At 38.3% G+C, this 72,089-nt stretch overlaps 4 protein-coding genes and 3 long non-coding RNA genes across 7 annotated transcripts in view; 1 reads left to right on the top strand and 6 right to left on the bottom strand.

The window, feature by feature from the left end:
- Positions 1-1,488, top strand: part of LOC112194398 (PR5-like receptor kinase) — a 4,276-nt gene extending 2,788 nt beyond the window's left edge. Inside the window, exons 3-5 of the mRNA XM_024334642.1 lie at positions 1-510; positions 1,244-1,282; positions 1,378-1,488. The exon at positions 1-510 is cut by the window's left edge and continues 65 nt beyond it. Coding sequence (XP_024190410.1) covers positions 1-510; positions 1,244-1,282; positions 1,378-1,488 — 660 coding nt within the window. The remainder of the gene's footprint in view (positions 511-1,243; positions 1,283-1,377) is intronic.
- An 11,410-nt stretch (positions 1,489-12,898) lies between these two features.
- On the bottom strand, positions 12,899-16,094 carry LOC121052101. The gene is made up of 3 exons (XR_005807981.1): positions 14,663-16,094; positions 14,300-14,468; positions 12,899-13,242 (listed from the first exon to the last, which is right to left on the bottom strand). It is a non-coding gene; the product is annotated as an uncharacterized LOC121052101 (long non-coding RNA).
- A 6,420-nt stretch (positions 16,095-22,514) lies between these two features.
- On the bottom strand, positions 22,515-24,390 carry LOC121052100. The gene is made up of 2 exons (XR_005807980.1): positions 24,125-24,390; positions 22,515-23,950 (listed from the first exon to the last, which is right to left on the bottom strand). It is a non-coding gene; the product is annotated as an uncharacterized LOC121052100 (long non-coding RNA).
- A 2,615-nt stretch (positions 24,391-27,005) lies between these two features.
- On the bottom strand, positions 27,006-27,836 carry LOC112194397 (zinc finger MYM-type protein 1-like). Its single transcript, XM_024334641.1, has one exon. The coding sequence runs from the start codon at positions 27,834-27,836 to the stop codon at positions 27,006-27,008; it is 831 nt and encodes a 276-aa protein (XP_024190409.1).
- A 16,532-nt stretch (positions 27,837-44,368) lies between these two features.
- On the bottom strand, positions 44,369-46,076 carry LOC112191794. Its single transcript, XR_002933136.2, has 2 exons — positions 45,711-46,076; positions 44,369-45,536 (listed from the first exon to the last, which is right to left on the bottom strand). It is a non-coding gene; the product is annotated as an uncharacterized LOC112191794 (long non-coding RNA).
- A 1,206-nt stretch (positions 46,077-47,282) lies between these two features.
- Positions 47,283-51,572, bottom strand: LOC112191475 (AP2-like ethylene-responsive transcription factor At2g41710). Its single transcript, XM_024330823.2, has 9 exons — positions 51,142-51,572; positions 50,711-50,793; positions 50,551-50,559; positions 50,372-50,460; positions 49,971-50,044; positions 49,849-49,899; positions 49,277-49,338; positions 48,478-49,091; positions 47,283-47,718 (listed from the first exon to the last, which is right to left on the bottom strand). The coding sequence occupies exons 1-9, from the start codon at positions 51,381-51,383 to the stop codon at positions 47,665-47,667; spliced, it is 1,278 nt and encodes a 425-aa protein (XP_024186591.1). The 5' UTR covers positions 51,384-51,572; the 3' UTR covers positions 47,283-47,664.
- A 4,778-nt stretch (positions 51,573-56,350) lies between these two features.
- Positions 56,351-63,825, bottom strand: LOC112195023 (pentatricopeptide repeat-containing protein At2g41720). Its single transcript, XM_024335314.2, has 10 exons — positions 63,343-63,825; positions 63,080-63,252; positions 62,680-62,785; positions 60,763-61,872; positions 60,514-60,619; positions 60,219-60,423; positions 58,870-59,002; positions 58,501-58,605; positions 57,690-57,810; positions 56,351-56,688 (listed from the first exon to the last, which is right to left on the bottom strand). Exons 1-10 carry the CDS (start codon positions 63,724-63,726, stop codon positions 56,534-56,536), a joined length of 2,598 nt encoding a protein of 865 aa, XP_024191082.1. The 5' UTR covers positions 63,727-63,825; the 3' UTR covers positions 56,351-56,533.
- Between the last annotated feature and the right edge of the window lie 8,264 nt (positions 63,826-72,089).

Here is a 72,089-nt window from a genome sequence, read left to right as displayed (position 1 = left end):
CAGAGTTGTCAAATGTTGGAGGCCTTTCTAAGGAACTACGGGCCACTTCAAGTTAAAAGATTCAGTTATTCGGATGTCAAAAAAATGACCAACTCATTCAAGGAAAAGTTGGGGCAAGGGGGCTATGGTGATGTTTACAAAGGAGAGTTAAAAGATGGTCGTCTTGTAGTAGTGAAGATCTTGAACAGATCAAAAGGTGATGGAGAAGACTTTATGAACGAGGTCGCAGCCATTAGTAGAACTTCACATGTCAACATTGTCAGCTTGTTGGGATTTTGCTTCGAGTGTTCAAAAAGAGCTCTCATCTATGAATTCATGCCTAATGGATCTCTTGAGAAGTTCATATTTGATGCAAATAACCCCCAAAAAGATCATCATTTGGGATGGGAAGCATTATATGTAATTTCACTTGGTATTGCTCGTGGACTGGAGTATTTACATCGTGGATGCAACACAAAAATTTTGCATTTTGACATTAAGCCTCATAATATTCTTCTGGATGAGAACTTTGTTGGAGAGGAAAGATCTCACATTGGAAAAATGACAAATAAAATATAACTTATAAGTGGGTGGATCTCACCCAATTGTACCGAGGCCTTTTGTGATTAAAACCCAACACCTATCGGGTGGTTAAGTTGGGACAATATCGGTACAATGGTGGGCCACAGGGCACGCTTGTCGCTGTTTAACAAACTTGTCCCCGAAAATCTCTGATTTCGGCCTTGCAAAAATATGTGACACAAAAGAGAGTATTGTTTCAATGGTGTGCGCAAGAGGTACTGCTGGATATATTGCTCCTAAAGTGTTCTGTAGAAATTTTGGAGGGATCTCGCATAAATCAGATGTGTATAGTTATGGAATGCTGCTTTCCGAGATGGTTGGGGGAAGAAGGAATATCAATACTGAAGTTGAAAATACTAGTGAGATATATTTTCCACATTGGATTTACAAGCGCCTAGAATTGGATGAAGAACTTGGTCTACAAAGCATCATGAATGAGGATGACAAAGTAAGAGCGAGGAAGATGATAATAGTGAGCTTATGGTGCATACAAACTGACCCTTCAAATAGACCTGCGATGAAACAAGTCATAGAAATGCTGGAAGGGAGTGTTGATTGTTTGCAGATACCACCAAAGCCTTACTTGTCTTCTCCTCCAAATCCCTAGCAGAATCAGCACATTCGTCTTCTACTTTGGTATCACTACAATAGAACTCTGTATTTAATTTACTTGTGTTTCAAGGGAACCTTAAAGGGCTTATCCATATACATAGAGATCAAGGTAATATGTGATCGATCAATTATACTTGAACTGTGCATTAACTTCTCTTGTTCCATGTAAAACTGATGATTGAAACTATACATTCATGCTTTCAGTTGAAACTAAGAATCTCTAGAGAACAAGAAGCTTTAGAGAATAAGAAGCTTTTGAGGATTAATTCTCACACCCTTCATTCAATATACAGAGGCATATTTATACAACCCTAATTCTGGACAGACAAGGAAAGTAATCAAATCACAATTACAATCCCGATTCTATACTATTAGTATAATTCTATTCCTAATAGTAATCCTAAAAAATCTATGACTCACAACACTCCCTCTCAAGTTGGAGCATACATATCTCGAATGCCCAACTTGTCAAGTGAGTCATGAAATGCTTTGACTGACACACCTTTAGTCAGAACATCTGCTAACTGCTCCTCAGTTGGTACAAATGGGAAGGCAATTAGATTGGCGTCCAACTTCTCCTTGATAAAATGCCGGTCAACTTCCACATGCTTTGTACGATCATGCTGCACTGGGTTATGTGAAATTTCAATAGCTGCTTTGTTATCACAAAACAACTCCATAGCTTTTTTTGGCTTGAACCCCAAATCACGCAATAAATTACGCAACCATAACAACTCACATACTCCATGTGCCATACCTCTATACTCGGCTTCTGCACTCGACCTCGCCACCACCTTTTGTTTCTTACTCTTCCAAGTGACAAGGTTCCCTCCAACAAATGTAAAGTAACCCGAGCTCGACCTCCTATCTGTGATACAACCAGCCCAATCAGCATCAGTATAACCACTCACCTCCAGGCAGTGATGTTTTGAGAACATAAGGCCCTTCCCAGGAGATCGTTTTAGATACCGCAGGATTCGCACGACTACTTCCATATGGTCTTCACTTGGGTTATGCATGAACTGTGTGGTGACCCGAGAGGGGGGGGTCCCACAGCGCCGCGACTCCGAGCCAATGAGAAACCGACATGTCATGAATGACATCCTGATAACTCATCAACCCGAAATCGCAAGGCCTTTTTGGGTTCAGACTATTAGTTTACAAAACATTTTCTTGGACAAGTCGTTCTAGCAACCAAACAACACATTTTCAAAAGCGGAATTTGAAATGAGCTATGAGTTTTGGGCTTGCAATCGGAGCCCAATTTGGAAAACAAAACAAATCACTAAGTAATTACGAGCATGGGAGACGCGCCCCAGGGTTACGGGTCTCCCGGAGTTTTTGTAAACGAGTAGGAAATAAATAAAAAAATAAATTAGTGAGAAAGTAAATAAACAAGTCGCTTCAAAATCCGATAAAGGACCAAAACCATTTCTGGATAAAGTCAAAGAAGAATACGCCAAGCCAGGCCTGTGCCTCCTCTATGTGCTCCCCGACCACGTCCTCGAAACCTGCACACTATTGTAGGGGTGAGCTTTCGTCCTCGCATGCCCAGTAGGGGCCGACCCAACCATGCTAGGTTTGAAAGATAATATACAAAATATCTACTACATAATATTGTGCACGTGTATCGAAAATACAATTTAAAATAGGCAACCACAAACATTTGTCTCTTTTATAAAACATATGCAGTATGTTTCACACAACTTGGAGCTTCGAGATACTTACCTGCCGGCTAGAATAAAACAAATCGGTGACCGACCTGGTTCGTCATCCTTCGAGAACCGGCCAACTACTCTGGAGTCCCCATGACTACAAGTAGCGAAAGTGTCCATTTCCTGGCTCTGAGTCTCCTATGACTTGTTCACTTTCTGTACTTACCTTTCCTCGACAAACATAGGAGCACAGCCCCCTCCGGAGGTTCACGGTTATCGACACCGTGGGATCCCTAGGAATCTACGCGTCTAGGTCCCATTCACTTTCAGGTCACAAGTATAAACATACAAGGGTACAGTATCTCAACATGCAAGTCTAGCCTCAGTTTTCGCAATTAGCAATTATCAGTTCTGAGAACACATGTATCACGAGGCATCGACTAATGAACAACCAAAATTGTACTTGCAGGCAACATACTATCATAGAATAGCATTCCACATATATTGAAAAGCCTCTAACAAGGAAGGGACAGCTCACCCTACCTGGATATGGAGTGTTCGCCCAAACTTAGCTTTGTTTCCGACTTTGGATACTTCGTCCAATTCCATGAGCACACGCTCGAGTCCTTTATAATAAAATTAAACCAATAAGTAACTTAACTTTATTATAACTCAACTAACCGAGCAACCAAAGCATTTACTTAGTTTCCTTATAGTCCATCAGATTATCCTTTAATCGAACAATGATCTAGAACTTGTGTTTGTAGGATTTTCCTTTACTTGATAAATTCTATTATCCATTCCCAAACAATCCAAATCCAAATGATATAGCATTTGAATCATTTAGGATATGGTGATTATACTTAGCACTTTCACCTTCATTTCTTTAACCTTTTTACTTTAGGAAAACAAATCACAATTTCCATTACCGAACAATTCACTTAACGTAGTAAGCTCATTCGATAGATGGTGATCACACTTCTTTCCATGTTAAAATTCCGGTCAACCGGTTTGACCTCATTTTACTTAATCATTAAATACTAGCAAATAAATAGTAATTACCATTCCCGAATTATTACATTCTTACGATAACTTCGGGATATGGCAACACTAGAATACTCCGATTTTTAACCTTATTTCAAGAACGTTAATCCAATATCCTAATTTAGCTCAATCAAATAAAATCCACCACTTTTCATAATCAATTTCTCAAACAATTGTGGTTACTTAATCCCTTTGACCTCATTCAACACATCGAGTTTTAATTCTCAATTACCACCAAATTAAGCCCATCAGCAAAAGGACATTTCCAAAACCAAATACATCATCTTAATTGAGAAAATAAACTCTGTCCATACATTCAATCAATTTCATCTCAAGTAATCCGCAAGGCCACAACCTCACCATGTACCAATAATTCACAGCAGAAGTATCAAGACCCTTACCCTTGTTCTTTTCCAAGTTAGATAGCCAAATCGTGGAAGCTGCATTTCACCACCATTAATCCTTCAAATTCCCTAGTACGCAAAAATAGGATCAATAATCCATTCTCAATCAATCCATATCCAAAACAAAGTCTTGAGTTTCTTACCAATTCCTTATCCCACACAGAATATGCACAGGGTCCTTACCTCTTCCAGTTTCAATTGAAACTGACCAAGCATTCTTCTCCTTCTCTGAAACTCCAAAACGCAGATTCCATGAACTTCATACCCCAAAATTAAACAATAGGTTAGTAGGGCTCACCCTACTCAAACTAGAAGCTGCAGCTAAAGAGAATCACGAAATTACCTAACTAAGAAGTCTTGAAGATCCCGCGACCGTGAGTGGGGGAGCTACAGTGGCCCACGCGCCTGCGGTGGCTCTAGTCGGAACTAGAGGTCGGGGGTCTAGGGCTTTGATAGATCGTGAAGCCCTGATTCCATCCTTGGAGGCGACGTAGCTCAATTTCGATCGGATGAGTCAAATCGATCTTAGCAGAAGCTAAGACTCCGGCATAAGACGTGTACGGCGCTCTCCGGCATCGGTAGTCAACAAGGATTCAAGGTTTGGACGTCCGGCGAGTTCTGAGTCGAGAAGTGATGGCTGTGTGGCGAGCTGATGGCCGGAAATCAAGGAAAGCCAACGAGCAGTGGCATCGCTGCTTTGAGGAACCGGTGCAGAGGCTGGAGGAGATTCATGTGGACGGTAAGCCTCGGGTTTGGGTGGTGCGTCGACTGGTAGAGGCGGTGTGAGGAGATGGTGGCCAGAGCTGGAGTCTCCGGTGGTGTCAGAGAGAAGGAGAACGGAAGAGAGAGGTTGGGGTCGATGCATGGCTTCGATTTCTCATGGGTTTAGGTCGCATCTTGGTGCTGCATTGATGGGTGGTGGCAGTTTTGAGAGGTGGTGGCCGGAGATTGGGTTTTCCGGCGTTTGCAGAGGGAAGAAGAGAGAGAGAGTGCAAGAGCTCGGGGGAGAGAGAGATGCGGCCGAGAGGGAGAGAGGAGAGTTTTGAGGTTTTAGGGTTTCTATCCTATTTATACTAGTGCGTAAGTAATGTCAGTTTTGCCCTTTCGACGGGTTACAAAACTCCTCCAGCTAATTTCCTTCGGGTTTTGGGCTAGGGACTTTTCTTTCATTCGCTTTTCGTCTGAAACTTCCTAAATTAATTCTTGACTTCGTCCTAGGCCCAAAACTCAACTTCGTTAAAACTAAAAATTCAAATCTTCACTACAACTCAATTCGCCTTCCTTTCAAATTTGCTTCGACGATCTTTTGCTTCAATGAACTTTAGTAACCTTCTAGGCCCAAAACGAAGGACGCTAGCCCAAACTTAAATCGTAAGGCCCAATAGGTGGTCTCGACACCAAACTAATCTCCAAAGTCACTTCCTTCACTTAAATCACCTTGCGAAAAATTTTATTGGCGAAAAATTACCCTCTAAAAATTAAACAAAATTTTCGGGGGCTCACAAACTGGCTCACCACACTTACTACATACGCCAAATCAGGTCTAGTGTGACCCAAATAGATTAACCTGCCAACTAACCTTTGATACCGAGCCCTATCAGTCGGGACTTGATTAGGGTACTCCGCTAACCGATGATTCTGTTCAATTGGTGTATCAGCTGGTCTGCAATCTAACATGCCCGTTTCTGATAGCAAGTCTAAAACATATTTTCGTTGGCACAAGAAGATACTGCTACTCCCCCTGGCAACCTCTATCCCAAGAAAGTATCTCAAGTCACCAAGGTCTTTCATCTCAAACTCTGAAGCTAACTGGTGCTGCAACCTCCTAATTTCCTAACGATCATCACCTGTAATTACCATATCATCAACATAGATGATTAACACCGTTACTTTACCCTTTTGATGTTTAAGAAAGAGAGTATGATCCGAGTTGCTTTGTTTGTAACCAAATCGCTTCATTGCCTGAGTAAAGCGCCCAAACCATGCACGGGGGGATTGTTTCAAACCATAGAGTGACTTCTTCAACCTACACACAACATTCGTTTTATCAGCGATCTCATATCCAGGAGGTAGGCTCATATACACTTCTTCATCTTTTTCATCCGGCGTTTGAATCAATCCATTCACATATCCCATCTTGTCCAAAGCGCAAAGATGAGTAGTCATCATCTTCCTCCAAGTACGATAATTCGTGCCATTCAACTTGGCACCCCCAAATCCCCCTCCTGAGGATTCTTGATTCGCAGATACCTCCACTTTTTGCACGTCAGAAGTCACAATCTGCTTAAAACTTTCTTCTCCACCCATGATACTTGAACTGCAACAATCTTCTCCTTTTACACTGCAGAAGCAACAAACAAAAAACAAGACCAAAAATCCAAGATCGGATTCTTGGCTCTGATACCAAGTTGAAACTAAGAATCTCTAGAGAACAAGAAGCTTTAGAGAATAAGAAGCTTTTGAGGATTAATTCTCACACACCCTTCATTCAATATACAAAGGCATATTTATACAACCCTAATTCTAGACAGACAAGGAAAGTAATCAAATCACAATTACAATCCTGATTCTATACTATTAGTATAATTCTATTCCTAATAGTAATCCTAAAAAATCTATGACTCACAACACTTTCTTCTAAAGCTTCGACCGTAGAACAACAAGGGATGAAATTTCCTGACAAAAAGAGGTAATTCCATAGTGTGCAGTTTGGTTCTCTTAGATTAGTTCGATGGCTATTTGAATCAGAGGGATGAAACTGAAATTGTCAGAAACACTATATCCTTCTTTGAATTGGCATTCATTTCTACTATAAGATAACTAACTCATTGCACTGGAACAAAATTGACATATTTTCAATGATAGGAAGAAGTAGCAAGCCCAGACTCAATGCAATTATGCAAATGTAATTGGACTCCGGAGGAGCACAATCTTGAAGCCCATGAATATATTTAAGGCCCATTCAAGTTTTTCAGAGACACATACACAATATGGGCCTTATAATAGCCAGTCTAAAGTGTAAACTGATGAAATTCCAAGCTGAAGAGCGATACTCATATGCGAAGCAGTTTAGGAAACTAGTATATGTGTAGTTAATTACTTCATTATGAAGTGAGGAACACCGAATACAAAGAAGGAATATAGCATGAAAATAACCCGAAATAATGGTAAACTGAAACATCTTCAAGATATACGTCCATTTAATTGATAGAGGTAAATAATAAAAAAATTAAAAAAAAAAAAACAATAAATTGTTGGGGAAATGATCATTTATCCAATTTTAGCTTAAAAATTGCCCACTTACCCAAACACTCTAAGAGATTATTTCCCTAATACCCAATTAAGTATTTTTTTTAATTCATTTTTATTTATTTTTAGGACAATTTTGCCATGTCCTTCTTTGTCACTTAGAGAAAGAAATCATTGGAGACCTTGCTTGACTCCGGTGGCGGTCGGGTGACCTGACTCAGGCAACCGGTGACCTGATTTCGGAGACCGGTGACCAAAATCCTGCAACCGATGACTGGAATCTGGCTACTGGACTGGTGACCGAACTCCGGCGTCTGAATTTATTGGCCCCTAATAATACCCAGTAACCATATTATTGCCCCCAGTAATCATATTATTACCCCCAATACTCATATTATTGCCTCCCAATACTCATATTATTGCCTCCAATAATCATATTATTGCCCTCCAGTGAATTGTATAAACTCCCGAAACCAAAATGAATACATTACAGGCACAATTGATCAATTTATATGCATATTATTGCCCCCCAATACTCATATTATTGCCTCCTAATAATCATATTATTGCCCCGCAATAGATATGTATAACTACTCAATAAAACTTTTTTTTTCATTCTTCTTTCTTCTATCCTTATAAGCCTTCTGCCAAATTTACCAACAAAAAAAAAATCAGAACCACGAGACAGGGCGAGGTCGAGCTCGCGGACCTTGGTGCTGACGTGGTCGGCAAGGTCGCAGGTGGAGGAAACGTTGGAGAGGACGTGGTCGGTGTCGGACTTGATGATGTCGAGGACCTGGGAGGATTTCTGGAGATTGGAAAGGTGCTTGTCGAGGTCGGAGCTCTGGGAGAGAGGAGGTGGTCGAGGTTGAGATCCAGGGGGCACGTCATGGATAAATGGGTCGCCAGAGCTGCCATGGCTGAGAGAGAGAGAGAGAGAGAGAGAGAGAGGACCATGCATATCTGAATCGGAGGATGAGAGAGGGAGAAAACGCAGATTGGAGGGATGAGAAGGAGAGATAGATATGAGTGTAATTTATAAATTAAAATGAGGGCAATACTGTCAAATACTGTTGGATTGGGTAAATGGGGTTAAAAAAACTCTTAGTGGAGTAAGTGGGTAATTTTTAGGCTAAAATTGGGTAAGTGGTCACGGCCCCTAAATCGTTGAAGATACAAATTTAATTGTTTAAGGGTGTTTTGGAAAAATTAAGGAGGTGTACTTAGCTTTTTATGTATTCAAAAAAGTGAATTGGAGGTTTAATAAGTAAGAGAGGTTCAAATATCAAATTTGGAGGTCCAACTAGAACCACCCTAATTTGAATCTCTAAAAACCCCTACATCGAAGGCATAAATAAAATTCAAATTACCCCTTAGTTTAATATAGTTGGAACCCTACCTGTGCCCCCAAAAAGAAGAAGCAATTAAAATACCTTGCTCACCCAATCTTGTGGAGGGCCTTTACTTGCTCGACCGTGAGAATATGAATAACCGACTGGGACCAAAGGAAGGGCCTATGCTATCTAGCTGATTGGAAAAGATCCATCCCTTTGTTCTGAAGTTGTCCCTTTTCAGAGAAGTCATTTAATAAAGTCGTCTCAATGGTTATATAAGTAATACATGACTCATTGGTTTTTGTTGATCATATTTAATACACACACACACACACACACACACACACATATATATATATATATATATATTGTTGGAGTTAACTTATAACATTTATAAATATTAACTATCTCTCGAAAATCTCCTAAAATTAATTGTTGTTTAACAAAAAAAATAAAAATTAAAGAAAATAAAGCTTAGGAAATCAATTACAAAGAAAGAGATAAGTAGTATGTTATAAAAAAAAAGAGAAACATATTTAAAAGTAAAAAAAATAAAAAATTATTAGGGCTTAATTGGGTGGGCTTAAAGGGCCGGACCATGCTCGGTCATGAAGGGCTCAAATGGGCAGGCCCGCCTTAATGCAAGGGCCGGATCGGCCCTACGAGCTAGGCGGGCTTAGGACTGAAGGACAAAATGATGACTCCTAAGACCATCTCTAACGGAGAGGTCAAATCCACATGGCGTGCCCAACAGTAATAATTGATTGATGAAACACTCCTCCAACCCATATATCATACACAGGTGGATTTGACATAGAGCCCTCCACTGTCAAATTTGACAGGCGCAGCTCCCTCTGTCTTTTATTTTTTTATTATTTCTTTCTTCTTGCCTCACTCTCTTCCCTTCTGCGTTCTCATCTCTCTATCAAGCTCTCTCTCTCACTCTATTTACCCAACTATGCATGAAACCAGAGATCAGATCTTATTTCCTTTCCAGTTCTGATCTTATTTCCTTTCTATAATTCTGGGCTTCTAAGCCTTTGCCTTGTTTCTAATGAAAGAAGATGGAAACAAAATGATGAGAAGATAGATGTTTGTTTTGATAATGGAATTTGGGTTTCTGAAAAGTGCAGCGAATCTAGAAATTCAGGTCTCTGAAAAAATAACTAGGGGCCTAGGTCGCTAGGATGATTGACTAGTAATTGAAAAAAGAAGAAGTAAAGAACATGGAGAGAAACAGTCCAAACAGGAGAGGAAGATAGAGATAGAGACAAAATTGAGATGATGGTCGAGATCTGCTGCGAAGCTTATTTTGGAAAGAGAGATTGAAACAGAAAGCTTGATCAGCGATGTTACTTGGATCTGCTCTTGTTGTGTTTTAGTTTTTATGGGTTTTGAATCTTGGAATCTATTGATTATGGGCATCTAATGTTGTTCTTGTAGAAAAAAAGACAGAAAGAAAAAAAATCAGAAGAGAAGTCGAGAAGAAGGAGAAGTTGAGGAGAGAGAAAGCATGTGTTTGTTAATAATATAAATTAATTTTTTTTAACAAGTAATTAAAACAATTTAAAAAATAAAATACTCTTATTATTTGACCAATCCATTGAAGAAGGAGTGTAACAAAAATAACACTGCCACGTCAACCTTCAAATTTGAATTTGACACAAGCATTTTAACTACTCCATTGGAGATGCACTAAGTCCAAGCAACCTTAAGTAAGAAATGACCAAGTGGAAATGTAGGTGTGGCAGACTCAGAAACCTTCAAAACCCAGAATTGTCTGTTTGGCAATGAGACAGTGTTGGGGTTTAGCAATCCTCTTGAGGGTTTTGTAGCATCAACCAACAAAAAAAAAAAAACATGGGCCTTACAGGCTTTTTTTTTTACTCCTTGTAGTTATAATTTCTAAATTTAAAAGTCCCATATTTATTAGGGTCGATAATTAAATGGGAGCTAAAGGTCATTAGGCCAAGGTGAAGGTAATTTAATTTATCATGATGAGCCTGCAGAGTAAGCAAGGTATAATCAGAAGAGCATGTATCTAATTTGGGGAGCTGAATGAGAAATTATAAGTGGTAGGGTAGAGAATCAATCATATCTGAGTTGGTGGTCTAACCCTGTATTAATAGAGAATGAGCCGATGAGGTGTTTGGTAATTTGGGAGTCATGATGAGACTTGAGGCTTGTCCTTGTACAATTAGGAAATACATATAGCCAATGTGTTCAGCCTGATTGGTTCCAAGTAGGCTAGAATTAGCACGGTAGGTACCTCGGCTACTGCCAAGTCTTTCATTCTAGTGGGATGCTCAACCAAGATGTGGATTGTATTTCCAAGTAGGCTAGAATTAGCACGGTAGGTACCTCGGCTACTGCCAAGTCTTTCATTCCAGTGGGGTGCTCAACCAAGATGTGGATTGTATTTGAGAAGTTGTTGACTAGGGAGGGGTATCTCTCCAATAACGAGTGAGCACGAAATGGTGTGTGAGTATTGAACCTAGTAACAGGGTTCCATAAAAAGTTGGATAAAGAAAGAACAAGCAACAAGGCTATTCCCTGCCCTCTCCAAGATGGCTTAAGGCCAATTATGATGGTGCTTTTGATCCATCCTCGAAATCAGGTGGGATGGGGGTAATTGTTCGACATGCTTTGGGTGATGTTGTTGGCGGTGTTTGGCTCCAAAACCAGCCTAGCGTGCAAATAGTCTCTTTTGAGTGCGCGAGCGTGCTAACATCGTGTGGTGCAGTTGTCGGGGCATCTCTTGAGCTGACTTCTTGATCAAATGCTATGGACGAGGAGAGCACCAACCTCGTCACCAGGTTCTTTTCTATGCCTTTCAGAAAAGGACTTCTTGCCTTACGGGGAAGGACTTGTGGTGTGATCTCTTGCTTCATCAAGTCGATACTTAGTGTTGTAGACTAAGCAGAGCAATCACCGGAAAGTAGGAGAAATCACAGGTTTTGCTAAAGCATGTCTTTAACTTCGCTGCGTTGCGAGGGCGTTACCCTTGCTTCGCTGGTTTTCAACTAGGTTGAAGGTTGCTCCGGGGAGGCTTTGATAATCTGTGCAATTAGTTGATTGAAGAGTTGTGTGTTATTTGTCCCTGAACCCCAGTATTTACACCTTAGGGTTTCGACTATTCCTTGCCATAGAAGGATTATTGATTGAAAATTCCTAATCGGTCTTTCACTATGCTAGAAAAGCAATTAGATGACAGAGGAGATCTGTCGTCTAATCAAAAAAAAATTTGTTGTCTAGTACGGTGCAATCTCTTGGGGGTATCAGATGACAGATTTCCTCTATCGTCTAAATAATCAGACGACATAAAGTTTTTAGGTCTTCTATTGTCTGATGAAATCAAGACATGAGTTTTAGTGAATTCAGACGACAGATAAATGTCATGTGATCTGAAAAGAAATAACAGTTCCTTGTAATTTCTATGACCTAATGCTTATTCCAAAGACAGAAAAATGGTCATTTCTGTGGTTTGAATGCACCAAAGTAGAAGATATGAAATCCTATCTATTGTCTGAATGGAATTATAATAACAGTTTAGTGTTGTTTTATTCAAATTCCAATAACAGTTAACTGTCATTAGCATTCAATTCAGATTACATTTATCTATTGTCTTTAGTAGCCTACAATAACATTTATCTGTTGTTTAAGTGCACAAGTAACAACATATTTTTTCTTGTATCTATTGTTCTTAGATATGTCCAATAACATATTTGGATTTCATTTTGTTGTTGCTTTTTATTTCTGATGACAATTTTCTGTTGTTTGAGTGCACAAGTAACAACATATTTTTTCTTATTTCTATTGTTCTTAGATATGTCCAACAACATATTTGGATTTCATTTTGTCGTTTTTTATTTCAAATGACAATTTTCTGTTGTTTGAGTGCACAAGTAACAACATATTTTTTCTAGTTTATGTTGTTCTAAGATATGTCCAACAACATATTTGGATTTCATTTTGTTGTTGCTTTCTAATTTAGATGACATATTTGTATTCTCGTTGCTCCACAATTATGTAAATCTGGAAACTACCCAATACATTTATCAAATATGGAATCCATTCATAAAAATACCAATATTTGATTAATCTGTTACTGCAGCTATACATACATCCATAATGGAGGTAAACTTAGTAAACATCAGTTCAATAACCCATAGCAGTCGGCATGATCGACAAATGGAACCCAAAAAACATTGATATCTCATACTATTGATCATGTTTGGTGAAGGCATATTTAGGTGGTGCATCAGTCTCTTCAACAGCTGGTTTCGGCACTATTTTTTTTACCTCTTTTTTCATTTGCAGTGCCTTCATCCTTAGTGCTAATGCTTTAACTTTGGCTATGTTGTTAGACCGGGGAGCCATGGCCTGAAAGAAACAGATCAACAGTCAACAATATGTATCAATAAATGGTTGAAAACACACAATTAAGTTAAGGAACCAAATGTCAAAAACTTAACAACCACATCAACTCACCAAGTAAACAAACATCAGAACAATTCTAGCATTGATGCAAGGAACAGTTGACTTCTTAACAAAAGAGTATGATCTTCATCTTCAGAACAAGAAACTACAACCCGCTAACTACTTGACAGTAAACACTAGAACAATCTGTTCAAGTACTTACAATTTGTATATAATTGATAATGTCCTTGTCATTAGCATCCAAATGTTTGTGCCAGAATCCCACATACTTATTAGCAATATTATTAGGACTAAAGAATCCCAATTCGAAAACCTAGCTAGAAGAAACTAGATTTTCTCCCTGTGCCAATGACTGTGAAGAACTTATATCATAAAATTCAAGCCAATACTGTGAGGGCAGCAAGCTGAAGATGAACATGAAAATTGTAGTGGAATCTAAAACATTTACACTTGGTTCCGACACCCATTGGCATCCAAATTTGTGCCTAATACGGTTCATACCTCCAAATGCAGCACTGGCACTCCAAATTTGTGCCAATGACTATAATAAACTGCATAAAACTGCAAACCCTTAAATGATATACAAGCAAATCAAGGAGCATAGCCTCCACAAAGCAACAAAATTTATAGCAACTGAAACCATGGTTAAATCGACCACATGAACCTTTTAAAGCTATAAAACAGATCAAAAAACATAATAAGCTAAGTGACACAATTCTAGACACACCAAAGTTGTTTAAGACAAGCTTTTCATACAACTCTGGATCCATTAGGTCTTGAGCATAAACTTGAGGTTTTAACCAAGACAAAACTGGAGTACCACTCACAAGATGATGCACAGCAGTATATATTGCACCGAACGGAAAATATTAGTATAGTTGTTATACTCTACTCTTCAGTCAAGTTGCTAAAGAAGAAGAAGAAGAAGATAAATTTACTATTTTCTCCCCAGTTTATTATCAACAAAATTACAGATTTTGTCTGATGTCAATTGACCAACCTTTTGCACACTCATTCCGCGCCTGGTTCCAATCTATTTCATGATGGGGGATATTAAAAAGCTCCTTTCTCAAAGACAAAACTGTTAGGTGTGACTGGACCAACAAACTGCTTTCCATAGAAGTAAGACACTAGCAAATAGACCATGCGGCAATGATACCACATCCGTCCTGCATAGTAAAAAGTAAATCAATATTTCTGCTACAGAGACTTTTGAAGATCAAAGCAATTATCCCATATATGCCACAGCCCACAAGTAATCCCATCAAGCCTCAAGGCTCAAAGGTAACCAGGCTTGATGACTTGGTACACTTATCGGGTAAACCAATAAGCCATAATCAAAACACAAACTTCCTTACTTTACCTGTTATAAAATCTTTAAGTAGAGCATGTGATCTGCCACAAAAAAAAAACAACAATTAAATAGAGTAGAAGAGCATATTTCTTTTTTCTTTTTACTACCTACTTTATGTAGTCATAAACATTACAAAAAATATCAAAATATACAATGTAAACTTGAGAGAAAAAAAAAAGCAAACAAACATGTATATAAATGAAAGCTTTAAAGAGGATAGATACACAAAACTTGTTACTCAATTTGAAATGGCAATTGCAATAAAGGATGCAAGTTGACCTAAAATCCAACTGCAAGATACCTTGACTTGGGCTTGGATGTAATAGACTGTTCTGGTCAGAAACATTTAGCATATCAAGATGGTGTATAACTTCCAGCAGAGGATATTATATATATTGTCCACAATATCAATGTGTTATCAACTAACCTCTCATGCAAATATGAGCAATGTTTCAATATTGTACCTTCAAGCCTTCAATATTAATGATCTGTTATGCAGTTCCTGTTTGATATGCCATGAAGTTTAGAGATCATGTTCTCTGAAGTACGACATTTTGATTTTCACTTACACGCCATAAAGAGACTGAAATCTGAACGAATCATTCAACTTTAGCAATAAATCAAAGTATGTTAAGTGTTCCAAATCTTTATGCTTCTGAGTTCCAATCATTGAGAAGATAAAAAGACTAATCTCGTACACAAGAAAAAGAAGAGAAAAGATTCAAAATTTACTCGTCAACCATACAATAAAAAATAACCAACTACCAAAATTATTGTTTTGATTCAGATTTCAAGAATTTTGACTTGCTTCAAACAAAAATAAAATGGGAACTGATTTTTCAATGTTGTTTACTAAGTGGTAACATAGAGGACATATGATATGAATAATATCACAATGAAATTAAAGAATCAAATCTATGGCAACATCATGTATCGCTAACTATGCCTTTAACCAAAAAAGAAGAAGAAGAAGAAGAAAGCAACCTAATTTGTTCTTGATTGGGTCATCATTCCACTAACCTATTAAGAAACCATTGAAGGAAGCCACGAGCGCAGTACCTAGATCTCTCAAGACAAAGTTTTTACAACTAATCTACAATTAATTTACACCTAATATAGCATATATAAGGGGGAAAAATAAGACAAAATGAAATCTGGAAGCTAGAGTTACAGAAGAGATACTTTTCAATCTTGTTCCAATTAAAACCCATACCCACGAAGAGAGCCGACGAAGAAAGGTTTGCATTCAGATTTTGGGTTGGCTGGTTTGAGGTGTTAGCTTACGGTTTCAGGAGTGAGAAATGAAAGTAAGAGAGGTAGAGGCCGAGAAGCAGGCGAGCCAAAGGAGAAGAGAGACATGGATTGGAAACGGTGGTGGACGACGCAGAGTGGGGGTTGCGGTTTTGGTAGATCAGATTTTGATTTAGGTCTGACCTCTCAAGTCCCAATTAGATATATATATATATATATATATATATATACTATTATATACTATTATTAAGAGAATAGGTTTTGTTAGCCAAAACAGAAAAAATGTACCAAAATGACTCTGAAATATTTAAAAACTTTACAACTCATAAATTAGATAGGGGTAATATAGTCAAATTAAAAAATAAACAGAAAATAGGAAAAAGAAAAAAAATGGTGAAAGTGAAACAGATAAGAACTTGAAAAAAAAAATACTCCATCCTGTAAAAAAAAAATCCCAATTCCTATTAAAAAAAATCAATGTTCACACACATAGTGTGTGAGGCCCATCTAGTGTGTATATATATATATATATATATATATATATACACATATATATATATATAGAGAGAGAGAGAGAGAGAGAGAGAACTGCGAATTTGTGTGGCAAAAAGAAGTGGGAAGTTCAACTTTTGGCAAAAGAAATGGGCGGGGCTCCTTTTTTTTTTTAGCCGTCCTTATAGGGTTACACTTCCATAAAAATGTGTCCTTATTAGGAGTCCTTGTAGATAATATTTGTAGTAGTGAAAAACCATGCTAGCTGAAAACAATGGTATTTGAAATCTCCCTTGTAAAACAAAGAGTGTTGTTCTAAAATAGAAATTAAATTTCAAACAGCACTAAACAACAGTATATATTGGCATATTGCCATAGGTAAAAACAATTTTAGGATGATTTTGAAGGCCTCTATTCGGGTGATGACCCCAAAGTAACAACTAATGCAAATCCAGAATCTCGTCCTTGAGAAGCTAAAAACAGAAATTGTAATTTTAGTGTCAAGGAAGAAACATAGCAATAATATTCTAAAGCTGAGGAGTGCAGGCTATGCAGCAAACAATAATGTCAGTAATTGCTCCTTGTGTCTATTTAGAAGGTAAAGATTAACAAGTTGAAGATAATTTGATTAAAAAGTTTAGCTTGGCACATACAGCATCGTGAGAGCATTGCATATAGCAAGATATCCCCCATCGAGTGACCAATTGCAAGAAGCTTCCCATCCTCTGGTTTGCATTGAGTTCTTATATACTCCATCTGAGATGAGAAAACCATTGTTTGAACCAATCATAATATCAAAACATTAAATCTTTGTAGTCGCAAAGACATGCACATATGCACACACACATGTACTGATGTACACAACCATCTGTGATTCAAAATGAGAATCCTATTCAAGACACTAAATTCTCTAGAGTATAAAGTCAAGCATATTAAAGGATGTCACCTCACCACAACACCCACATCCTCTTCCAAGTAGTGATCAAAGTCCCAATCAAGCTTTGCGACAAGAACAAGTTGCTTCTGGAAATCTTCTAATGTAGTTGAAAAACGCTCTTGGAAGTCTGCAAAACTTGTAACCGCTCGTTGACCTACTTCCATGATGTTTAATGGTGTTTGACTTAAACCCCTAATTTCTGCAGCACGGTTTTGCCCTGCTTCTAACAAACCTGCAAAAGTGGAAACTCACCGAATTTGATTCCAAGCATACAAACAAACAAGCAAGCAAACATAAAGTATGACAATTTCTCAGGTAAAATGCACAAAAAAAATCACACAAGTTTATGGCTAGTTAAAATCTTCAATTCTTTTTCTTTTGAAAGAAATTTAACAATTCTTTTTTCTTTTCTTTTTTTCCACAACTGATGGGTAAACAAACATGCAATACCTCAAAACACCATTTTTCTGTCATTAATGGGCATAATATATAGGGAAAAATGCACCAACAGTGTCCGGACACTGTGAGGACTGTCAAAATGATACCTGAACTGACAAAGTTATCAATGTGATACCTGGACTCATATTTTCGTATTAATGTAGTACCTACGACCAAATTCCGTCACAAATCAGTTAAATTTTGCACGTGCAACGCACGTGAGGCCGAAAATGAGGGCAAAAAGATCGATTTACCCTCAAAAGTTTTTTTCTTTCTTTCTTCTTCTTCTTCTTCGTCGGAGTTCTTCCCCGACGGCGCGAGTACGCCTTATTGTTGGACTGGTGTTGTGCTTGGGTTCTATGTGCTAGTTTCAGTGTTCAATTCATGGTGTTGAGGGCTCCAATGGCGGCCTGGAGAGGTTATTTCGTTGTGGGAGATGAAGGTAAGTGGGTCGAAGGGCTGAGAGGAGTATGGGATCAGATCGGATCACCATGGCTGCCGGAGTGGTTGTTTCGTTGTGGGAGATGATGGTAAGTGAGTCGAAGGGCTGAGAGGAGTATGGGATCAGATCGGATTGCCATGGCTGCTGGAATGGGATCTGGTTGCCAATTTGATCGGGTTTGGAGACGGTAACGCACCAGGGGTGACGTTTGGTGGGGGTGGCTCTAGATTGGGTTCGGTGGGCGTTCGATTACGGCGGCAGCATTACCAATGGTTTGGACAGGTTGCTGTTACAATCTTCCATGGCCACTGCTGTTGGGTCTGGCTACTTTTTCGATCTGGTATGTGGATTGTTGGAGAGAGACGCTCCAGATCGGGTTGGGTGGGCAGTGTTGGTGGTGGTGCACTGGTGGTGGCTGTTCAAGGGCGGTGGCGACCTATGGAGGCGGCAGCAGCGATAACTAAGAATGGAGGTGTTGAAGAGGTCATCGATCTCGCGGCGGAAGCTGATAAGGCAGCGGGTCTCCTCCTGGATCCAATGCTCTGCCGCTTCTTCAGGGCACTGACCTTGTGGTCCTCGCCACAGCTGCTGGTATTGCCACCAATTGAGGCAGACTGCCACCAATCAAGAACATGAACAATTGAGAATATGAACATGAAGAAATGTTAGGCTCATACTTATTGGATTGGGATTTTGATCATGAAAAAAAAAAAAATTGCTGGGTTTGAGAAGATGAACATGAAAAAAATGTAATCATCTTTTATTAATTGATGGTTGCGGTGGTGTTGGCGAGGAGAGAAGGAGAGTGAGAGGAGAGAGAGAAGAAATAAGAAATTTCTTATGTTTTTTTTTTATAATAAAAATGTGTAAAAAGACAATTTTACCCTTAAATTTAACGGATCCGTGACGGAATTTGGTCGCAGGTACTACGTTGATACGAAAATATGAGTCCAGGTATCACATTGATAACTTTGTAAGTTCAAGTATCATTTGATAGTCCTCACAGTGTCTGGACACTGTTGGTGCATTTTCCCCTAATATATATAAGGATTAATTTCAATTTACCCTCTTGAGGTTTGAGGTGTCATCATTTCACCCCCTCTACTTTCAATTTTGAATTTTTACCCCCCAAACTTTTCAATTTTAATCAGCTGTGTCCAATTTCTCCTATTCCGTCCAAATTGGACGTTAAGTCTGACTCTTGAGAGTTAAAATGGTCATTTCAACATTAAAAAAAAAAAAAAATCCTTTTTTTAGTTTTTTTTTTTTTGTCTTCAACCTATACACCACAAGTTATAATAGGTTTATAAAAACAAAAAAAAGACTCTAGGTGGTTGAAAGCCGCTCGTTGATCTACAATATTTGTGATATATCTTCGATAAAGTGAAGAATTTTAGGATATATCCCCAATAAAGTGAAGAAATATCTATAAAAAATAATTTTACACTTTATCTGTAAATAAATATCTGTAAAAAATAATTTTACACATATATTTCTTCACTTTATTGGAGATATACATATATTTACAAAGAAAGTGTAAAATCAGTTTTTACAAATATTTCTTCACTTTAGTGGGGATATATCCTAAAATTCTTCTCTTTATTGGAGATATATCACAAATATCGTAGACCAAAAATGATTTTACACAGATATTTCTTCACTTTATTGGGGATATACAGATATTTATTTACATATAAAGTGTAAAATTATTTTTTACAAATATTTCTTCACTTTATTGGGGATATATCCTAACATTCTTCACTTTATGGGAGATATATCACAAATATCGTAGACCAGCGAGCAGCTTTCAACCACCTAGAGTATTTTTTTTATTTTTATAAACCTATTATAACTTGTGGTGTATAGGTTGAAGACAAAATAAAAAAATAATAAATAAATAAAATAAACGAAGGAACAAAAAAAACTAAAAAATAGAAAGAAATTTTTTTTTATTTTTTTATGTTGAAATGACCATTTTAGCCCTCAAGGGTCAAACTTAACGTCCAATTTGGACGGAATATGAGAAATTGGACACAGCTAATTGAAATTGAAAAGTTTAGAAGGTAAAAATTCAAAATTGAAAGTAGATGGGGTGAAATGATGACTCCCCCAAACCTCAGGGGGGTAAACTGAGATTAATCCAATAAATAATCAATCATCACTGAATCGACATTAGAAACCCTCTAGCAAAATTGCTTTTCTTTTAACTTAAATGATCGAATACCAATCCTGGAAACATAGTATAAGGTTTAAAGGTCGATTCTTTCCTCAAATATGTAACAACAATTATGGTTAACAGATAAAAAATCCAAATAGAAATAGGAAAAATTGAATTGGGAATAAAAAAGAAATCGAAATTGAAAGGGTTTGGAATACCAAGACCAGGTAGGGCACTTGGAGATGAGGTTATCGCCAGCGGTGACGGACTTTGAAACGCTGACGATGCCTTTCTCTTTGAAAGTAGAGATGGTGCGAGGCCGTATGATTTTCAAGGAAAAGAAATTGGAGAAAGACCTAGCAGCTAACTCGAATTTACAAGGAAAACAAGCAAACCACAAATTAATTTCCAGAAAAACCCTAAAATTGAAGATTGAATCCAATCGAAACCCTAGTACTAGAGCAAAATGCTTACCAAAAACCCAATCGAAAATAGAATATTAAAGCTTGCTCCAATCTGTTAAGTGGTTGTTGAACAGCTCCATTAAACCGCACGTGAATGGAACATCAAGGATTCTCAGGGTTCATAGATGAAGGAGAGACTAAGAAGGTTTTGGGTTCGGGTGGAAAGACTGAGAAGAGTTCGATCTAGGTTCATATTTGAGAGATGGCTGAGTTTTGGGTTAAGATTTGAGAGATGGACGAGTATTCGCAATGGAGGTTCAAGCTTTTGCGTTTGAGACTTGAGTTTTAGATAGACATAATGGGTGTGGGGGGAAAACATGAACTTATGCCAAAAAATACTTTAAAAAAATTAAAGTCACCTAATTCAGACAACACAATTTCTTAACAATGTTGTCTGAATATCACCGCATTGACTTCTCAATTAGGGTTTGGGATATTTGAGAGGGAAAGGACTTGATGTAGTTGGAGGGAATCCTAAAATTTTTGCTAGGGTTCAATATAGAAAATTTCTATATTTTCAGATGATATTTAACTGTTGTCTGAATCTGACTATATTTTCAAAATGAAACAGGTATGGTTTCTTTGTGTATTCAAACAACACAAATAATTTATCTGTCGTTTGAAAAAATCAGACGACAGAAAATCAACATTATGTGGTCTGATAGCTTTTTTGGCATAGTGTTGGCTACTTGATTCCTATAAGGGCTCATTTTCTTTATAGACTTCGAAAATGGGGGAAGCTACAGCCCAAACCCAAGTAGACTTAATTTTGGGCCACAGGTATCAGCCCACTATGCTGAACCCTCTCAAGGGATCTTGCCAAAAATTCTTTTGATGATTCAACAGGAGGAGTGTGCATGAAAGTTAATTTTGATACATCTCTAGAATCTGTAGAGCTATGGCTTGTAGAGCTGCGTGTTCCTTAGTAATGCAATTTCATCTTTCTCCCATTAATTTTGAGACTGGTTGTCAGCACTTAACCTCTACTGTTGAGGTTGGAGGTGAGGAGACCTCCCATCTTTGGGCCGAATTATTGAGGATATCAACTCTTTATTAGAGGTGCTAGTTGCTTCTTCTATAGGGCATGTGTATCGTGAGGCCAACACGGCTGCTCACAACTTAGCTACACTTGCTTTACATTCATCTTTTGATCTATCATGGAGTGGGCATGTCCCTCCTGATATTAGAAGCTTTGTAGCTTCTCATTGTACCCATTGATTGGTTAATACAATTGGCCCTTCAAAAAAAAAAAAACCAAAAACAAACAAACAAACAAATAAAAATAAAAACAAAAACAAAGTATTTTTAAATAACAATGATGGGTCTATTTACATCACCCAATCTATCTTATATATGGGTTTGAGAGTGGGTGACAATCAGCTAGTTTGCTAAAACCTTCGGTTCTCAATCCGTTCATGTTTCTCATTGTCTGATCTCTTTACAAGAATATCTCAACTCTAAACATTTACCTTTCCTCCTCCTCTTATTTTACTCTCTCTCTCTTTTTTTTTTTGCTCTCTAAATAGTAAGATGGGCAATGTTGTTAAATCATATCGTGTGCAGTTACGAGATTCTGTAACGGAATGTATAATATGAATCATATAGTACCATAAGATAATGGTAAGCTACATGAACCAAAGATCTTGTTGAGAGTGAGCATTATGAGAAGGGAGAACACATTTGAACACAGAACCATCTTGGAGGATCATGAAATTTGACATTGCAGTATTACAGAATAAGTACAATACCCTTCACCAAACAGATTTTAACCCTAAACTTCATCTTATAAGGCCTGAACACAAGTCCCCTAACTACATCAGATTAGCTCACGTCTACCATAATCAGTTATTACCAATGAACTCATTGTTGCAGATCGAAGTCTTGGCTTATTTATATACCCATCTCAAATTTTTAACCAATTGAAAGATCCACCTCCACTGGAATTTGTAAATGTAATCCCAAAGGTCCCAACAATATCAAAGCTTCATTGCAGATTTAAAACTCAAATTAAGGGTGTAAAAGATAGATAATCAAAGGCTACAGCTTAGATTAAACAATATGGATGCCCAAGAAACAAAATTGCATGTTTTGCACTTATTGAGCTAATCTAGAATATTTGCAACCCCCATGGTCTATACATTAGCTAAATACATCAGCATATCAGCAGCACATCACAATAACTAGGAAGTTCCACAGCATCAAAATCAATTTTATCCCAAACATCATTCAAAATTACCAGAATCTTCTTGTCTTTTATCCACAGAGACAAGGTTTTTATCTTTCGTAGCTTGCCTATCAACTTCTTTGACGAGGACCACTTGCTTTCTTCCACTGTATTATATTTTAATAATTCCAGATAGCAAGAACAATGGCTTAAGCTCTTTGTCATTCAATTGATTGTAACTCCACTCTAGAGCCAAGTATGCTCTTTTTTAGGCATCTCAAGGCATCTTCCCAATTTCCACTATGCACGTAGAGAGCACTTCTATAATTTTTAAAGCTCTTGCAACTGTGAAATTTGTAACTAGCAAAACTCCAAAACAAGGCTAAGTGGGTTGCTACAAAATCATAGTGTGAGATCCTTAACAACATCACCTGCCATCTTCTAAAATAAACTAGCACAAACCTTCTGCATATGCATCTGAGGTGGAAGTACTCTTCCACTAGTAGATGTTAACAAGAAGTATCACAGCCTCCAAATCAATGTTATCCCAAACATCATCCAATATTACAAGAGCCTTCTTGTCTTTTATCCTGTCACATAGATGAAGTGCTCTTCAGGCTGAGGCTGGCTGTGCTCTCATTGTCAACAGCACATCGTACTAAAACTACATCGTCAAAAACATTCTTATCTTTTGTAGCTTGCCTATAAACTTCTTTGACGAGTGTCTTCTTCCCCACACCACCTATTCCATACAACCAAATGCATTTCTCCATAATTTTATCAAATGAAATCCACGTTTCAAAGGGCTCATAATCCATTTCTCTTTTGGGGAACATGCCAATTTTGATGATTTCGTGCCTACCTTATTCACAACAACTTGTTTAATTCTCTAGATCTTGTAGTGAATCGATCCAACTACTGAAATGGGGAACTCCACGTTTGACTATAAACCTAAATCAGATATGGGGATGCAATTAGACTCCACTAAACAGCAAAATAAATTAAACAAGGACCAAATCTAGTGCTAGATTATCTTCAGATAGGGAAATCATATAACAAAAGTAACATAAAATATGAAACAGAGCAAATGAAATCAATGAAGGAGATGATAAGTAGGAATCTCACCTTTATGGATTCATAAGACAGTTGATTGCTTCATCTTCCAGTCCCTCCGATATAACAAACCAAGTGAATATAACAAAATGAAACTCAAGGGTGCAGGGACTCTCAGATTTTGAAATCAGAGGACAAATGAAAGAGTGAAGAGGGGTGTGAATCTGATGAAGTTAAAGAGGAAGGGAAAGGGTATAAAAGATATAAAGAAGCAGAGAATCAACGCGAGTAAACAAAGAAAGCCAAACTGATGACTCACTCCAACCGGATCGTGTCAGGTAGGCCGACCTTTGTTTCCTACTTTTCTTTTCTATTCGTTCTTTTTATCTCTCTCTCTCTTTTTTTTTTTTTTTTCCTTTCCATTAGAAAAATAAAAAAAATACAAACGAAAGCCATTAGGGTAGACCGGTAAATGGACCGGATTTTGATCCGGACCCGCTCCAGATCCGCAGCTATTAAACGGGTTTGGATCGAACATTTTGATCCGTTGATCCGTTAATGATCCGAATCCGTTAACCCGTTTAATAAACGGATCGGATTTGGATTTAGGTCGATCCGATCCGTTAATGATCCGACCCGTTTTAGTAATAAAAAAAATATTATTTTTTATTTATATATTATTATTTTTTTAAAATATAAAATATTAAATATTAAAGATTTCTAATATTACTTTTTTGCAGAAATCTAAGAGCCAGTCTTCGTAATTTTATTTTTGGTGATACTCTTCATATAGATCATGTTATTTTAATATTTTATTTATATCTTATGAGATATTATGATATAAATTTAATATTACTATTTAAAATTTAAAAATATTTGAAATTATAAACGGATCGGATTAGCGGATCGGGTATCCGTTAATCCGACAGATACGGATTTGGATCGAGGTATCAATGATCCGCCGGGTTAACGGAGCGGGTTTGGATCGAATTTTTTTTTTAGTAAACGGATTTAGATTTAGGTCGATCTGATCCGAACCCGGTCCATTTACAGGCCTACATTAGGGTAATCGATCTAAGCAAATCGACATTAAAAGTCAAGAGGGGCGGATCGATCGAAGAAGCCTCTTGATCTAATTTGCATGTTTCGTGGTGAAATTTGCTGGCAGGAAGATATGGTAAAAGATTATCTCTTCAAAATGAGCGGCTAGCTTTTTAATGTTTTAGACGGGGAATCTAATTTTCCCAAAAATCTAGAAGTAATTATTGATGCAGTCGATAACAAGTTTAAGATGACTTTCAACAGGAGCACACTTGAAGTCATTTTGATAGTCCATCTATGTTTATTTTTTTGAAAGGAGACCAGTCAATTTTTCACATCACGACATTAAAGAACCGGAATAGAGACATATCTAAAACTATCAATGCTAGACTTAACATCACCATTTTTGCCAGCATAGCGAAAGTCCAAGATTTTTCTTTCTCTTATAAGGAGATGAGGAATGATCTGGCTCTTCTAAAATGAGAATTGTGTGAATTTACTTCAATTTCATAAAATCTTGACGCTCCATATAATCTAAGGATTCTAACAACGGACACATCAGTCTACCACAAATAAAAATCTAACCTACACTGAATGACAAGTTACTCTGGGTTATAAAAAAAATCATATATTTCTTTTGTGTGTGCTGCATTTGCTCTTTCTTCCATGAAAACTTGTCTATGGTTGATACTCAAGTAGTTTGTGTCTCGCCAATTCACCATGCCATTAATAACTTGAAACAAACAGAAGTGTTTCAACGAATAACTAATCAAAGTGGCGTACGTAATACATGGAGATATTGTAAATTTGTTTGTGGATTTGGGTTTAGTCCTGTGAGTAATGTGTGTAAGCAGTGGCGGACGCAGGAATATATATCACTGGGGGTAGGTTTCAAGTAACTCATTTATTAACAAACTTGTACCAAATAGGAAGCATAGTTTACTCATTCAAAGAAACATAGTTTAATAGAAAATTTCAAGTGACTCATTCATTAACAAATTTGCACCAAAGAGGAAGTAAAGGAATGCAATCAAAGAAACAGGGTTTACTAGCAAATGTCATGTGACTCATTCATTACAAACTATCATGCTCAGCTCTTCAACTTGGAAAAACAATGTCCAATAGCAGGAAAGGTTTAAAAAAACAGAGAGCTTGCAAGAAACAAAAAAGAGCACATACCTAGAAAAGCAGAGTACTTCCACATCTATAATTGTCCTCTACGAGGTGCCATGTTTTGAAAACGCTGAATAATAGACTCAATGTCAATGGAATTGAATATATCCTTCTCAAGATATACAATTAGGCAGTCATTCATCCATTGATCTCCCATTCGATTGCGAATTCGATTCTTTATAATATTCATGGCAGAGAAAGCTCTTTCAACAGAGGCTGTTGCAACAGGAAGTACTAGAGCCAAAGTGATCAGCAAATAAACATAAGGATATGTCTTATGCTTTCTTGTCTCAACTAATTTCTTTGCAAGATCAGCAATCCCTTGCAATTGTTGGAACTTGTTGTTAGATCGCATATCATCAATATAAGTCTCTAACTGACATTCTAACAACAACAACTCTGATGCAGAAAAATCATGAGGATAAAGCTTAGCAAGACGCATCAAACTTTGCTTATTATAAGTTGCAAATGAATAATTAGGACTTAGAGATGCCAAACAAAGGAGAAGTTCAGTAGTAGCCTCACTGAAACGGTTATCTAGCTCTTGAAGTTGGAAATCAATTACTGCACAAAAGAAGTCAAAGCGATAGTAATGCATATTTGTCATTTCAGGAGCTCTACGCCTTGATTTTCCTGGACATACATATTGATCATCCATGTTTGGAACACTAATATTCTCTTTTCCACAAAATAGAACAACCTGCTCAAACAAAGAAAGCCATCCACTCTCCCTAAAAGTCTACAATTTTCTCTTGCACACTTTCACTAAATCCATAGCATTCACTATGTCCTGATCATCTTTTTGTAGTGCTTGTGATAACTCATGAGTGATTCCAAGTATAATTCTCATCAAATGCAAACTGAATATGAAATCAAATGATTGCAGCAACTTCAAAGAAATAAAAGCTTCATGCTTCTGATCAGAACTCACTTTATCAAATGCTATTTCATCCAACACATCAATTATGGAAGAAAACATGACAGTAAAGTTTAGAAGAGTACCATAATGTGAGCTCCAACGAGTATCACATGAACGCTTAATTTCAGTTTCTTGATTGAGTCCGTGTCCACTTTTAAGTTCTCCAACTTTAAGTGCCTCAATGACTTTAAGAGCTTGCTTTTCTCGCAGAATGTCTCGACGTTTAGAAGATGCCCCAACAATGTTTACAACACTACCAATTGATGCAAAGAAAGCACCTACAATTTCATGTTTCTTGGCTACACCGACCAAAGCTAATTGAAGCTGATGTGCGAAACAATGAACATAAAAAGCACTCGAGTTCTCCTTCAAAATAAGGGTCTTCAGACCATTAAGTTCTCCACTCATATTACTGGCGCCATCGTAACCTTGACCACGTAGCCTAGAGAAGCGTAATCCATGTTTAGAGAATAGTGCATCTATAGCTTTCTTAAGTGAGATTGCAGTAGTACTCGCTACATGTTCAATGCCTATGAAGGATTCAATCACACACCCATTTTTATCCACATAACGAAAGGTAACAGCCATTTGCTCCTTCACAGATACATCCCTAGATTCATCAACTAGGATAGAAAAAAAGGCATCACTCATGTTTCTCATAATAACATTTGTAGTTTCAACAGCAGCAGCATTAACAATGTCCTTTTGAATCCTAGGTGATGTCAATCTAAGATTTGCAGGAGCATTCTTCAATGCAACAGCTCTCACTTCATCATTGTGATCAACGAGAAATTGCAAAAGCTGAAGAAAGTTTCCTTGATTGCTTGAGTTCTCTGACTTGTCAATGTGTAAGTTGGTTATGGTTTCTATTCCAAAAGTGCGGTGGAGATGATCGTTTTGACTGTTGGCTCTGGGATTTGGAGAAGCATTGGCGGATCCGTATGCCCTTGTTAATTGGATTCAATCATCTGGGATTTATCTTAATGAATTTAAATCGCAAATCGAAAAAATCACCAAAGATTGCAAAGCAATCGAAGGGACTTATGAATTCTACTTTGCGGTGCAATTTGATTCAATCAAACATTAATAAAGAGTTAGTATTCTTCTTGATTAAGAAGAGAACTCAAAGGTATCAACACCTCGATCTTGTTTATTATTAGAATTCTATAATTGTGTATATTAATTACTAAGATCGTGTTTATAAAGACCTCAATGATTTTCAGAGATTTATTCTTCAACTATGGATGAGTTTCTATGGAAGCACAAAGCCAAACACAGCAGTGAACCAGTGATGCACAGGAGAAATATCACGTCAAATCCCTAGTTTTTTTTTTTTTTTTTTGGAGTTAACGCTGAGTTACCGTTATTAATCTAAGATCTCGAAAGTTTGTGATTGAGTGATGTGTCAAATGTTATGACTCTTAGATTATATGAAGCATCTAGATTTTATGAAATTGAAGTAAATTCACACTCTCCTCACTTTAGAGGAGCCGGATCCGACGAGGAAGATCAACCCACGACCATTTTTAGCAACATAACTTCTTTATTTGTAAATGGAAGATTATGACTTCGAATATCAATGAAAAAAAAATATTTAGAGAAGTCATCAGATAGGTCGCGTGTGGGGCTGCTCACTTTCAGACAGTTCTGCAAAGTTTCCGAAGGGAAACTTCTGTATTTTCCAGGATAACAATCCGACTTTCGCAAGCCATAACTCATTCATACAAACTCAGATTTTCAATTCTTTGTGTCTAATTCTGTTTTTACGATCTCTACAACTTTTGCAAAGAAAGTTCTTTCAAAATTCAAAAACTAAATGAAAGATAAAATCACTCCTATAGGTCCCAAAGTGTTAAATGATATTCAAAAGAGAAGATTTTTGTTGTTTACCCTCTAATTCACTAGTAAAAATGTAAGTTTTGGTCTATGACGTAACACAACCACCACACTAGTGACACAATTTGTTCAATACTAACACAGAGGTTACTAAGAGCATCAGCAGTGGGGACCCAAATTTGGATCCAAAACCAAAATATGAGTCCAAAAGTAAGGAAATAAGGATGCAGTCGGAAAAATTTGGATCCATATCTGCTGGAGACCCAATTGTTGGCTCAAATTTGGTCCAACCGAGGACTCAAAAAATTTGGACTCAAATTTTCGTGGGACCCACCACATGGGGTTCTGAAGCATGCAAGTGGAATAGATATCAGAAATGGCGTGGGTCCCATAGGTTTTAAATCCCAACAGCTATATTCACTTGGAATCAAGGGCCATGATTGAATTAATTAGGGATTTTGTCCATTTACCCCATTTTTAGGGATTTTTTTCTCACTAACCCCATTAAGTTTTTTTAATTCTCTTTTACCCAATGCACTCTAAGGGAGTCTTCCCTAATACCCCATTAAGATTTTTTTTTGTTTTTAATTTTTTTTTAATACCATTTTACCCCTCACCCCTTTATTACTTAGAGAGAGAGAGAGAGAGAGAAACCATAAGAGACTTCGCCGGAGCCCGTCACCGGTCGCAGGAATCCGGTCACCGGCCGCGGGAATCCGGTCAACTTTGGCCAGAATCCGGTCACCGGCCGCCGCCCACCGGATTTTTCTGAAAACCTCTATTGTCCCTCCAATAGAGGGGCAATAGAGGTCTATTGCCCCCCAATAGATTGGAGGGACAATAGAGGTCTATTGCCCCCCAATAGACGTCTATTGCCCCCCAATAGACGTCTATTGCCCCCCAATAGACGTCTATCAACCATGTATTGCCCCCCAATAGACGTCTATTGCCCCTCAATAGACGTCTAGATTACCGAAATGGTAATTAATCTTCCTAAAACTACACAAATAAAACTTTGATTAAAGAAAAAAAACGAGGAGATTACATCAATTCAAAACATCTATTGCCCCCCAATAGACGTCTATTAGACGTGTATTGCCCCCTAATAGACGTCTATTAGCCATGTATTGCCCCCCAATAGACGTCTATTACCCCCTAATACCCATTTATTTATTAAAATTAGATAAATAAAACTTTGATTAACGAAAAAAAAAAGAGGAGATTACATCAATTCAAAACGTCTACTGCCCTCCAATAGACGTCTATTGCCTCCCAATAGATCTTTAAGAGACCTCTATTGCCCCAATAGAACCATTTTTTTTTTCTTTCTTTCTTTTCATTTTGGGCTTCTGAACCAATTTACACCGGCAAAAAAAAAAAAAATTATTTGGGCACCCAGAGAAAAGCTCTAGGCACCAAATTGTGGTTCTCCTCCACCACCGGCATACCAGATCCATGTTCTCCTCTGCCACCGGCCTGTGTCGATCCACACAGCTCCAGTGAGCCACTGGCTCACACAGCCAAGTCGAGCACGCAAATTGTGAAATCAAAACGCAGCGAATCGAAGGTCTGCATCTCGATCTCAGATCGACTCCGGCGAAGGTGAGTGAATTGGAGCTGGGCCGGAAAAGCTCGTGCAGCGAATATGGTTGCAACAGCGGAAGGCAAAGATGAGATCCGGGCCGAATGAGAATTGGCCAGTGCAGAAGCTCGATCTTGACCGCGAGGGCGAGGTGTTCGATTTGCAACACGGTGTTCGACAGATTCAGCGAGAAGATAGAGCTTGGGTGTCCTGAGCAATTGCTTGGGTGTGAAGAGCAGTTTGCTCTTCGTCGCGAATTGCCGGAGTTCGTCATGTCGTCTGCGATCGACGTTGTGCCGGAGGTGGACACCGGAGGGAGAGGGAGGGAGAGAGAGAGAGAGAGAGAGAGAGAGAGAGAGAGAGAGAGAGAGAGAGAGAGATGAAAGAGTGGCAGAAGCTTGTAATTCTTTAATTAAGTTATGGGCAAAACAGTCATTTTTCTTAAAATTGGGTTAGTGGGAATGAAAAACTGTTGCTGGGGTAAGTGGGAAAAGTTTGGCTCATTTTGGTGCTTTTGGGCAAGGACCCTTAATTATTCAATCTGACGGCTAGAATTAATTAAACTAATTATATCAAAATTCTTTTTAAGATTTTTTTTTTTTAGAAATGTAAATTTTTTGTTTTGTCAGTAAATATTGCCGTTGGGAAACAGCTTTGTCTTGTCATTTTTTTTTATCTTAATTTAAGATATGTATACACACACACATATATTAAAACAAACATAAAATAGAAGACTTAAATATGAATCTGTTCCACAGTGGAAAGATTTGTGTTTTGAACCTAAAAATATGAGTCCAAAAATAAGTCATGCACCACTGCAATATCCAATAAAGGTAAGTCCTTTTGTACACTATTCAGATAGACTCAAATCACTATTCCAGCTTATTTGGACCCAAATTTGAGTCTAAAAAATAAGTCCCCACTGCTGATGCTCTAAGCACCAAGCTGGCCGCGCAATACTGTGGGTACGCTATATATCTCAGTTTTGGCATTCATATGGCCGAGTTTAATATATACATTATATAACTAAAGATGATATTGTTTTACAGGTTCCAAAATCTGGTATCTTAACATTAAGCTTGCTATATATTCTGTGAATGGCTCTTATTTATATAACCACACACTAATTTCATATAATACTAGTAAATCCAACATATACCCGTGTATCCATATGATATTGCCGGAAAGTACACACTACAGGAGTCCACTAACATCAAATTGGACAGAACCTTATTAGAAGCTGAACTTTCAGATATCAGACATCACATAGGAATGGTGATGATCGAATGATGGATACAAAAAAAAGGCATCAAAACAGCTATGAAAAGTTCATTAAATGTAAACCAACTCTGATCATATCGGATACTAACACTCAGATTACCAGTTGAACATGGAATACAAACATGAAAAAGGATAAGCATGTATTCTAAATATAATTTTTTGATCTAAGAATGAAGAAATAAAAGTTCATAAGATGCAGAAAGAGCATACATCATCCTTAAATCTTCATCGTGCAATTCAGAAAAGAGGTTCTGTAAGGAAAAATTTGATCCAGATATGATTCTGTCCCTGAGGTTCTGTGCATCATTCCCAACCTGAAGTCCCACCAATATCATTCAAATTTGATCCAGATTGTGGTTTAATCCATGCATGGCAAAATAGTCATATCATCAAATTCAACAATGCAAATTTGGCAAATTTTCCTCAATGAAACATCAAGCAAATGAGCCTACCATGTGGAACTATAGCAAGAGCTAGAGCATTGCTTTCTTTAATTTCTGCAGCTCTTGGATTTATTTCATTGATGCCCTGGACAAAGAAAAAAGAACAAAAGAAAATAAATATAGAACTCAAACACCCCCACATCAATGAAAACATGAATGGCTTTGGCATATGATACCAGCAGATCAGTTTCGATCAAGGGAGGAGGTTCGACTACCTCTTCTTCCTTTGGTTGGGGTTCTTCCTCAACTTCCTCTGCTGGTTTCTCAACTTTTTTTTTTTTTTTTCAGGCTCTGGAGGCAGTTGTTCTTGGGGTTTCTGAGGTCTCATCTGTCTCCTGGTACTCTTATTGTCAGAACAAAATTATCAGAATTAGAAAATAGAAAATGAGCACATCGGATTGTCTTCAGTTCACATAGACATATTAGAATCTAAACAGTTTTGTACACATATATCTACTCAGACATTCATAGTCCTAGGAACATTGTCTCACCAGTCTCTGGTTAACAGCACCGGACTGAGGCGTTTCTTTTATATACTCATGTATTGTTGCAAGAAATAGGATATGCAAGGCCCAAATAATATCTCCTGCTTCATGTCGTGCTGGTCACTGCATGGCTCTTAATCATTCCCATACATTTACTTATGTCATGATCAATAATGAATACCCAATATGAAAAATGAGGCACATGATTTTTCTGCTTGAGCATTGTTTAGCACAGGTCTGCACGTAAACTTTCTTTTTCTCTGTTCTTTGCCTTTTCAAATACTTATAACTAATCTTATATACATTAGTGATAATTAAGTTGTATTTCTTTAAAGAAATGAAGGAAGGAAAACTCATACTAACAATAAATTTATAAAAAAATTTGTTAACTATTGAAAGAGACAAGCTAGTGTACTGGTGGGTATGAGATACCCTCATTTACAACTATTTGAACAAAAATTTATAAGTATTTGAACCAAAATTACAACATTGAAAACAAAAGTTACCATATTCATTTACACTATTTACATATAGTTAAACAAAAATTACAACATTGACAACGAATTTGTTCAAAACCTTGTAAAAATGTCGTAAGAGGTATAATTACTATTATTAGAACTAAGATTATAACATTGACAACGAATTTGTTCAAAAACTTGTAAAATGTCGTAAGAGGTGTAATTACTATTATTAGAACTAAGATTACACAAAGTATGACTCAAATTACAAGTTTGACAACAAAATTTGTTCTCACTTTTGTAAATGTGGGTATGAGATACCCACCACTACACTAGAATTTCCCCTATTGAAACTGAAATGTAAGTTACTGTACAGTAATAACACTAATAATTAGTGATTAGATGAGTAAATTTAATTGCATTTGATAGTTGTATATTTTCATTTTTAGTTTTTAACAATACTAAATGACTCATGCCTAGAAACTAGAACCACATTTAGGCCGTATACCCGTGATGTATTTAACTCACGTCCTATAGCTTATGGTCATTTGAACATAACAGGTTGCAACCTGGCTCATTTGTCATTTCACTCATCTAGAGGCAAGTAAACCAGATGATTCACTCAAAAAGGCGAAATTGCTTCAGCAACAGGGCATCTGAGGCCTCGAAATCCATACAAAGGATCCATATGGAAATAGGTTTTAGTCTTGAAGATGTAAGCACTCCAAATCTATGAAACCATCAGAACTAAGAGCACAAGTTCAAATCATCAGAATTGTAACAATCAGCACTAAAAGCAGATGTGCACATCCATGGTAATTGCTCCAATTTCTGCTTTTGGGATAAAATTAAGTGACAACTCTTGAAGAACTGATACACAAACGTAAGTGACAGATATGCACTAACCTGTCTCATGAACCTCAGCTCCCTTGTAGCTTCACACCTTTTCGACAAAGGCCTGCATGGTTATATCACCAGGATTGAACCCATCAATGGTGGAGCTGGAGGATGGACCAACATTGTCGTGCTCTTTGACATCAGGGGGAGTTATGATGTCTACATGTTCGATCTCGAAGAGTGAAGGACGTGTTGTGCTCTTTTTGTTCTTCGACCAGGGTTATTTTTGTCCCACAGGGTTTTTATTACCTGGCAAGGTTTTTAACGAGGCAACGGATGAAGCGTCACCACCAAGTTTGAGCGGCACAAGGGGGAATGTTGAAGGAATATCGATTTAGTGTGCCTTATCAAACTAGGAGTAGCAATAGGAGAGAAAGTTCTAGATTTCCCAATCCTACACGGATTGGTATTCCTTGTAACATTAGAACTAGCACTTTGTAATCCCTATATATAGGGCTCCTATTCTCAATAATAATACACACAATTCTCTCATCAATTTCTCTCAATACACATATCCTTAAACACGTTATCAGCACGACTCTAACCACAAAACAGAAAACCAAAACTCATTCACAAAACAGCCCCTAGCCCGAGCTAGCCGAGCCTTCGCTGCAGCCCGCGCGCCCGTGCGCTTGCAACCTTGCACAGCAGCCCCTGCTGCCCCCCTTCCTGCAGCCCTGCGTTCCAGCCTGCTGCCATCGAAGCATCACTGCTGCGCAAACAAGCCAACGCACACCCACTGCATCTTTTTCCCGTTCCTGTGCACATCTGTCTTCTTTCAAGCCTCGAAACGTCTAGTTCGGAAGCTCATATCGAAAAACTTTCTTCATCAAAGTTGTTCGTCTCTGTCTCTTCCATCTAACCTCCGAATTTCAGCCTTATCGGAGTTATATTGAGATCTGTACACCAATCGAAGTACAAGCTGCTCAGAACAGAATCTGCTCCGAATTTTCAACAAGTAAGTATTCAAAAGAGTAAGTTTTGAAGTTCCTATAATTCGAAATTTAAATATTTCTTCTTTTCTCGGGGACTTGAAAACCTCCCTTCTTCTACATCCCACCTTTCTTATAACGTGGGTTCGATTCTTGAAAAGCGGAATCGTGGGGATTCACGCAATTTAACGAACTAAGAGCGTTCGTAAGACTTCGGACTAAGAGCGTCCGTAAGCATCGATTTAACGAACTAAGAGCGTTCGTAAGCTACGGACTAAGAGCGTTCGTGAGCATAGATTTTGACCATTTAAACATCACTGTTTCGGTCTAATCCAATTTTCTTGGAAATCGATTTCTTGGTAGCATAGCTCGGAAATCTTAATATTTAGTCGTCGTGGAAGTTTTACTCCGAGACTAATATATTTCTTCTTCTTATTTCAGGATGTCAAGACTTGACTTTCCTATCCTTGACTCAACTGGCTCTGAATATCATAGTTGGGTCACGGATGTTGAGAATCATCTCACTTCAAAAGGGATCCTACCCGTAATTCAGGCACCAAATCCAGATCTCTTATTCGAGCGTACGGCTACGAATAATGCCACCGCCCTTATTTTGATAAGGCGCCACATGGATAAATCACTCCGATTGGAGTACATGGCAATCAAGGATGCTAGAGAATTATGGGTTGCGCTAGAGGAGCTTTTTGGTAATGTAAAGGATACCCTCCTCCCTGACTTGAAAGTTCAATGGAACAATCTACGATTTACTAATTTCAAGTCTGTAGCTGAATATAATTCAGAAGTTCTTCGCCTCAAAACCATGTTGGGGTTCTGTGGACAAACTGTCACAGAGCAAGAACTAATTGAGAAAACTCTCTCCACCTTCCCCGTCTCAGCTATTTTGCTATCAAAGCAATACCGAACTGAATTCAATACTGGACGGCTCATGAGGTTTCATCAGCTAATTAATATTATGTCTGTAGCTGAAAAGCATGATAATATCCTCGTGAGAAATTATAATTCAAGGCCTATCAGAACTAAGAGCGTTCATGAGGCGAATTATAATAATGCACCCAAAGGAGGGCGCAAGGAGCGGAACCCTAAGAATAAGGGACACAACGGACGTTCTGGTCCATATAACCGCCCTACAAAGGAAGGTACTCGTCAGAATGAAGGACGATCACGTGGCAATACATGGCAACGTGGGAGAGGAGGCCGTGGGGCTCCAGGACGTGGAGGAACCACCCAAGGCCGTGGGAATGGCGCCAACTCCTATAGGGGACGCCACCCAAGTGCAAACAATGCACCTCAATTAAAGGGAGGAAATCACAATGACATGTGTCATCGATGTGGATCTAGTGAGCACTGGTTCAAACAATGCAAAGCAAGCAAACAATTGGCTGCGCATTACAAGGCATTTAGAGACTTCAGAGAGCATGAAGCCAATTTTGCCGAAAATATAGGAAGATGGTGATGATGCCAACGTCAATCTCACCATAGCGGACTTCAAATCTGACAAAGAATTGCACAAGGATGTTGCAGATTTTGATTAGTATAGTCCTTTACTTTTCCAAGAATTATGTAATGGCAATTATGCCTTAAATCAATAAAATGACTTATTGTATTAACTCTTTCCCTCTAGGCGTACTCAAGAGTACTTGTGATGTCTAGGCAAGGTTTGATCTGAGAGAACGGTTTTAAAAGTGAGCAACGCTCCACCAAAATCTCGCCTTACCTTACCTAGTCACAACTAAATTGAAATTACCGAACGGATAGAGTGACTACGATTTGTCTACGATTTGATTTTTATATTGGATTAGATTATGGTCACGAAACTTTGGTGTCATCATTGGATATTATTAATAAAGTATCGATTTATTTTATCTCATGTCGTAGACATGTTTTTCGAACTTTATTATTTCAAAGATATAAGAGCCAATGGTTTTCATGTGGAAACACATTGTGAGAATGGACAAGAGTTCCTTTGCATCACCTGTAATGACTACGGACATAAACGAGTATTAGAGAAACTTATGTGTCGCTCTAGTGGGTTGTATGCAACCACTATTCGAGTCATTGAATCCAACCATGTCATGAGAGATGATTTATGGGATTCCGACACGTATAGGCTTTGGCACGATCGTTTGGGACACCCAGGTCGTGACATGATGATCCGTATATTAAAGACTTCACACAGACATCCCTTTTTCAGAACAAAAGGAAGTAAAACTCGAAATTTGGATCAAGGAGGAGCACCTGCGCCTCACGGCGCCTTCCCCCTTCAAGTCCGACCACCACTAGCCGGCGCTGCCATCCCCCTGCGGCTCAAGGGTGGCTTTGACGCCACCTCTGCTCCTCTGACTCAAATTTCAACTTCTAAAGTCCATTGTGACTTCATGGCTCAACCAAAATCCTCATTGGTTGTTTCTGGAGCCCATTATCCGTTCTGCAAAGCCTGCTCTTTAGCAAAGTTAGGATCGAGACCATCCTATGCAAAAGACACTAAAGAAAATATACCATTCTTGCAAAGAATCCAAGGTGATATTTGTGGACCTATTCAACCACCATGCGGACCATTTAGATATTTTATGGTATTGGTTGATGCATCGACACGCTGGTCACATGTCATGCTATTGTCCACAAGGAACGCTGCATTTGCTAAACTCCTAGCACAAATAATTAAGTTACGGGCTGACCACCCTGATCATCCCATTAAGTCTATAAGATTAGACAATGCTGGGGAGTTTACATCAAAGACTTTTGATGATTATTGCATGTCCATTAGGATTGATGTTGAACATCCTGTTCCTCATGTTCATACCCAAAATGGTCTCGCAGAAGCCACCATTAAACGACTACAAATGGTTGCTCGAGCATTGGTGATGCGCACCAATCTCCCTATTTCTACTTGGGGCTATGCAATATTGCATGCAGCTGTGCTTATTCGTCTGAGGCCCACTGCCACTCAACCCTTTTCTGCGTCCCAGATGGTGACTGGGTATGAGCCTAATGTCTCACACTTACGCATATTTGGGTGTGCAGTTTATGTGCCTATTGCGCCGCCACAGCGCACCAAAATGGGTCCTCAACGACAATTAGGCATTTATGTTGGATATGATTCTCCAACCATTGTCCGCTATTTAGAACCCTTGACAGGCGATCTCTTTACCGCAAGATTTGCGGATTGTCACTTCGATGAGACAGTCTTCCCGTCGTTAGGGGGAGATAAGAACATAAATGTTCAACAGGAACGACAGGAATTGTCATGGTCTGTCCCCACTCTGTCTCATCTTGATCCCCGAACCGCACAGTCCGAAATTGAAGTGCGGAGAATTCTCGATCTTCAGAACGTAGCAGAATCGATGCCTGATGCGTTTTCTGATATCACTAAAGTGACGAGATCACACATACCTGCTGCAAATGCGCCTGCAAGGATTGATGTCCCTAAAATTAGAGGACATGACGCCACCTCAAGGGCACTTGAGCATGGCGCCAACGTCCACAGTGGTAGTGACGTTGTGGCTAGGCCCACGGCTCCTGCCAGGAAGCGCGGGAGGCCAATAGGTTCGATGGATTCTCGCCCAAGAAAGAAAGCGAGTTTGGCACAAAATAATCCATTAATCATCGATGTAAATAATCCATCTCATGAGAACATTCCGGATTATGGTTATGTCCAAGAGACATCATTGGGGGACGCTCCAATGTCAAAACCAACTCCAGAGAATAGAGAGATCTCCATAAATTACACTAGTGTACATGAGATGATGGATAGAAATTCTATGGCGATTGATGATGCATTTGCATATCATATTGCAAAAGGAATTATAGAATATGATGATATCGAACCTCGCTCTGTTGAAGAATGTCAACGAAGAGCGGATTGGCCTAAATGGAAAGATGTGATCCAGGTTGAATTGGATTCACTAACAAAGAGACAGGTATTTAGGCCTGTAACGCAGACACCCCCAAATGTAAAGCCTGTTGGCCATAAATGGGTCTTTGTTAGAAAGCGTAATGAGAAAAATGAGGTGGTAAGATACAAAGCCCGCCTTGTGGCGCAAGGTTTCTCACAACGCCCTGGAATCGACTACGAGGAGACATATTCTCCCGTAATGGACGTGATAACGTTCCGCTACCTTGTCAGTTTGGTAGTTTCCGAAAAACTTGACATGCAGCTTATGGATGTGGTTACAGCATATCTCTATGGGGATCTAGATTCAGAGATATATATGAAGGTTCCAGATGGACTTCAATTACCCAAATCAAGTGGCTCTAAACCACGGAGCGCGTTTTCAATAAGATTAAAACGCTCACTATATGGATTAAAACAATCCGGACGGATGTGGTATAACCGTCTAAGTGACTACTTGATTGGGAAGGGATATATTAATAATGAAATATGCCCATGCGTGTTCATTAAAAGAACAAGTTCCGGATTTGCAATCGTAACAGTTTATGTCGATGACATGAACCTAATTGGAACTCTAGATGAGTTGAAGGAAACTGCTAAATACTTTAAATCCGAATTTGAGATGAAAGATCTTGGGAAAACACGGTTTTGTCTCGGTTTAGAACTCGAGCACCGTAGTGATGGGATTTTGATCCATCAGTCTGCATATACTCAGAAAATTCTAAAGCGCTTTAATGAAGATAAAGCGAAGCCTGCGAGTACTCCCATGATCGGCCGTAGTCTTGAGCCCGGAAAAGATCCGTTTCGTCCAAGGGATGAGGACGAAGAACCATTAGAGGCCGAAGTGCCCTATTTGAGTGCAATAGGCGCATTATTGTACTTAGCTCAATGCACAAGACCGGATATCTCATTCGCAGTAAACTTGTTAGCTCGACATAGCTCTGCGCCAACACGCCGCCATTGGATTGGTGTAAAGACCATCTTTCGATACCTAAGAGGTACGATTGATATGGGCCTATTCTATCCCTACAGAGAGAAAATGAATGACGGAAAGTTGGGATCAAACCCCAAAAGGCAAAACGCCCCCGTCCATGGAATGGCCACCGGCCATGTTGCCGGCGCCGGCGCAGCCGCGGCTCATGGTGGCCGGCGTCCTCATATCTCCCTCCATCAAAACGACAATGATGTCTTGATGGGTTTTGCTGATGCAGGGTACCTCTCTGACCCGCACAAAGGTCGCTCCCAAACAGGTTATGTCTTTACCATGGGAAGCACTGCGATATCTTGGAGGTCTACAAAACAGACCCTTGTTGCTACTTCCTCGAATCATGCAGAGATTATTGCTCTACATGAAGCCGTTCGTGAATGTATATGGCTAAGGTCTGTAATTAGACATATTCAAGGAAGTTGTGGTTTGAAGTCTACCACAGATGAACCTACATGCATTTATGAGGATAATGCAGCTTGTATTGAGCAAATGAAGTTAGGTTTCATCAAGGGTGACAACACCAAACATATATCGCCTAAGTTCTTTTATAATCAGCAACAACAATCACTTCTAAAGATTGAAGTGAATCAAATCCGATCAGAGGATAATGTAGCCGACTTATTCACTAAGTCGTTACCTAAATCCACCTTCGAGAAACATGTGAAGAGCATCGGATTGAGAAAGTTATCCGAACTCCCACGATTGTAGCAATCAGGGGGAGATATCCACATCAGGGGGAGTTATGATGTCTACATATTCGATCTCGAAGAGTGAAGGACGTGTTGTGCTCTTTTTGTCCTTCGACCAGGGTTATTTTTATCCCACAGGGTTTTTTTTGTTACCTGGCAAGGTTTTTAACGAGGCAACGGATGAAGCGTCACCACCAAGTTTGAGCGGCACAAGGGGGAATGTTGAAGGAATATCGATTTAGTGTGCCTTATCAAACTAGGAGTAGCAATAGGAGAGAAGGTTCTAGATTTCCCAATCCTACACGGATTGGTATTCCTTGTAACATTAGAACTAGCACTTTGTAATCCCTATATATAGGGCTCCTATTCTCAATAATAATACACACAATTCTCTCATCAATTTCTCTCAATTCACATATCCTTAAACACATTTTTAGTTTTTAACAATACTAAATGACTCATGCCTAGAAACTAGAACCACATTTAGGCCGTATACCCGTGATGTATTTAACTCACGTCCTATAGCTTATGGTCATTTGAACATAACAGGTTGCAACCTGGCTCATTTGTCATTTCACTCATCTAGAGGCAAGTAAACCAGATGATTCACTCAAAAAGGCGAAATTGCTTCAGCAACAGGGCATCTGAGGCCTCGAAATCCATACAAAGGATCCATATGGAAATAGGTTTTAGTCTTGAAGATGTAAGCACTCCAAATCTATGAAACCATCAGAACTAAGAGCACAAGTTCAAATCATCAGAATTGTAACAATCAGCACTAAAAGCAGATGTGCACATCCATGGTAATTGCTCCAATTTCTGCTTTTGGGATAAAATTAAGTGACAACTCTTGAAGAACTGATACACAAACGTAAGTGACAGATATGCACTAACCTGTCTCATGAACCTCAGCTCCCTTGTAGCTTCACACCTTTTCGACAAAGGCCTGCATGGTTATATCACCAGGATTGAACCCATCAATGGTGGAGCTGGAGGATGGACCAACATTGTCGTGCTCTTCGACTTCTTCTTCTTCTTCTTCTTATGTTTTAAATCATAAAGTTCCATCTCCTTTAGTCTCTGTAGAAGTTCAGAGTTCAATTCATCCTCTCCATTGTAAAGCCAAGAATCATCATCAGAAGGTGGAACATATACGCTCTTAAAATCATCCGCCGAATAAGGTAAAGCAAGAATCTCATCTATGCGCCTCACTGGAGCACTCATCATCTCACTGCGGCAAAGTAACACATTAGTTTAACTCCTGACACCAACAGAAAAAGAAAAGTTCAATTAACTACAGTATACATATCACCCGGACACCAAAAGGGATTCAAATAACACAAGTAACTGCCGATCCTATTGGAGACTTTACACACTCAGACTTATATCTTTGTCAAATAACTTCCTACAACATTTAGTGGGCATATCAGAAGTAACCACCATAGTGTCGGTTAATTGAAATTCATTTGCTTATTAAAGAGGAAAATGATCTTTACAGTAAAGTTGTTAAAATCTACAACCTATAAGATATGAATTCATTCACTTTCCAGTTGATTGAATCAAAAGGAAACTTAGTATACATCATATCAAGATAGAATCATAAAGCGAACCCAAGTTGATGTCACTATAACCACAGTTCACAGTTTACGCAACAATCAAATGTCATCTTTTATCAATACTCATCTCAGTGTAAACAATATGGTTTACTTCTAATCTAAACCAACTTCAGAGTAAATCATCAATTTCATGTTCAAAACAGAGAGTGATAAACAACCAATGTAAACACAGTGGGGAAGTGTATGATTTCTAGCTGCTAGAACTTCTGGTATGGATTGTCATATAAATCTTTGTGACTTTGTGCGAAGATAGGTTGAAACAGAGGAGCTGAGTTGAACTTTGGTGTTATTTGACTTTAAAAATGACACTGAAAAATGGGTGATTAGTACTTTTTGATTATTGTTTGAAGTAATAAAACCTTATGATGCAGTCCAAATGCCAAGTCCTTTAAGCCGTCCAATTTACGGCTGTCACTCGGAAACTTCTTTGGGTTTTTGTCCATACTTCTTTGGATAAGTAAAGTTGTATGGCTGATTCTGACTTCGAATATTCTGGTATATGAGCCTAAGCAAATGAATCAAGGCCTCTTATGGGCCATAAGAGATTACTTTAGTTTATTGCCTTTATTGATGGAGGCATTCGATTAATGTCAAACAACCAAAGTTTTTCCACTAATTGATGCAAGACCAGAAGTTCTTTTATCTAAGAATTTTATGTAACATAACTTATTCCCAGCTCCCGGTCTTCCATATTAATTATTAACAGACATGACTCATACGAAGGATGATATGGCATCTAAATGTTCATAGCAAAAGAAAACACCATCAAAATATGTCATGCACACCGAGATATGCTGACAGAAGATGATACAATCATATCGAATGTTAGCTAACCACAAAACTTTTGCTAGCTCCAACCAAATGGTACTGTGCTTAGCATACATATTATGAATCATTATCATTAGTTAACACTTAATACCAACTCTGATATCTTCTACAATATCCCAAAAACCCTTTTTAAGCTGCTCAATTGGCGGACGATATTATATCCGATAATCTCTCACAAGTACAGTAACCAGAAGATCCCTAAAATAGAATCATTGTAAACTTTGAAGAAGAAAAGCATTAGAATTTAGTTGCTCAAACGTTGAAGTACTAGCAGTAAATGCCAAGGATAATGATGGAACCCGAGCTAGCCCTTTAACATTCGTTAAGCTAGTTACACATTAAACAACAATTGGTGGTCCTTGAGTCAGACTTCACACTTATAAAAGGGAGATTAATGCAGGAGACCGGACAGTCAGATGCTGATTGATGCCAATATCTTCTTGAGCTTGTGATATTTATGTTCATCATGTTCACCAAAGTTGTATTTATGTCATGTATAGAATATAGATTGTGCTCATATTTCAGCCAAATCAACAACAGTGATTATGGTACCATGACATCAGGAAGAACCAATGGTTCAATCATAACAAATTTACATAGCAGAATTAGACAGAAAGACTATCAAAACAATTAAGAGATACATAATTGATGAAATATCAAGGACCCTTTGGCTAGTTCAGTCGACAAAACTTGTAATACCTCAAAGTTTATGTAATCTCTCATATATTTGCATTTTCCAGCAGGTACAGAATTGTCATATGAAATCATTTTTGAAGCAAGCACGGTGAGAACAATAGTAACAATTTCAACAAATTGTCATAGTCAATCAACTTTTGCAACTCAGTCCTCAATGCTCAATCCTTCAGGTCCTTTAGCCCATTTTAGTTCTGAAGTATTTCAAACGATATATCTCGAGTGATTCATGAGAAGTCTTGTTGTAATTCTTGAGTATGTATAAGGTTAAGCCACATTACCCTTCTCCCCACAGATAATGACCCTAAACTTCACTTTATAAAGCCTAAAAGACAACTCCCCTACCTACATCAGATTAGCTCATGTCTACAGTGATTAGCCATTACCAATTAACTCACATATATAGTTCCAAACTTCTAGGCTAATCTTCTTGTTTCATTTTTCTTAAACAAATTAAAAGATTCAACTTCACTGGAATTTGTAAATATAGTCTCAAAAGTCCCAACAATATATATCAAGACAAGGCATACTCAAAATATCAAAGCTTCATTGCAAGTTAAAACTCAAGTTAAGGGTGTAAAAGATTGATAATCAAAGGTTACAGCTTAACTTAAACGGTATAGACCCCCAAGTAACAAAATTGCATGTTTTGCACTTATTGAGCTAAAGTAGGGACTCCTGACAGTCCCACACATTTCAGAACATTTGCAACCCACATAGTCTATACACTAGCTAAATGCATCAGCATATTAGCAGCACATCACAATAACTAGGAAGTTCCACAACACCAAAATCAATTTTATCCCAAACATCATTTAAAATTATCAGAATCTTCTTGTCTTTTATCATGTCACAGAGACAAGATTTTATCTTTCATAGCTTGCCTATCAACTTCTTCGACTGTTAAACAATGGTTTAAGCTCCTTGTCATTGAATTGATTGTAACTCCACTCTAGAGCCAACTATGCTCCTTTTTAGGCGTCTCAAGGCAGCTTTCCAGTTTCCACCATGCACATAGAGAGCACTTCTATTTTTTAAAGCTCTTGCAACTGTGACATCCATAACTAGTAAAACTCCACATCAAGGCTATATGGGTTGCTACAAAATCAAAGTCTGCGATCTTTAACAATATCACCTGCCATCTTCTCAAATAAACTAGCACAAACCCTTTTGAAGATGCATTTGAGGTGAAAGTACTCTTCGACTTCTAGATGTTAACAAGTCGTATGACAGCCTCAAAATCAGTGTTATCCCAGACATCGTCCAATATTACAAGAGCCTTCTTGTCTTTTATCTTGTCACATAGACGAACACCTCTTTAACTTGACTGTGCTCTCCCTTTTCTCTGCACCCAGACCGGGTGTTTCAAAAATTTCTTTCTGAATTCTTTCCAGGTCTGAATTTTGTTTCACATCTAGTAGTAAAACCACATCGTCAAGAATTTTCCTATCTTTTGTAGCCTACCGATAAACTTTTTTGACGAGTGTCTTCTTCCCCACACCCCCTATTCCATACAATCAAATACACTTCTCCATGATTTTATCAAATGAAATCCACGTTTCAAAGGGCTCATAATCCATTTCTTTTCTAGGGAACATGCCAATTTTGATGATTTCGTGCCTACCTTATTCACAACAACTTGTTTGATTCTCTAGATCCTGTAGTGAATTGATCCAACAATTGAAATGGGAAACTCCATGTTTGAATATAGACCTAAATCAAATATGGGATGCAATTAGATCCAACTAAACAGCAAAATAAATTAAACAAGGAACAAATCTAGTGGCAGATTATCTAGTCAGATTGGAAAATCATATAAGAAAAGTAACAACAATATGAAACATAGCAAATAAAATCAATGAAGGAAATTAAAAGTAGGAATCTTACGTTATGACTTATGGATCCATAAAGGACAGCTGGTTGCTTGATCTTCCAGTTCCTCCGCTTAGAACGGAGCAAGTGAATGTAACAAAATCAAACTCGAAGTGTGCAGGGACTCTCAGATCTTCAAATCAGAGGACAGATGAAAGAGTGAAGTGGGGTGTGAATGTGATGAAGTTGAAGAGGAAGGGAAAGGTATAACTAAAGAAGGGAGTCAATGCGAGGAAACAAAGATAATCGCATGCGCACATGGAACGGATATCTAAAGCGGATAGTGTAGGATAGGCCAGCCTTTGTTTTCTAATTTCTTTTAAATCAGAAAATTGAAAAGCTACAGACTAGGGCAAGAGTGGCATCCGGAGAAAGGCTCCTGAGACCTGACCTAATTTGCATGAAGACATATTTATGACCCCATAATTTGCATTTAGCATTCGCGGTGAAATTTGTTTCATAAAAGGTTATCAAAATTAGGAGCTAGTTTTTAATGTCTAGGACTAGGATGGTGGAGACTTCAAAGAATCTCTGATTAGTTGATCACAAACTTCGAATCACCTTTAATCTGGACACGATGTTGTTTTGAAGAGCCTAGACCAGTCCATCTATGAGCACAACATTTGGAAAAGAGACGAGCCCAAAACCAAACAGTTGAGCATGTGTCTGGGCCTGATGATGGAGATAGCCTCAAGTTGAGTTGGGTTAGGGGTCTTATGATGTGTGTGGTTGCAGGGCTTTTAGACAGTTTTGGAAAAGTTTCCCGAAACATATAGCTTATTTCCCTAAGCAGTATTAATCCAACTTCCACAAATCATAACTCACTCATACAAATTCCGATTTTTAAATTCTTTGTGTCTACTAACACTACAACTTTTGTGAATGAAGTTTATTTAAAAAATAAAAAAATAAAAAAACTGAATGAAAGCTAAAGTCATTCCAAAGAGCCCTGAAAGTGTTAAACAAGAGTCAATAAAAAAAATTTCATAGTTTACCATTCGAATCACTAGTGAAAAGGTAGGTTATGGTTCGGGACATAACATAACCACCACACCACACTAGTGACAAAGTTTGTTCAATATTGACATAAAAGTTATATTAATTGTAATGTTAGCTCACCCAAAAAATTGTGTTAGCTCTCCCCCAGGAACCAAATGGTATTGCGTTTAGCATACCTACTATGAATTATTATCATTAGTTAATACATAATAACAATTTTGATATCTCCTTAACAATATCCCTAAAACCCGTTTTAAGCTGCTTAATTGGCGGATGACAGTAACCATAATATTCCTAAAACTAGTATCATTGTAAACTTTTGAAAGAGAAAAGGGTAGAATTGAGTTGCTCAAACATTGAATGCTAAAGATAACGGATAGAACCCAAGCTAGCGCGTTATCATTTGATAAGCTAGTTGAGGATTGGACAGTAATTGAGTCAACACAGACTTCACACTTGTAAAGGGGAGACTGATGCAGGAGCCCAAACAATCGGGCACTGATTGATGCTAATCTCCTCCTTGAGCTTTGTGGTGTTAATGTTCTTCATGTTCACCAAATCAACGACAGTGATTATGTTACCAAGTAATAGACAGAAGGATGGGTGAAGCCATTAGCAACGACTATGATTACAATTTGTGCTTGTTTTCTGTACAAAATATTAAACTCAGGAACTGATGTGTTGAACCTGTTTAGCAAAACTTAAGGATTACCACTCCAACACTTCCGAACCATAGTAAAATACATCGTCTATACCTAATCTACTACATAAGATACAACTTCATCTCCCTTTCTATATTCTCTAGACTCCGTGTAATATGAACCTGCAATAAATAAGTAAAAGCCTTGTCGTCAAGACTGCATTTCCTGAGCTTCTTGTGTACTATTGCAAAGGTAAACCCCTCGGGAACAGGAAATGTGACATCAACTGTGTGCACACCAACTTGCAGGAAATGTGACATCAACTGATGTCATTCCTCAGGCCGAAATAAACTGTAACTTGCACTGGTCTCAGTCTTTGTAACCTGCATTGCAATAGGTAAAAATAAAATCACTGGAAGACACACACACACACTTTTTTCCCCACCTCATATTGTAAACAAGTGTAAGGAAAGAAAATTAATAGCTGTTTCCACTTTCTGTATCATGAAGCACTTTTGTTTTACACTCAATTATGATCCCTACCATTTAAGTACTGATAGACAAAGAGTTCAGTGCATAGGATTAACTTATCAATGTCATCCCTTGACATGGAAGTACATGTGGTCTAATACTACCGCCTATTAGTCTACATTAGAAATGCTAAGAACAATATTTGTTGTAGAATTTTTCTACAGCTTAACTTCTCTTCAGATATTCAAGACATAGTGCCATTATGTCTGAATAACCATGCCATTTTCAACAAGGGTAAGCTATGGCGTACATGTCCTATTTCATGTAATATTTACCACTTTGAGGACTCATGTGGTTACTAGATAAAAGTCCGCATTAAGGTAAATAATGTCCTCGTTAGAGTAAAGTAGGTAACTAAAAAAAAGTCCTTACTAAGGTAAATAAGGTCCTCGTTAAAGTAAAGTAGATTTTCGTTTGAGTAATTAAGTCCTAAAAATGGTAATTGTAGACTTGTAGTAGGTTCAAACGGAGGTCATTTAATAGATCAAGTCAAGACAAATAACAATTTGATTGGTGTAATGAGCAAACCAATAATCAAATGCAACTTATTTAAAAGGCAAGATAAGTACGGTTTTCATTTATCTTGGAATTGAAAGAGAAAGTATACCAACCTCGGGAAGAACAGGAGCAAGAGATGTCCAAAGAATGGGGTCTACTAATGGATCAATCATGTTGTAGTTGGTCAGCAGTGGCGCAGACAAGAACGGAGCCAATGGGAATGCATTCCTCTGGAGGGACAATCCACCACTCATTCCTAATGAAGCATTCAGTCTCTCATCCCCAGCATCATGACTTGTGGATTTCTCAATTGCCTTGCCATAGTCCTTTTTGTGGATCGTATTTTTGTTTTCATTCTCGTCATTATCTGCATTCTTTTCTTGCTTAATTGATGCTTTCTCTTGTAAGCTCTTATAAGCAGGTGACCGTGACAAGATGCTCATGGCAGAGACTCTGGCACCATTTTGCTTTTTACCTTCATGGCAGACGCCCAAACGTGGCATCTGGTATGGTTCAGTAGGCTGGGATTCCCATTCCAATGTTTTAAGTTCACCTCCACTATCTCCAGCAAAACCATGTTTTGCTTCCTCAGATGATTTTATCATGCTGTCCGCTTGACGAGTTTTGTTAGGCCCCCACCACTTGATGTAACTTGTTACATCAATCTTTCTTTCAATGCAAAACGTTCCTAAAAATTCATTGTCTGTTGCTGGATCATCTCCTGTGCCTTTAAGTGACATTAAAAAGGAGGAAAGTTAGCACTGATTCAGGTAGTGATCCAGGTGACAGGAATTTAACAAATTCAAAATCCAGCATCTTTCAGCCAATGTTGGCGGATGGAGTACAAGGAGACTGATTTAGCATATCTCTCTAATCCAAAAAGCTTCAGTTTAGAATTTGTTGATAACGTACCATAATGGATGCTATTGAAGTATTCAGATCCACCCATACGACCAAATGATGGCTCCCAACGGCTGTTACGTGATAGCACAAAATAAGTTAAAAAGAAGCAAAAATGAAAAACTGGCAATGCATGGAATCTATGAGCTGAAAGGCAACTATACGACAATGAGAAAAGTGGAGCAGCAAGCCTATATGAAATGTCACAGATAGGATATCACCACAGAAAGGACTGTAAATAGAATATACCTATGGGTGTTGTTTATAAAAACTGTTAACAGTTAAAATCGGTCATCTAATTACTCTATGAGCATGCAGCCTAATAAAAATTGTAACTAGTGGTGATCAATTATCATATACAAAATGTGTTTTCGTTGCTCATAACCCTGTGTGGGATGGTGTACAGGAAAAAAAAAAAAAAAAAGAAGAAGAAGAATTTAACTAGTTTAAAAGGACTGGATCAACAGAAATTCAACCTTAACAAAACTCTCCATCTCTTAGGAAAAACATAATGCACCAGGAAATCCTATGGGTAGAAACTACTTGTATGATGCATACAAGTAACATATAAATGTAAACCATACCTTGAGAGCGCGCGATATTTAGACATTCCTCTAGAGAAGCCGCTGCTCTTCCTGCCAGAGAAAAATCTAGTATAAGCAACGTGACAGCTATCAGATTCAAATATGTTCTTAGATATCCACACCTGCGAAGAGATGCAAGATATTCCTCCCTTGACACATTCTGCATCTCTTCGAGATCTCTTGTGTAGTCAGTAACCTGCAGTGATTAAAGGAAGAGTGCAATTGAGAAAATGAAAATTTATTTAACAAGAAGAAGAATATATTTAGAAAAAAATCTTCAGATGGGACCACAAATATTTAAAGATGTCTTGCATTTCCAAATCTGGAGAAAGAATAAAACTTAGGCCACGATTTAAGAATCACATATGCATATGCTCTTTCCGGAGAGTACACTTAATAGAATAAGAAATTATTCTCAATTAATAAAAAGGGAAGAAAAACCGAAATGGTAGAACATGGATGTGCTTCCATTTGAAACAAAAACAATGAAATAAAATTAGTGAATCAATGACAAGAATCTCACAGGGAAATTAATCAGAGTGCCAGGGCCCCAATATTTCAAGGCAGCAAGATCATAAGCTCTGGCTGCAGCCTCTTCATCATCATACGCGCCTGCAAATTACATATGCTATTCAAGGATCAACTCGATATATACACAATAACAGCAAGTTTCTTAAGGTATATTAGAGAATTGAAGCTTACCCAAGTAAACTGGAATATTGAATTGTCCCCCAACCGGTTCCATGCACACAGTAAATTAAATATAGTTAGCAATTACAGATGTATACACGCATCCAGAGACAGACACAAAAAGAGCATGTAAATAAGCATGATTCACAGAGAGAAAGAGAGAGACAGAGACCTTGCTTTCCCTTCTTATTCTGGTTCTGGTTCCAGGTACTTTTATCCCATAGATGAGCTTCGTAACGACCCGTCCACCTATGCCTGAATTTGCAAAAAATAAAACCAATCAATTTCATCAATCAGAGCTCTAATGTGCATCTTTTGCTTAATGTATAACAACTATATGAAATGTTCTTCATTTTCCGACTAGTAAGCAACTAAAATTGGTCATATTCTCAGCTCAAAAACAAAATAGTCAGACTCATACATTTCCTCAGTAACCTAACAACAAATTCAATTCCAATCACTCAATTGTTCATGTACCAATTATATGCAACGTTTTCCATTTTCTAACAAATAAGCAACTAAATCAGAGGCCATATCATCAGCTCGAAAACAAAACAATCGGATTGACACATTCTGTGAGTAAGCAAATAAAGAGGGACTGACCGAGTGACTCCGCGGTAAATGGAGCTGCGTTTTCCAGCGGCACAGGGAGGCATTTTGCTGATGCGCTCTTTGGCCGTGCAACCTCTCTCTTTCTTCGCTTTCTTCAGCCCTCTGTAAAGCAATTGCTGATCGGTCGCCACCGCCGCCGCAGCCGCCGCCGCTGCTTCCGAGGCCTCCGCTCCGCCGCCGCTGCCGCTTCCGCTTTCGGTCTTCGGACCAGGATCCGAGGACGACGAAGCCATACTTCAATCCAACCCAAACTCCAAACCCTAGAGAGAGAAAGAAAAAGAGAGAAAAGGAGAGAGAGAGAGAGAGTCTGTGTGATTGTGATTGTGATCGTTGAGGGACTTGTTTTGGAGTTTTTGTTTATTGTGTTTGCTCACTGCTCTCTTCACTGTGGGAGGGGAAACTCTACAGGGAGAGAGAGACAGAGAGTGAGGGAATGGAGAGGTGGGGTATGATTTTACGGGTTTGCCCTTGGTTTGGCTGTTTGTGATAATTGAGTTGTTGAGGTTGGAAAGGTTGTAACGGCTAGGATGGGAGTCGGGGTGGTGGTGTAATTTCGTGTGCTTTGAAAATGTGCAGGACTAGGATGCGGAAGTCACGTGGATGCTGCTCTTGGCAAAGAGTCCAAAAGAGAAGCCAGCTCAAAGGCTGGTCGTCGCACTCATCATCATTTATTGTTCATGTTGAGGAAACATACTGTACTACTTTCTAAATTTAAAACCAAATTGAATGCATCAATGTAAAGATTCTGTACCATAATCACAGGCGTACCGTGAACCATTAATTAACACTTATATGCCTTTCTGTAGCAAAATTCATAGTTTCATTACTTCATACCTCTGCATTTGCCACATTGACTCCTGCAGTTACGGCTGTAATAACAACTGCATTTACCGCAATTACTTCTCTTTAACTGCCCGGTTTAAGGCTTGAAATATTGACCACTCCCACAATTGGAACACCGGCGTGGTAAAACGGCAGGGTTTTGCAGCATTCAAAATGTCATCAGTAAACAGAGACTTACTGACGTCCCTTGCAATTTTCGTTTCCAGCTCTCGTGGGCCGGCAAGCTTGCACACTTTTCCTTCTGAAATTGCTCGAGTTCCTGCCTCAGCCTTTGCGTCTCGTCAGCTGGAGGCAAGTTCAAGTCACCAATGGGACTCAGGATGGACCCATTCGGCGGCTAATGGGGAGGAATTTCGTCACTACCAGTCCTCAGTGACAGAAATGGAATCCCATCAGGGGCAGCTCTCACAATCACTTTTTAGGAATAAGTGTTTCCCATAAACGGCGCCGCTTGTTGGTGATGAAAAATTCCATAGAGGAGTTTGACTCACCAATGAATGTGGACTGGAGCAGGAACTGACCGGAAATGATCTAGAAGCCTCCTTCGAGCGTTGACTTGGAGTTTGACTGTCGGCTCGAGGAGAAGTGGGGGTACCTTCAGAAAACCCTCTTATGCTTAAGTCAGTACATTTCTTAGCCGAATGGAGTAAAACAAGTCAGAATGAGATGGTTTACCATGACATCGGGCCGCCTTTATACAGGCGAGGACTTACTTGGAGGACAAGCCGCCATTATTTCTGCTTTTATGGTTGCATTTATTTATGCACTTATGATGACAATTATTTCTATACTAATAACGGTTAATGTACTTATGACGGTCATTCATTGTGCATTTACGACTGTCATTCATTGCGTACTTATAATCGTAATTATTGCGTGTTTATTACCGTTATAATCGCCGCATTCATGACTGAAATTCAACGCCATATTAACTACAAAGTTAATCGCCTTAATTGTAGACCCAGTAGAATTTGACCACTCCCACCGTCCCTATATGTGACCCATCTTGCCCATGGAAGCCCAATTCTTAAAACCCTTACAATGGAGAACGGGTGTTTGCTAGTTGGTGCTTGTTAGAATACAAGTGTTCTGTAGAGAATTCTGATATTATTTCAGAAAATACTCTAGATACTTATTGAAATTAGGGGTTTAGGCTCAATGTCCCCCCTGTATTCGACAGTTTCATTAACCAAGGCTTGAGGGCAGCCACACAAGCCCTTTATAATATATATATATATATATATATAATTAATTAAAATAAATAAATAAAACAATGGAGAACGGGACAGGTCATGTAGAATTCATCAAGAGAGGAGTCTCCTAAAGCCAACTTGGAGGCTAAACCAATCAGATCCACAGAAGAAATATTCAGTATGCCAAGATGCTAAGGCAGAAACACTAATTTTAAGAGAGAGACGCTAAGAAAAATTTTGATACTTAGTTTTGAAATATTTCAATTTCTAATAGCAAAATCATCATTTGGTTCTTGGGGTTTTGGCCCACTTACCCAATTTGAGCCTAAAAATTGTCCACTTACTCCACTAAGAAGTTTTTAATCCCATTTACTCAAACATCAATGACAGTTTTGCCCTCATTTTAATTAACAAACTACTCTCCTCTCAGACTCTCTCTCTCTCTCTCTCTCTCTCTCTCTCTCTCTCTCTCTCTCTCTCTCTCTCTCTCTCTCTCTCTCTCTCTCTCTCTCTCTCTCTCTCTCCATGTCTGCAGATCTGGATCGAAAATTTCCGGTTGTCCAAAGAAAGTGAGGGAGTACAACGGGTTCGGTTTGTCCGAATCGAGAGAGAGCCGGGGCAGGTCGGCGGAGAGTGCTTTTCTGGTGCTTGTTGCTTTTCTTGCTTGATCTGGTTCCGTTCGGCCACGTCGACGACAACGATGCCAAGATTCAGAGCCACGGCTTCAATTTCGACATCAAGCCGTCGCACATCAATATCCATTTCGACAACGGCGGCGGAGATCAAGTCGTGAAGTGCAAAGAGGATCTCGTCTTGGACACAAGCCACGACGTGCCTGTGGTGGAGAAATATGATGATGATAACGTGGCGGTGGAGGCGGTTGGATATTAACAACCTGAAATCAAGGACCTGGAATAATATGATAAATGTGGTGAGGAAAGTACAGTAGTGTTCACCTGGTCAGTTGCTGACCAAATAATTTATGCTCAATAACCCTTAGATTTACATCAAATGGTGGAAAACAAAACACCTCAACTTAATAATAATTCTCTCTGCCATTGGATTTACATTTAAGGGTAGTTGAGCATTATTTTCTTAGTCAATAACTGACCAGGTGAACATTTTCGGAGGAAAGTGAAACTGAAGATTGCATATAAACAAAACGACCCTGCTCGAATGAATTAGCTTTTGCTGTTGGGCTATTCTTTCAAGCATCAGCTTAGCATTTTTCATTGTGGGTTGATGTGAGAGGTGGTGACATGAAGTTTAATGGTCAGAGACATGTTTTTGGGGAATTGGATTTTTGCTTGAAGTGTTTTTCTGGAATTGGTCCATATATCCATATATATATATATATATATATATATATATATATATATATGAGGATAAGATTTCATGTATTATAATGGAAGACTTGTGTGGTGATTTCTCCTCTCTCCTCTCTCCCCTGATAATCATATTATTGAATAGTTTTGCAATAATATGATTATTAGGGGGCAATAATATGTTTATTGGTGGGCAATATTATGATTTTTAGGAGTCAATAATATGATTATTAGGGACCAATAATATGTTTATTGGTAGGCAATAATATGATTATTGAGGGGCAATAATATGATTATTTGGGTATTATTAGGGGGCAATAAAATCAAATGCTTGAATCTGGTCACCGGTCTGGTAGTCGGATTCCAGTCACCGGAGTTCGTGGCCGGCCACCAGCCATAGAAATCTGGCGAGGCCTGCAATGACTTCTCTCTCTAAGTGACAAAGAAGGAGAGGGCAAAATTGTCCTAAAAATAAATAAATAAACAATAAAAAAAATACTTAATTGGGCATTAAGGCAACATATATATAAATTATTAGGTACGTGGGCAATCTCATAAGATGTGTAGGTAAATGGGGTTAGTATAGCTCAAAATTGAGTAAATGGACATTTTCCTTTGGTTCTTTCATATTTTGGTTTATTTGACTACGAAAATTTAGGGCTGGGCACAAGCCAAGATTTAGGTGAAATAAAGCCCCATTTTGAAATTACTTTTTGATAGGAGCCGAGACGAGATAAGATATTTTTTAGAATTGATCCAATCCAACCCAAACTCGATCGATTTCAGTTCAGGTTGGGCTCCTAATCAGTATTTGAAGATGATTTTGAAAACAAAATAATTGAGGCTGCAAAACTATAAAATAACCTACAGATAATCACCTCAAAGCTGCAATTTGATTACAATGTATCGTATACTAGTGTAAACACATTGCTGATCAAACCTACTTTTTTGTCAGAGCCTTCCGAAATGAAAGAGGATATCAAGAGAAATGTCAGCAACTTTCTTCTCCAAATTAATTTTGACTCATTTACTATATACTAAACCTCCTGCACTATTCATTTTACTGTTCACACAGGCTGAAAATGACTCTTTTGCCCTTCAGTTTAATGTATATAGAAAATGCTCAAGTTTTAATTTGTTCGGGGAGCTTCGATTGAATATAATCAAAACCACGAAGTCTCCACCTTTTTCGGGAAGCATCTGTGAAAGCCGAATTCAACTTTTACACTGTGAAAAGCAGTTTTGTTCCTTATGTTTGATAAGATTCATTGTTTTAAATATTTAACTATGCTTTCCTTCTTTCACAATGATAGGGAAACTAACACTGAACCACCAACATCATCAATGGAGATCATCAGTAAGGAGAAGAATGACTGATCTGCCAGACCACTTTTTGTAAAAACATAACTAGAGGAAGCAACTTTTTGGACATCCTCCACAACATCTATACTGATGTCGATGTTACTAGGACATGATCTACTTCATCTTTTGTTATAAAAAAACTTAATCTTTAACAAATGATCACGTCAACTATATTTTCTATGCTTTTAAATTTAGTCCTTAAAACATTGTATTAGCTCCAAAACTCACGGCAAGGCACAATTTCTAGTCTATTCTAATGATGATCCACATGAGGTGACGTTAGAAAATTTACCTCCGCTCGTCTCATCAGAACCTATAGAAAAGAGCTAGCTTTCTCTCTCTTTTTCTTTCGTTTTTTTTTTTTTTTGTTCCTCTGGTTGTATCACGGATCATAAACCATGGCGAACTATTCCATTTCTGCTTTTAGTTATTTGTTTAATAAAATGTTTATCCCTAATAACATAAGAAATAGCGATATACTTTAATTTGGATTTGCATCCCTATAATAACAAAAGGCAGAAAAGAGCCAACTTTCATTTACATGCTACTTTAGGCAATTAGAGATGGACATTTTAACAATCACAACTATGATTACTATTCCCATTCCGCAGAGCTGTACAGAAAAATTGCACATCATATATGATGATCAAGTTAGTCAAGTTAGCAGTCAGGAACTACAGGATGCGTAACAGCCATTCTTGATTCAAGCAGCCTGTGGTTCTCTGCTCTTGTTCTATGTACCAACATGGAAGTGGAGTGAGTATCACGTAGCTTGCTTCGAGAGTCTTCTTCCCTTGCTTTTCCTTTCAATAATTCTGTAAATTGATGACAGAATTTCAATTAACCAAGTTGCATGAATTTCATGTAGACATTGACTAAAACAAAAATCTTGCTTATTAATTTCAAGAGCACAGGAATATATTACAGGTAAATGGAAAACAAATTTACATACATATATTATTTATTTATTTATAATATACCCAAAATGGAAAAGGAGCAGTTATGAGATATAGCTAGGTTAAGCATACTTCATCAAGGGCCGCTTAGTGGACTGAACTAATTTTCTATTTCTCCACATCACAAAATGAAAAATCACCGCCATGGAAAACAGATATACGAAATGGCTCACCTAGCAATACTGTAAATTCAATTACTTTAAAAAAGGGGTCGCTGTGCACACCACAGCTCCCACAACTATTGGATTTAATTCTGGTATAACTGAACCTTATGACCATCAATAATTTAGTTATTTCAGATGGCTCTCGGCTATAAAATTGGCTTGTGGCTCAAGGGAAGTCTGTTGTAAGCAGCAATTATTACTAGTCAAAGTAGATTTTTCAGAAACTATAGAGAAAGCTCCTTTCATGTGTGGTTTGAGAAATTTGGCAACAATAACTTGGCAAGGACTTCTTAAAAACCACATAATATTCTTACTTCATGATTTGTTTGTTTTGTTTTGCTTAGATTGTTTTGTTCATGTACTGTAATTCAAACACAAGGTTTGGAAATGTCAAGATATATAAATCAGTTGTAGTAAGTTCACATTTTTAGTTTGCAACACGTGAACCAAGTAAAAAGGATACAAGAATCCATCCTACATGTCTTTCACAATCTAGGATTAATTTAACCAAGTAACTTGCATAACCAGTGATAAGCCCTAAACTAGAATATTAGAATGAGATCAATTACTCTGTTGAGCCATCAGGAAACAAGCACCAACAGTACTGTATTGGAACTGGATAATTCATGTTGATTGGTAAAAGCAAAGCATAGGTTCAAAATAAATAGAATTATAGTCAAAGAAATGTCTGCATACCGATTCTTTCATTTATAATAGAAGCATATTCAGTTCCACCACTTTTCTGTGCAAAATAGGATATATCGAGATACATTTGGCTTGAAGGTCGTACTCTAGCATCCACCATCCACTGCAATACCTGCAGAGAAACACCAGTTGAGAATTAATGTATATAACTATATAAGCATAAAGGATGGTAATATGAAACTTCCATCAGCGTTGATAGCCACAAGTATCATTCTCCCTAATCCCTATAGAAGCAAACAAAGGTACATTATGCATGCAAATCACAAAGAATTGGTGGTTTATTTTAAAGCTCAGAGCTTCAGTTGTCAATCAGGGTGCTTCAGCCAACCGTTCAACTGGTAGTTACCCATATTCATAACTTGCAGATTAATCTCCATAAAGAGAAAGTTTCAATGGCTGAGTTGACACCAGCGTGAGCAGATAATGAAAGATTAGTCGTAATTTAAATTCTGTAACTACTAAAACAATAAGGAGCCTCAATGTATAACCTGCATAAAGCAGATTAATCTCCATAAAGAGAAAGTTTCAATGGCTGAGTTGACACCAGCGTGAGCAGATAATGAAAGATTAGTCGTAATTTAAATTCTGTAACTACTAAAACAATAAGGAGCCTCAATGTATAACCTGCATAAATTAGGCAACAGCACTATCAACTAAGAATTAGGTATTCCCTCAGTATTACTTATATAGACTTGGATTTTTCGCCATCATGTCATTTCTGTGAATAAGGAAAATAGCTAGTGCAAACTACTGCTGCAGAACTTCAAAAAATCAGAAATTGGAAATTGGACTTGTCAGTTACCTCAATATATTTCCTCCAACTTCCAACAGACAAAAGATTCTTCAACAAAATTGAGTAAGTATCAAAGTTGATATCACCATTGGATGCAATTATCTTGTAGAACAACTGTACAGTGAGAAAGAGAGGAGACAGAGAGAGTGAGTTAAAATTGACAGCAATAACGACAAATAACCCACAGATAATCAAAAGCTGCTGTTATATGCATATTGTTCAAAATGCAATGACTTCATTAAAAAAGGAATGTGTTGCTAACATAAATTTGCAATGTGCTGATTAAAAAAAAAAAAAAAAAAACATACATAAATAAATCTTTATAGTAGTGTGGTATGGTAACATTTAGCCATTAAATATTGGAAAATGCGAAGGTACCTTCATCATAGCCTCTGTCTTTCCGCTTCTTCCCATAATCTGCAGAAGCTGATTCTTAAGCCCGACTGAAAGTCTAGGGAATGAGGGCTCTATTACCTTAATCAATTGAATTGTTGTTCTCCAATCTTGTAATCTTCATTCAAATTTCAATTATCAGTTTCTTATCAAGAATAGATGAAAGGGGATATGCCAAAAGCATAGAAGCTATAATACTTCAGTGAATTAATTTTGAATAATTGCAAACAGGGCATAAAACTGAAGCAGTCAGAAGTGGACCAACATATCAATCAAACTCGGTTCAGTGCACTATCATAACGACAACCCAAGCAATATATAACAAATTCCTTAGTAAATACATCTGTTCATATATTTATATGGTGACTGAAGGAAACACACAGAAGTCAATGCCTAAGTTTTCATGATAGGCTACAGAATTGATGCATAGTGGATCAAACAAGGAAAGCACTCTATTCGGGAATATCTTACAAATAAATATACTAAGTATAAGAATATAGTATTTTATCTAACCTAGTTAAGACTATCTCAGTTGCAATATATTGAAGTATTGTAAGTTGTTAGCTTACTCGCTAACATTGAATAGACAAGTGTAATCGTTGAAATATAGTGCCAAGTCACTCATCAAAATCGTTAAATCCAGACAAATGAGACATCACTTTGTCCCTATCACCTCAAAATCATTTGTTCCACATATGCACTTGTGGTACAACCTTGGCCAGAAAAGCATTTCAACACTACTGCAACTGTCTCATGGATTACACATGAAACACAGTCTTCCACATTTCGTGATGTATCAACTAAGAGTAGCTATCACATCATACAATGCTGTCTATTATATAAGAGTACTATTTCCATATATCAAAGCTACAAATAAATAGGCACACAAGCTAATTTTTTTTTTTTTTTTTTTTTCAGAAGAGTTTCAATGTTTAACTAAAACCTCTGCAAAACAGAACTCCATGCTCTGCAAGGTAATGTTGTATCAGGCACCAGAAAGAGGTTTCTTCTGAACTTGTCATGTTTCCATATTTTGGCCACTCTAACCTTACATTCTAGACTTAGGACGTGGAAGAGACTAAATGGCATCAAAATCAATAGGATTATCCATATACCATTTACTTGTTTTTTGTTAAGAGAAAAGAAAGAAAGAAAAGAAAGTGATATCTATGGAAGCGCTTATTACTATCACATAGATGGATAGAAATGAGAAAATCAGTCCAACAGAAGAATATAGACATGTATCCAAGTTATGACCAGGTACCAATTAACAATAATAGGGGAAAACCGAAAAAAAAAAAAAAAGAAACAAAAAAAAAAAGAGTGCAACTCACAAGCTACAAGCCGAAACCATTTCAAAGAAAATGGCATCATTGAAAGGAATTTCTTTTTCTCTCATGAGTTCTGCCAGAAAAAGAACTCTAGAGGGATGGCCTCCTTTGTTAAAAGCTCTCATCAGAGCTGAACATGCGATAGCATCTGGTTGGATGCCATTTATTTCCATTTCTTGAAATAGCTCACAAGCCTTTTCCCAATTCTCTGATATACAAAGAAAAGAATTAGTTCCAGAGGTACTCCATCCTATCAGTGTCCAGTGTCCAAGTACATCGGTATAACTCAAAATCTTACCTGCAGCACTATATGCATGTAACATTGCAGTATATGTAACTACATCAGGAGGACATCCAGCCATCTTCATTGAGTTGAATACAGATTCCGCTTCCGTAAGTTGGCCCTGCATTTTTGTAATGAAGAAATGTTAGACAATAATATATGACATGTGTCACAACTCACAAGTAACAAATAATCTAAAATGGCAACTTGATTAAAAAACAAAAAAAAAAGAATAAGAAATAAGAAAAGAAAAAGAAAAATTGCCTTCTTGTTGTAGGCACAGAGCACAGATGAGTAGACTTCTTTGGACATAGGAATTTTCAAATCCACCATTTCATCAAAAAAGGTTAGTGCCTCACTGTATTTTGACATCTTACAACAACCACTTATCAACACATTGTAAGTAACAGAATCCGATTTCACTTTCTTCTTTCTCATAGATTGATACAAGTTTATAGCTTTCTCATGTTCTCCCAAATTCATATAGCTCCCAATAGCCGAATTATAGGCAATTGTGTTCAATTCAATGCCTCGTAGCTTGGCTGCTGAAAGTATGGCATCAATTTTCACCTTCTGGCCACATTGTCCGCAAGCAGCCAAAAGGGTACATATTGAGACAATGTTTGGATGAATTCCATTTTGCTCCATCTCACGCAAGACCTTAACAGCTTCGGCTAATAAACCACTGGATCCATAGGCATTAATCAGTGTGTTGTAGCTCACAAGGTTTGGCTTCAAGTGGTTGGCCTTCATCCTGTCAAAAACTTCCCTAGCCTTCTTAGGATGTCGTGATCTTCCATAAGCATTGAGTAGAGATGTATAAGACACAACATCTGGCCGAAAACTACTTTTCTTCATCTCATTAAATACTGATGCCGCCTCTGTGCACATCCCATGTGAAGCATATGCACCTAATAGTGCATTATAGGAAACAATGTTAGGTTTTAGCCCTTCTGCAAGAATTGTATTAAATACGGCTGTGCAGTTGTCTATCTGCCCGCTCACAGAATACAAATGAATGATGCTGGTGAATGTTACGATGTCAGGGCGACATTCTGCTCCCTTATCTCTCATGGAATTGAAAATATCAATGGCTTTCCCATACTGTCCAAGCTTCACTAGGCAATATATAACAATATTGAGGGTCGTTGTGTCTGGACGGATATTTGTTCCCTTCATAAGTTCAAAATAAGATAAAGCTTTTGAATATTGAGCCCCAGTTTTGTATGCAGATAAAACAATATTGTGAGTCACAAGATCAGGTCCAACTCCATTATCTGTCATTTTCTTGCAAACTTTTAAAGCTTCTCTCCAATTTCCACTAGATCCACATGCATTGATCAAGTTGTTATATGTTGACCGACTAGGAGGGATCTGCACATACAAAGATAGGTCATGAAAATCTCTTCAAGATGTGATGTCAATTAATAAAGATCAATATTACTTGACATTGGATCAAAGGAATACCACTCATCGTGAATATTCTTCATCAGTCATAACTATAATACCCAGACCATAATTACAATAAAGTTTGCATGCACTTGAGCAATATCTGATTCAACCAGCACAGAATCTTGGATTCATAAAGATATATGTCACTGGATGTGGTCCATCATATAAATTTTCAAAGGAAGCTCAGTATGATAGGAGGAAGGAATGAAAGTTAAATGATAAAGCAATTAAATCAAGTGCCATTCAGCAAGCTTTGAATGTCAACAAGTTGAGACATGACTCAATTTTTATGGACTGTGTGGACTCTAAGATAGTCCTTTCAAATCAGAATTTGGAAGGGATCCAATGGTAAGATGCCAGTAGTAATTGCAATTGCAATAGTAACATAAAAGGGGTATATGGCAACTTGAGCAATCAGAAGTGGAGACATAACTAAATCAAAATCCAATCTAAAATTCAAAGCAGTGAACTACGTAAATGACCCAGAGCAACATTAAGCATTCAATACAATATGATTCTCAATGCGACCAATACTATCATGCAAACCATAAGTTAATTACTGCAATAACCCCCTTCCGAAAAGAAAACAGAATGAGTGGTCATTTCATGTGATACTACACACATTTTCTACCATGCTTCATTTGAGAAGTCAAAGACAAAAGAAAGTTGCTCACATCAAATCACACCCACTAAGATTGTTTAGGGAAGAGGAATACAAAAATTACACACAGCAGCACGCAGCATGTCATCCATAATGTTCATGGCCCAGCGCCATTGACCTGCTCGACCATGTGCATTGATAAGAGCATTGTAGGACTCAGCATCAGGCTTGCACCTACCATAAGTTCATTGTGCCAATATTACTTGTTATTGTTTGTCAGAAAATACATAGGGAAAGCTTACAAAAGATCGAATTTAGAAGCTCAAAAATTCTTTGTTTCTCTCTATGTTCTTTGTACGTTTGGCTTCATGGACGGCAATAGGAGCACTTGATTATTGTGAGAGAACCACAACACTATGTCTGTTGTTTAGTCAATACTTTTCACATTTTCTCTTATAAATTTTGTATCCTTCCTCTTATCTTCACCTAATCGAAAACTTTAACCAAAGGGAGAAAACAAGAGTGTACCTCCATTCTTGCATTTCGAAAAACAAGCCGCGAGCTTGATCAACAAGATTATGCCTGGCGTGCAATCTGATCAACATGTTATAAATATCAGTGCGAGCACAGTAGTTCTTGAGGGTCTTCATCCACCGGAACACTTGCATACAGTGCTCCACCGACCCCCTCGCCGTCATTTCCTGCAAATTTGAAGCCAAAACAATTTCCAACCTCACAAACCCAATCGCAAACACATACAAACAATTCTCACCAAGAATGGCGAAGCTTACTCTAATTAGGATGGGGAAGTTCTTCCTGGCGAAGCGTCCGACCCATCGATTGAGCACGCCGTCAATGTCGTCACCGCGACGGAGCTGATAGACCCGATGGACGACGTCGGAGACGGCCCAGTCCTTCTGGAAACGCTCCGTTTCGACGCGTAAGCGGTGGTGTTTGGGGATGTCTCGCTTCCTGAAGCCGCCGATATGAGTGGAGAGGTGGTGAGTGCCGCTGTCGTAGTCGACGGAGACGTGCTTCTTCTCCTTGAATGCTGCTGAGTCGGTCTTCTTCTTGTTGTTGTTGTTGGGCTTGTTGCAGAGAATTCGGGTCTTGGACTGCGGAAGGTGGAGGAGGGGTGGCTGGGATACTAGAGTGGCCATTGGGATTGTGTGCATGGATGGTTTAAACAGAGGCGGCCATTAGAGGAGAGGAGAAGGAAACAGCTGAGCCAGACTCGGATAAAATGGCACTGTTTAATAATAAATAGTAGATTATCAATGAGATCACATATTTATTATCACCGCCGTGTATACAAGAATTTTCGTTTATGCATAACCCATTGTTGTTAGCTAACAATAAGACAGTTTTGAATCTAAGCCACCAAAGTTATATTGTTCGGACACTTAACTCACTATTAATAATCATATTAATTTGCGAAAAAATTATATGCATCAATTTTTTTTTTTTTATTGAAAGTGTGAGGGTACATGTCACAAAAAAAAAAGGAATGGACTTGGGTGCGTTCTTATGCAAGGTGGTCAAGTCGTGGCTTACGACTCGAGGCAATTGAAACCTCATGAAAGAAATTACCGCACACACGACTTAGAGTTAGCTACAGTTGTGTTCGCGTTGAAGATTTGGAGATGTTACTTATACGGCACACAATTTGAGGTTTACTCAAATCATAAGAGCCTGAAGTACATTTTCACTCAACGAGATCTAAACTTGAGACAAAGGAGGTGGGTGGAGTATTTGAAGATTACGAGTTCAATCTATTGTACCACCCAGGGAAAGAAAATGTGGTAGCAGACGCGCTAAGTCGAAAATCGAGGAGCATGATGTCGTGCATTTTCCTATCTGGTAGGGAGGCTCTGGAGACATTAGAAGATTTTTGCTTAGACTTGCAGGGGGCAAATCCTCAAATGGTTCTTGCAAGTTTAACCATGAAACTGCAACTCATAAGATACATGGAGGAAAGTTAATGGAACGACCTTCAGACCCATATGATTTGGGCACAAATTTACACTGGTGAAGCAATTGGTGAATGAAAGGTAGGAAACGATGGGTGTGTTAGATATAAGGGTCGAATGGTTGTTCCTAATGATGACCATGTTAGGAGAATGATACTAGATGAGGCATATCATACCTGTTTCACCATGCTTCCTGGAAGTACGAAGATGTACCAGGACATGAAGAGGCAATTCTGGTGGTGAGGAATGAAGAACGACATCGCAAAGCACGTTGCTCAATGTTCGATATGTCAACAAGTTAAGGCTGAGCACCGACTCCCAACGGGACCATTACAACCATTACCTGTTGCGGAGTGGAAGTGGGACCACATCACCATGGATTTTGTCACTGGGTTACCTCGGACAATCAAAGGGCATGACGGGATTTGGGTGATAGTTGACAGATTAACTAAGTCAACACACTTCATTCCTGTCAAGATGAATTCACCAGTGACTTACTTTGCTGAACTATATGTCGACACAATAATCAAGCTGCATGGAATACCGAAGTCGATCATTTCTGATCGGGACACTCACTTCACATCTAGATTGTGGAGGAAACTTCAAGAAGAACTTAACACTGAACTAAACTTGAGTTCAACATATCATCCACAATCAGATGGACAATCTGAGAGAACTATTCAGATTCTTGAGGATATGTTGCGAGCATGTATGGTAGATTTTGGGGAAAAGTGGCATGATCGAATGCCTACCGCTCGCGGAATTCGCTTACAACAATAGTTTTTAGAAGAGTATTGGTATGGCGCCATTTGAAGCACTTTATGGGCGACCATGTAGGGCCCCAACTTGTTGGGCGGACACCGAAGAAAGAATTTTGTTAGGTCCTGATTTGATAAAAGAAACATCCGAGAAAATTCAGATAATTAAGGAGAGACTGAGAACAGCCCACAGTAGGCAGAAATCATATGCAGATATGCGAAGGAGACCCTTTGAGTTTGAGAAGGGAGACTATGTGTACCTAAATGTTAGCCCCCAAAAAGGGATTAGTCGATTTGGGGTCAAGGGAAAGTTAGCACCAAGGTACGTGGGACCATTTCAAATAGCTCAGAGAATTGGTCATGTGGCGTATAAGGTTAATTTACCTCTGCAACTAGAGCATATACACAACGTGTTTCATGTGTCTCAATTAAAGAAAAGTTCACCGGAAGCTCATCAAGTTCTAGCATGGATGGATTAGCCACTACATAGTGATGCAACATATGAAGAATGACCTACGATCATACTAGCTCGGAGTACCAAGAAATTAAGGAACCGCGTAGTCCCCTTGGTGAAGGTCCAATGGATTCATCATGGAAAAGAAGAAGCAACATGGGAGCTCGAGTCCGAGATGCGAGAGAAGTATCCACACCTCTTTTGACAACCAGGTAAATTTCGAGGACGAAATTTCTTTTAAGGAGGGGAGAATGTGAGCCCCCGTAATATTTCTTTTGCTTTTAGCACATATATTTCGCGCATAAGAATTTTTTTTTTTTTAGGCAATTAGGAAATAAGCCGTGATTAATTTATAGGTTTAGACGAAATATATGGTTTTAGAAGTGTTGGGGTGTTGAGAAATTCGATAAGGAAATAAGGATTGGAAGTTGGATTTAATGTTTGTATATTTGGCTTACAAATAGGTTAGAATTATAGTGAAAAATCAGATTAAGGCCCAAAGCCCATATGGAATGACAATTTTTTCATTTCTCGTTTTAAGTATATATAGGAACTAAACCACACCCAAACCAAACCCTAGCCTCATTTTCACTTCAGCTCTCTCTCTCTCTAACTTCTCGCCGGAAAATGCCAAAACCTCCAAATTTTGTTCTTTTCTTCTCCTCTACCCATATCCGAGCATGATATCATGAGATCAAGCCTCAAAGCCATGAAATCTCTCAAACCCGAAGGCAAACTAGAAGGGTTTTCAAGATTTCTCCGTTCATAGGTTAATTTGAGGTGAGATTCTTCATTCTAGGCTTGAATCCGAGTTCCTATTATGTTTTGGGTAAGGATTTAGCAACATGCAAGTATAAATTTCAGATTATTTGGAGATATCTCCAAGTTCATAGTCATAATCAAAGGAAGAAGAGAAAAATCGTCATCTTTGGGTAAGATTCCATACCCTAGCCTCGAAATTATGGGTTTATTGGTAAGATGGTGATTTGCATGTTGGTTTTATGTAGAGGTAGAGTGTTGTCAAAGGAGCCAAGGAGGTGATCGAATGAGTTTTTGGTGAAATCCAAAGGGTAAGGTTCGTGGGATGAAGAATAGCCTTCAGTCTTACAATTTCGACAATTTTTATGGAGTAAATTGGTTTTTGATGAGGGTGGATTGTTCACTTTTGTTTGCATGTTGTTTTTGGTTTACAAATGATGTTTCATGGTGAAGAGTGAGAAGAAAAAAGAGGAAGAAAAAGCAAAAGAGTTATTTTAATTAATTGGAAAAGGGGAAAATGGAGAAAAGAAATATTGGAAACTTATTGGTATTAAATTCTATTTAAAGGAGGGTTTGACCCAAACAGAAAATAATTAAAAAAAAGAGGAGTATAGTTTTGGCATGAATCAATTGGACTTAAAAAGGTGAAAGTGGAAAAGAAAGAATTACGAAGGAAAAACAATAAAGGTTAATTCGACTATTTTCGGAGAAATGATAAATTGAGAAACAATTGTTGGAGAATAAATTAGTATTAATTGGATGAGTTATTACTTTCCGAAAGGTTAGTCAAGAGAAGATTATTTGACTAAAGGTCAAATCAGAGACAAAGGTGAGTCAAGGAGAAATAAAAGGAATTATTCTAAGATTTCTTTCCAAGATTTGGTTTTGATTTTGAAAGGAGAATGCTTGCTTAAGGAAAGTCTTTCATTCTAGTGAAGTTGCCTATTTAGAATTTGGGGTCTTTGACCCAAAGCACCAAAATAAGAAAAAAATCATCCCACTTACCCCAGCAAGAGTTTTTTTATTCCCAATAACCCGATTTAAAATAAAATGACGATATTACCCTCGACCTAATTAAAAAACTACCATGTGCCACCATCATTCTCCTCTCTCTCTCTCTCTCTCTCTCTCTCTCTCTCTCTCTCTCTCTCTCTCTCTCTCTCTCTCTCTCTCTCTCTCTCTCTCTCTCATCCCACTCTGATCCAGTGACATATCTCTCTCTCCCTGTCGCCGTCTCCGATCGATGGACCTCCGCCGTCTTCTGTCTCTGATCTACTACTGGACACTGATGTCAGTGAGTCCGAGAGCTACAGTAGATGCAGCCCCGATGTGAGGGAGTCTGAGAGCTGTAGTAGCTTCTTGTGCCGGAGATTTGATGCAGCAGGCGCTTCCAGCTCGATGAAGTTATTTTCGCAACCGGCTGCCGGGAGTTTCTATGTTCAGGCGCGTCAAGATTGGAGACGGATGCGGAGATTGGAGACGGTCGGAATTTGCAGGTGATGGTGAGAAGATTGGTGGCGTCATCGTTCACGGTTGAACTCCGATTGGGTCGATGGTGTCGTTCACGGTTGAACTCAGATTGGGTGCCCAGAGCTTTTTCTAGTTTTTTTTTTTTTAAGTAACGGGACGGAAGGAAAGAAAAACAAGTTTTAAATGGCTATTGGCCCCCTAATAGACGTCTATTAGGGGGCAATAGACGTCTATTGGAGGGCAATAAACGTCTATTGGATTTCTTAGTTTTTTTCTTTAAACAAAGTTTTATTTGCTGAGATTAATTCTCATTCTAGCGACTGAAAGTCCTATTGAGGGGCAATACATGGCTGATAGTCGTCTATTGGGGGGCAATAAACGTCTATTAGGGGGCAATAGACGTCTATTGGAGGCAAAAAAACTTTCCGGTGAGATTTTCAGCAAATTCCGGTGGGCGGCAGCCGGTGACCGGAATCCGGCGAAAGTTGACCGGATTCCGGGGGCCGGTGACAGGATTCCGGCGAAGTCTCTCATGGTTTCTCTCTCTTCCATTTTTTTTTTCTCTCTCTAAGTAACAAAGGGGTGAGGGTAAAAATGGTATTAAAAAAAATTAAAAAACAAAAAAAAAATCTTAATGGGGTATTAGGGAAGACCTCCTTATAGTGTTTTGGGTAAGAGAGAATTAAAAAAACTTAATGGGGTAAGTGGGAAAAAAATCTCTAAAAATGGTGTAAATGGACAAAAACCCTAGAATTTATGGGTATTAGATAGCCTCAATTTAATTAACGGGATTATTAGATGCGCGAAATATTGATTACCTAAGTAATATTAAAAAGGAATGATTGTTAACGGTTTAATTATTCAATCAAGGACTCGAGTTCATGTAGGAAACTTTAGCGAGGCGGACCAAAGTGGGGACACGCCTATTACATCTAGGTAGGGTGAGCTGTCCCTTTCATGTTAGTGGCATTTACTGTGTGTATATGCTTATATATATATATTGTTGCGTGAAAAATCCTGCATTGTTTTTGGTTGTCATTGTTGATGCCTCGAGATAAATGTTTCCTTAATTGTTGTTGATATTTAATTGTTGAGATAAAATCCAAGGCTAGACATGCTTGTATATCAGAGATATGTTTATTTAGTGACTTGAGAGTGATAGGAGCTATGCTTCCTACGGTGTCGAAACCGTGAACCTCCGGAGGGGCGATATGACCATATGTCGTGTCGAGCCCGTGTCACCTTAGTAGTGTACGTAGGGAATCGACAGTGACATCATATGGCATTTGACCAGTAAATGAACACTCTCGTTACCCATAGCCTATAAGGAAAGTAGATTATGAATATTGATGGAATTAGGCTATGATTGGTAGTTGGCCTGGTTTACCGAGGTTTCAGTCACTGGGAAAGTTGGAAACCCTGCAGGTAAGTATCTCTGAGCTCAGACTTGGTGTTAGCATATTGCATATGATTTCTGAAAAATATGATGAATATTTTGGTTTCCTTGATTTGAATCGTTTTTACAACGAGCGCATATATATGTATATGTATGTTTTTGTATCGTATTTTCAAACCTAGCATCAGTTGGGTCGGCCCCTATTGGGCTAGCGAGGATGAATTGCTCACCCCTACATTTCAGGTAATAAACAACCAACTGTGGAGGAGCTGGACTGGGAGCTAGTGACGTGGCAGTGTTCGTGTTTCGGTGTTGTTTCCAAGAATCCTGTTTTCAACTTGGTATTTCCATTTCTCGATCGCATTTCCTGCTTTCAATAAATGAGCTTTATCAAACTCTGAGAGGCTCGCACTGGGCTATAAAGCCCATTTCTTACCTTAAAGGCACACCTACTAAGTACGAGAAAGTGTTCCGGGAATAAGAGTTGGAGAAGGAAAGGGTGAGGGAAAACCTCAACTATTTGAGGGTCAAACAAAGAGGAAGTCGATCTCTATGAACGAATGGTGTGTTTCGTGAAAGGAATTGAAGGTGGCAACCTATAACTGAAAGGGTTAGAGGGTGGATATCGTTTGGGTCCGAGGAAGGAAATAATGGGAAGTGTAGGGGATCGAAATTGTGCTTCTAGTTTATCGTCTAACTACACAGTGTTACAACTATACCGCTTACTACGTGCTCGATAGGTATGTCTACAAATTTAGTACTTGTTCATAGCTAATGACAAAAAAAAAATGCATGTTTTACACTCTAGGATAGCACGGGACTAGATGATTTCCTCGCCAATGTTATTGGTAATGAAAGGTGCGTCGAAAGTGTGTTGCTTCAAATTTGAAGTTCTTGTGAGCGAAGCGTAAGGACAAGTGCAGAGATTTTGAAATGCGTTCTCCAACTCAAGTTATTCTAGCTAGGTACTTCAATTGGGATGCTTTGGAAACACTTCCATATTTTAGTTTAGTAACTTAATTTGCAACAAGCTGAAGATGCAGTGGAAGTGTTGAACGATACAGGAGGTGTTAGGGCCCAATTTGATCAAAACTTTACTAAGCTTAGTTACTTGTGAGGTTGAGACTAGTCCAATAGCATACTCATTAGTCTCAAAGATGTTCAATCAGTGTAACTTCGAGACGTCTTTGGCTCCGGTTCACGACACACAAATCACGTTATGTTAGTGGGAAATATATAAGTGAAATTCTAAGTTGTTGTAGCATGATAAGAGTCATTTGCTTGTGGAATGATGTTCAATTTGAGGTGACGGTAACATGCAAGTCACGTTTTCATAAGTCTTGGCGGTAAATGAAGTGCTTGCTTCCTAGAATCTTGGCATGATAAGTTTCGTGCATGGAAGATATATTTATATGATGGGCTAATTTCTCCTCTAGCTTACTGTTTCAAAGTGGTTGTTTTTGGAGAGAGAAATTTCTTGTGGAAATTGCAAACCATTTCATGGGGGCCATTACCCAAACATATGAATATCTCGATGGATTGCAAGATTAAATGGCAGATTTGTTTTCCCTCTCATCAGTCATTTGGACGAGTGGTATCATACCCTCTATCCGGTATCCTCTTCTCTAGACGAGTGATGGCCCGACCGGCCGGTGGATTCCCCATCAATAATTTTATAGAGAAGGTACGATCAACGGATATGGATGGCACCCAAATACACAAACTTGAAGTGTTGGACTGGTAGAGAGACTTGTAGCACCACCACAAGGCCAATTTGGAGTTACGACGACATGACACTTTCTTGCCATGCTAGTTTGAATTTCGAGGGTGAAATTCGTTTAAGGGGGGTAGATTGTAGGCCCCGTGAAATTCTGAACGCCACTTTTGGACGGGATAATTTTTCACGACCTCTGTTTGGCTAAAGACTTTTGGAAATAGCTTGGGCTTGGGCCTTAGGTTCAAAAATAGCTTAAGGTTAGAGTCCATAATTTACTTTGGACACCCAACAAACGGGTATGCTAGTGAACCTAGCTCAATAAGTTAGTTAACCTTTGACCCGAACATCTCCCTTGACCCAATAAGGTTCTTGTAGCTCAAGACAGCATCCTTGCATAATCTTGAAGTCTAATTGTGCATGCATTTACGATTTTCTTATTTTACTTTATTTCTTAACAATTTGTGGAATTTCTATTCGCCTTATCCGACACCTATACTCATCAACCATCCCTCCGTCTTTCAAAAATACTATTTATTTACTCAATATATTTTTCAAACTCTAGCAAATTTCCGACAAAACTTACCTTGCCATGCATTTTTATGTTTAAATACAAGTTTGGTAAAACCGTAAAACCAAATTCTTAGTTAGTCTTATCAACATTTTAGTTTTACTTGTATTTATATATTCTACTTTTATCTCCCCATCATTCTTGTTTTACAACCTATTTTCAAACACTTTTGCTGCCCACAAGTTGGCCCACGCAAAGCCCAAGTCTTTCTTTTTCTTGTTCCCGTCAAATTGGGCAGAGGGAAAGGAAAATCTCGATCAGCTACTCTGTTCCACGTTGCCACCATGCATATGGCAACGTCTCCTAGAAAATCCTTCCAGGCCTTCAAAAGGAAGTATCCAAGACAGAGGTTATCATTCATCCTTCTCCTCACCCTTTCTCTCGTTCCTGTGCATATCACTCTTCTTGCATGCCCCAAAATGCCTGGTTCGGGACCTCTGATCAAA

This window comes from Rosa chinensis, chromosome 3 (assembly GCF_002994745.2).
Source record: "Rosa chinensis cultivar Old Blush chromosome 3, RchiOBHm-V2, whole genome shotgun sequence".
In the NCBI taxonomy this organism is placed as follows: domain Eukaryota; kingdom Viridiplantae; phylum Streptophyta; class Magnoliopsida; order Rosales; family Rosaceae; genus Rosa; species Rosa chinensis.
This window is presented reverse-complemented; position numbering and strand designations above follow the sequence as displayed.

Coding starts and splice junctions, on each gene's coding strand:
- LOC112195023 (XM_024335314.2), bottom strand. CDS start 63,726: ATGCACACAATCCCAATGGCCACTCTAGTATCCCAGCCACCCCTCCTC. Junction 57,811..58,500: donor GTTGGAGGAAATATATTGAG/GTAACTGACAAG, acceptor GTTTCTCTGCAG/GTATTGCAGTGGATGGTGGA. Junction 56,689..57,689: donor TATTATAAATGAAAGAATCG/GTATGCAGACAT, acceptor ATCAATTTACAG/AATTATTGAAAGGAAAAGCA.
- LOC112194397 (XM_024334641.1), bottom strand. CDS start 27,836: ATGAGTGATGCCTTTTTTTCTATCCTAGTTGATGAATCTAGGGATGTA.
- LOC112191475 (XM_024330823.2), bottom strand. CDS start 51,383: ATGGCTTCGTCGTCCTCGGATCCTGGTCCGAAGACCGAAAGCGGAAGC. Junction 49,900..49,970: donor TATCTTGCATCTCTTCGCAG/GTGTGGATATCT, acceptor TTTCTCTGGCAG/GAAGAGCAGCGGCTTCTCTA. Junction 49,092..49,276: donor CTTCAATAGCATCCATTATG/GTACGTTATCAA, acceptor TGTCACTTAAAG/GCACAGGAGATGATCCAGCA.